Raw genomic sequence first — 70,991 nt, 5'->3', positions numbered from 1 at the left:
AAATATAAGCAGGCACATATATATGTATGCAAATTCACAGAAGTTCTGGAAGCATTTAAGTTGTTTTCTGAGAAAATGAACACTGGCAGGTAGGAAGAGTGTAGTGGAATTTCACTGTTTATCCTATATACTTCTAAATAGTTTAATTTTTAAAAGTCACTGTAATTGGAATTAAAAAGACAATGTTACAAAAGTACATGTATGGGGAATATGTCACATGTTAATAGTGGCTACTCTAGGTGGTAGGTTTATAGCTTTCTCAACTTTTTCAATTTTTTGTGCATTCTTAATTTTCTACAGAGTAATCACTTTTATTTCAGCAAAAAAATAACAGAAAACAAATTTAAATGTTTACTTTTCTGGGATTTAGTATAGCAAATTTGATAAAATTTTCAAATTTTGTATGTGCATGGCTTATCTGACATGGTCTGGGAACACTGGGCCTCTTGGAAAGAAAGTACAAAGTGTACTAACTGCCCTAAAACTACACTGAGGATTCAAGTCAACATTCACTAATTGCCTATTATGTACCTAGAACACTGCACGTGCAGTGATAACAGTCTTCCTATAGACCTTTTTAGGTCTGAGTGACAGATTAACGCCCTGGTTTTTGCTTGCCTTATCTCTTGGACGACCCATCCCATTTAATGTCCCTGCAGCCCTCTAGGCCTTAACATCCCCTCTGTGGTGGCAGGGAGGTTCTGCTTCATCACTGTGTCTCCTGGGAAGGCCACGAGGACTCTGTTGCCTGAAGTAGGAACCAGGATTCCATTTGTGAGTTAAGAATTTGTGCATTTATGTGTGTGTTATATACAGATGTTTTACAGACCAAAATGCTGAGTAGTTATCTCCGAGTGATGAATTACGTGTATTTTTTAAAATTTATAGCATACTATTATTTTTCCAAAGTCCAAAATTGAACACGTAGATTGTTATAAGCCGAAAAATAAACGTTATTTAAATATTTAATTCAGTAAAAAAAATTCATTGGGCGCCTCGGTCAGGCACGCAGCATTTGCCTAAATGTGCCTCCCCCTACAGACAGACAGACAGACAGACAATCAGGCACTGGAGACTGGGTGCCTGAATGGACGGACCAGCATTCAGGCCACTGGACTCAAGATCTGTTTTTCCTAATCCAGGGACGTGGTTTTCAAATGCTTTCCAGCTTACGGTTTCTCTTAAGGGTCCTTTGAGACCCGCCCAGACAGATAGATATACAAAAAACACAGACACAGTCACGAGCGTCCACCATTTCCCCACCAGGCGCAGCAAAGGCGGCTTCCCGGCACTGAGATGGGGGGAGGGGGGTGCGGGGGAGGGGAAAGCAGGGAACGAAAAAGGCGGAGGCGGCCCGCGGACCCCGCTTTGGTCTGCATCATCACCACCCCCGGGTCCCCGTTTCCCACCCACACACCAACCTCTAACGATACCGGATAATTTTCCTCTTTCTTCCCTCAAACGGCTTATAGCGAGACGGTAGACGACGACCAGAACTACTTCTGCTCACGTAAGCGTTTGGTCACGTGAGGATCTACGTCATGTGAGATCTGGGTCACGTGAGCACCGCTCGGCTCTAACTCGGGATTATTAAAGTGCCGCACTTCCTTCTGGTACGAAAATAGGGCGGGTCGATATCCAGAAAGAGAGAGAGTGGTTGGTGGCGTCGCGTCTTCTATGACTGGTCATTGGTCCGCCTCTGGTGATAACCGTCCCAGTTGCCGGAGAAACAATCGGGTCAGGGCTTAATAACTCACCGGTGATTGGTGATGAGGACGAAAGCGGGTTCCCCGGGCCGCCTCTGCCTTTTTAGCTCTTAAGGTTAAATTTAAAAGCCCAGGTGACTCGTGGAAATCTGTGCTGCATGATGACAGCGACGGTGAAGCTGGTGAGCAGAGTCCGGCGGCTGGGCTGCGTGCTGGCCTTTTGCTTCCTGGCCCTGTTTCTCTGGGGGCTCCCTGGGGCCCGGGCCCTCGACAACGGCTTGGCGATGACCCCTACCATGGGCTGGCTGCACTGGGAGCGCTTCATGTGCAACGTGAACTGCCAAGAAGAGCCGGATTCCTGTGTCAGGTATCAGCGATATTGGGTACCCGCTTCCCTTCGTCTTTCCGTGTATTTGTCTGGCTGTGTTTGGAGGGGTGGAGGGTCTCAGCGAAAAAATTTGAGCCCGAGGGAGAGCTCCCCTGTTGCTGCTGCTTTTTTATCCCCAGCAGACTGCCCTGGATGGGGACTAGTCCTAAATTCTCTCCATGTGACCCCTCTTGGCGTGGGAGTCCGGCCAGCGACCTCTGCTTCTCCACCTCTCTCTGCTTGATCATCCAACTAAGGACTTTCTCCATTTACCATCCAGTTCCGTTCAGACCCTTATTGAGAGCTGCTGCTCTGTCTCTGCCGGGTACTAGCAGTGAGGACAGCTGTGGTGAGTAGGAGAGACAGAGGACTAAGACGAGTGCCGTTTCTTCCCCTTTTGGGGTCACGGGTTCCTTGGCTGTAACTGGAGGGAATTTAGAGTGACCACGGAGTCTCTGAGATCTCCCCACCCCGTAGCCCTTGGGTATGGCATGTGCTTGGAAGGTTGAAGTGGAGGATCTTTATCAGTGGAAGGTGGATAAGACAGGTATTGATCCTTTCTGACCCACACATCCCTCGTCTGTAAATTGGGAAAACAACTCATCTCAGGGAACGACTCTGAGGTTAGGTAAAATAGTTCTTATCTCACACAGGTTGGCTTTCAATTAGATAACCCATTTAAAGGACAAAGTACAATGCAGTACCAGACTCCTCAATTAGGCATATAGAAGAAATGTTCTTAACCTGGAATCCATGGGAAAATTAATGCAAATCTGCAAATATGAGTATGTATGTTTTTCTGAAGAGAGGATCTTGAGCTTTGTTCACATTCTCAAAGGGATCCGTGACCTAGAAACAGTTAAGAATCACTGATAGATATTGTTTAAAACATAATAAAGACACCCTTGTTGCAAAGGCCCCTCTGTAAGCAGCGGTCATGGTAACATCCCAGTGGCCATAAGTTATTCCTATGAATGTCTTTACAGATGAAATCAGGATGTTGGTCAAACATGACAATTAATTGGCTTGCTAAGTTTCAGACTAAATCCATCCATCGTGACCCTGGGGTAAATTATGGCCATCACATATTTCTTTTTTTGTCTCTTCCTTTTTTCCTAAGTGGTGGTTGTCTTATTTTTGTATCTGATTGTATAATTAATGCATGATCATGGCAAAAATTGTAGATGGTAAAGAAGAGTATAATAAAAATAAAGATTCCCCTCATTCCACCACCCAGAAATAATCATGGTTAAAATGTTAATATATGACCTTTCAATTTTTTTCTATGTAAATAAAAACAGATTTCTTTTAAAGTGATTTTCAATAAAAATGAGATCACGTTTATGTTGTGAGCAGTTAACCACAAGACTGAAGTCTACCTGCGTGGGTTCAAATTCTAGCTTATTATTACTTAGCCAGGTGATCTTGGGCAAACTAAGTACCCTTTCTAAATTAAAGAGTGAGTGCCTGGCACAGAATAAGAGCTTTAAAAGTTAAATTGACTCTTTGCATGGTTTCTTTTCTGCAATTTGTTAGTTCCCTATTTTCCATCTGGTATGTTTGGGGTTCTTTTTGTTTGTTTACGTTTTGGTTTTTCTTTGTTTTTGGTCTATCATATGTTGTGAATACAGTGGTTCTTCTTTTTTTTTTTAAGCCACGCTGCACGGCTTGTGGGATCTTAGTTCCCTGACCAGGGATTGAACCTGGGCCCTCAGCAGTGAAAGTGTGGAGTCCTAACCACTGGACCACCAGGGAATTCCCAATACAGTGGTTCTTGCTGTATTTTGGTTTTGATATTTATGTGTCAAACATCAGGTTTTTCCTTTATTATTTCTGGCTCCGGCATCATGCAGAGAAGGTTCTTTCCTACCTGAAGATAACATAGTCATGTATATTTTGTACTAGTATTTTTATGTGTTTTTAAAGTATTTAAATCTTTAATCCATCTGGACTTTATTCTCCTGTAAGCAGTACTACATTTAATATATACTAAATTTCATGGTATCAAATGGCTGGAAGGATCTCTTTCTGAACTTTCTCTTTGATTCCATTGATCTGTGTATTCTAATGCTAATGGTACTACACTAGCTTCATTTACATTTTGTAGACTGTTCACCTGTTTAATCTTTGAGGTGAACTTTTTGAGTCATGTTGCGAAGTTCCTTAAAAAGTCCTTTGGGGATTTGTCCAGGGTTTTATTAAATGTCTAGAAGTGTATAGGGAGAATTACCTTTTTTTTAGTATTGAGTTTTCCTATTCAAGAGTAAAAGAATGTCTCTCCATTTATCCAAATAATTTGGGAACATCATAGTTTTATTCAGATGAGCCCTGCACATAATTTTAAAATTACCTCTAGGTATTTTAGGTTTTATCTGTTGCTTTTTTGGTTTCTCTTGTGAATGGTGTCTTTTTCTCCGAATAGGTCATTGCTGATATCTAAAGAAGCTGTTGATTATGTTAACTTTGTAGTTTTACTTTAGTAAACTGTCTTCTTAATTCTAATAGCCTTTTCAATTTCATGTATTTCTCATTCCTCTTTTAATTGTTTGGCGTTCTTAGGGTAGAGGGGAAAGGAGTGAGAAGAAAAAGGGCCTAGTCCAGTTTACCTTGCATTGGTTGTGATTACTGCCAAATTATTACTGGGTTGAAAAATAAATTGCAAAACCCCAAGATGCTTAACAAATAGGAGTACCCAAGCATTTGTTTAATGAATTGTAATGATTCTTGGAATTTCTCTTTCAGTGAGAAGCTCTTTCTGCAGATAGCTGAGATCATGGCCTCAGATGGCTGGAAGGATGTAGGCTATGAGTACCTCTGCATTGATGACTGTTGGATGGCTCCCGAAAGAGATTCAGAAGGCAGACTTCAGGCAGACCCTAAACGCTTTCCTGGTGGGATCCGCCGCCTCGCTAATTATGTGAGTTTATAGATAATTCTTTTTCATTCAGGAGACTATAAGCACTTCTGTACCTAAGCTTGCTCAGAAACACTTAGAAAGTAAAATAGCTGCTGTTATCCAAACAATGGATTCTAAGGCTAATCAGGTGGAATTTTCATCCCATCAGCAGATCTATGTTTTGCAATAGTTCTTGAGGCCCATCTTGAAGGAGTTCTCCTTTTGTGGAAACAGGTGAATTCTCTAGGAGGAAAAAGGAACTTGGTTCTTGACATGTGTGCATGTATTTCCATATAAGCTTTGAGCAGCTATCACAGTGGTACTATAAACTAGAGTTTTAGAAGATAGAAGGGATATATTCTGGAGATTGTTAAAGAGTAATAGAGCTGGACACTAGTTAAAGGTAGTGAAGAGTGATACTGAGTACAATTCAGTACTACTGCAATGGGGGGAAGAGCCAAGCTCAGTCCCAAATACACCAAAGAGGAGTGGGGTTTTATAGCCAACGAGCAGATTGTGGGGGTCAGTGGATGGAAAATTACTAAGATGAGACATCAGGAGGAGGGGAATTCTTGCTAAAGGCAGGCTGAGGACTTGGACATCAAGGGTGGGGCATAAGGAATTTGATCAGATATCAAAAGGTGGGGAGATGACTTCACAGGATTCTTGCTAAAACTGGACACGGAAGACCAAGGTAGAGGCCTACGTGAGAAGAGGTTTCAGAGGGGCCTAAGGTTTGGTTAAGGAGAGTCTTTGTCCAGATAAATCTATCATTGACCTGAAAAGGTAACTTTTAAGATCCCATCAGAGCCCGCACACCACAACAAAGAGTAGCCCCTGCTCGCCACAACTAGAGAAAGCCCACGCACAGCAACAAAGACCCAACACAGCCAAAAATAAATAAATTTATAACAAAAAAAGATCCCATCAGAGGAAGATTAGAGCAACTGAAAACTTTCCCTTCAGTTCTATGCTATAGTTACATGTATAGTTTGAACTCAGCAGAATTGGAGACTTTGCTCTTTATCTTCCAACAAACTCATCTGGATAATTTTGGGGGTTTTGGGATGGGGGCAAAGCCCCCCAGTACCTGGTGAAGTGTACTGGTCTCTGCCTCCAGCCTGGAGTGGTTCTCTCTACTTCATGATTGCCCTTCTACTGAGGTGACTCTTTTCTCTCATTTCAGGTCCATAGCAAAGGACTGAAGCTAGGGATTTATGCAGATGTTGGAAATAAAACCTGTGCAGGCTTCCCTGGGAGTTTTGGATACTATGACATTGATGCCAAGACCTTTGCTGACTGGGGAGTAGATCTGCTAAAATTTGACGGTTGTTACTGTGACAGTATAAAACATTTGGCAGATGGTATGTTTCATTCAAAAGATTTATTAGTTAGCCATGAGCAAAGGGCAGAACTTTGAGGCCAAGGTAGCTGAGCATCCAAAGTACTAATCCTCACGTTGGAAATACCCAGTCACAATACTGGAAATAATTATTCTCAATGTGCCAGAGCTCCTGCCTCTTCTCTTCTTGCAGTTTGTCCATGCATTTGTTCATTCACGCATGTAAAATCCACATGTGCCTAACCACAGCTAATACCATGCACTTTTAATTCAAGAGGGCTCTGAGTTAATTACAAATAGTAATTGTAACTCTCCATCCATCACTTGGAAAAGCATCCAGAATGTCAAACAGTCACAGAGAGAGGAGCATCTTCATTCCTGCCTCTCCTCAATATATGCACCATCCCACACTGTCTCCTTGGAACAATCCCAGCAGTCTGTGCAGTACTACGCACAGTGTAAGCACAGAGCAGTCACCTGTCTCTGCTGCTGGTTTAAAATATAAACATGGCCCTTCCAGGCAGCCTCTTTTAAAAATATACAGCCCCAGCTGGAAATTCCCTTCTTTCCCTTATTTTACACATTGTTTTCTCATACAGGTTATAAGCACATGTCCTTGGCCCTGAACAGGACTGGCAGAAGCATTGTGTACTCCTGTGAGTGGCCCCTTTATATGTGGCCCATTTTTAAGGTGAGCTAGTGAGCACAGAATCCAATAGAGCCTTGCTGATTTTCAGAACTCAAGAACAAAGGAGACGAAGGTCCCTGTCAAAGCCCAACCTTACTTAACACTCTCATCCTACCATCTCTCCCAGGATCCACCCACTTCTCACCATCCCCACTGCTATAATTGGAGACTAAGCTACCATCAATTGGGAAGCCAGTCATCTTTGATTCTTCCTTTTGTCTCTCGGTTCCCAACCTATCCACCAGCAATCCTCTTAGTACTATCTACAAACTATATCCTGAATCAGCCCACTTCATTATCATGTTAACCTATTCAGTTTCCTTCTAAGGGCTTAGCACTATATGGAATTATTTGTTGATTTGCCTATTGTCTGTCTCCTCCATTAGAATGTAAGCTCCAGGAGGGCAGGGACCTTGTCTGACTTTATCACTGTATCCCTACCATATGGTAAGTGTTGAATAATTATTTATGGAATGAATCCCTGTTGTCTCCTTCTAATCTCTGCAAAATTCTCTCACCTCTTTCTCAACATCTTAAACCTCAGATATCCCACCTGCCTATCTACAAACTTTTATTCATTCCTTCAACAAATTATATGCCTAGGATTCAAATTGCCTTATCATATGCTTGCTAAGTCCTGTGTAATTTGCAGGTTTTACTTATTAAAATCATTTTAGTTTTTTTTTATTGAAGTATAGTTGATTTACAATATTATATTAGGAGATCGTTGTATTTATTTCTGATTATAAAAGGAAATACATGTTCATTTTGGAAAAGTTTGAAAATACAGTGAAGTGTGACAAAAATTAAAATCTTCCATAATCCCAGTACAGTAGTCCCCCCATCCATGGTTTTGCTTTCTGCAGTTTCAGTTACCCACAGTCAACTGCAATCTGAAAATATTAAATGGAAAATTCCACAAATAAACAATTCATAAGTTTTAAATTGCACACCATTCTGAGTAGCATGATAAAATCTCGCACCATCCCACTCCATCCCGCCTGGGACGTGAATCATCCTTTTGTCCAGCGTATGCATGCTGTGTACGCTACCCACTGGTTAATACCTGTATAGGAAAAAATGTAGTATATATACAGTTTGGTACTATCCGCGGTTTCAGGCAACCACTGGGAGTCTTGGAATGTATCTCCCGCAGATAAGGGGGGACTACTATACCTAGTTACCGTTTGGTAAATTTCCAGCAAGAACAGTGTTAAAGCCATTTTAAGTAAGATTTTAAGTTATATAGCCTACTTCTGAAGCAAACTTCTTACAACGAAATTCCATTATAATAAGGATTTAGCTCTCCTCATGGAGACCTTTAATCTGTAAACTAAAGAGGCTACGAGAGCCTTTTTTAAACATGATTGTTTTCCTATCACAAGAATATTAGTAGAAAGTAAACAGAGGAGTTATCTCTGTTTTCACAGCCCAATTACACAGAAATCCGAGAGTACTGCAATCACTGGAGAAATTTTGCTGATGTTTATGATTCTTGGCAAAGTATAAGGAGTATCTTGGACTGGACAACTTCTAACCAGGAGAGCATTGTTCCTGTCGCAGGACCAGGAGGTTGGAATGATCCAGATATGGTAAGAAACTGAGCCCTCCTGTTCAAGCTCCTGCAGTGGACCTGTTTCCTACTTGACACTCAAGATAAATCAGAAGGGAGAAGTTCCTGGGAGCAGGCTTTATGTGAGAGTACTCAGAGCAGGGTGCCCTGGAAGGTGACTTGTCTGTATGTCTAGGCAACTTTAAGAATGTTTTGTCTTATCTCACTTGAATTCTTTTTTTAAAAATCTATTTATTATTTATTTGGTTGAGCCAGGTCTTAGTTGCAGCAGGTGGGCTCCTTAGTTGTGGCTTGCAGGCTCCTTAGTTGTGGCAGGCTGGCTCCTTAGTTGTGGCAGGCTGGCTCCTTAGTTGTGACATGCATATGGGATCTAGTTCCCTGACAAGGGATCGAACCCAGGCCCCCGGCGTTGGGAGTGTGGAGTCTTAACCACTGTACCACCAGGGAAGTCCCTCACTTGAATTCTTCATTCTTTGTCCCAGTTGGTGATTGGCAACTTTGGCCTCAGCCGGGATCAGCAAATAACTCAGATGGCCCTCTGGGCTATCATGGCAGCTCCATTACTCATGTCCAATGACCTCCGACACATCTGCCTTGAAGCCAAAGCCCTTCTTCAGGATAAGGATGTAATTGCCATCAACCAGGACCCCTTGGGCAAGCAGGGGTACCGGCTTAGAAAGGTACAGTAAATAATGTTCTATGGGACAAACTAGGAATTGGCCAGGAACATCTTCTCCTGCCTTTTAGTTTACAATTTATCCAAATGTTTATTTGGGGTGTGTATTTTTTTATAAAGTTATTTAATTAATTTATTTATTTTTGGCTGCTTTGGTTCTTTGTTGCTGTGCGTGGCTTTCTCTATTTGCGGCGAGCGGGGGTTACTCTTCGGTGCAGTGTGTGGGCTTCTCATTTTAGTGGCTTCTCTTGTTGTGGAACACGAGCTCTAGGCACGTGGGCTTCAGTAGTTGTGGCACGCGGGCTCAGTAGTTGTGGCTCACGGGCTCTAGAGCTCAGGCTCAGTAGTTGTGGCACATGGGCTTAGTTGCTCCATGGCATGTAGGATCTTCCCGGGCCAGGGCTCGAACCCGTGTCCCCTGCATTGGCAGGCGGATTCTTAACCACTACGCTACCAGGGAAGCCTGGGGTGTGTATTTTAAGATGGTTTAATATCCAAGTACCAAGTCTGTCTTGCACCTAAATCTGTTACATTGGAGGATCTGCACTGATCTTTTGAGAATTTTTTTTTAATCTTGATATCATAATCAGTAATGAGGCTCCCTTGTGCTAATTTTTCCTAGAAGTGCTCGATAGTTCTGATTATAAGACTTAATGCCACAACTAACAAGGCAGCTTATTGCTAGTTACCAAGCTATCACACCTATTTTCTTGGCTTACTTTTCAGGAGGACAACTTTGAGGTGTGGGAACGCCCTCTCTCTAACTTAGCCTGGGCTGTGGCTATGGTAAACCTGCAGGAGATTGGTGGACCTCGTTCTTACACCATCTCTGTTACTTCCCTGGGTCAAGGACTGGCCTGTAATCCTGACTGTCTGATCACGCAGCTCCTCCCTGTGAAGAGGAAGCTTGGGTTTTATGAATGGACTTCAAGTTTAAAAACTCAAGTAAATCCCACAGGTACTGTTTTGCTTAGGCTAGAAAGAGCAAGCTAGACTGCATTAAAATGCTTCCTTTAAAATGTATTATTTTGTTGCCAAAGTGACTACCCCACTTTTGTCCACCTTCAGCTGTTCTTATTTCTTTGAGTAAAAGTTTCTACACTTGAGCTTTTTTGTTGTTGTTGCTGTACGCGGGCCTCTCACTGCTGTGGCCTCTCCCGTTGCCGAGCACAGGCTACACTTGAGCTTTGTGATGATTACCACTTCTAAAGCTATCTGGAGAACATTTTTGGGGAAAAGCCTTTGAACCTAATGTAAACTGCTGAGAAAATAATAGCTTAATAATATAATAAGTAAAATAATAATTTACAGACATACCTCATGTCATTGCACTTCACAAATACTGTGGGGTTTTTTTGGTTTTGGGGTTTTTTTACAAATTGAAGGTTTGTGGCAACCCTGCGTGTATCACAAGTCTGTTTGGCCCTATTTTTCCAACAGCATTTGTTCATTTTGTCTCTGTGTCACATTTTGGTAATTCCTGCAATATTTCAAACTTTTTCATTATTATTATATTTATCATGGTGATTGCAATGTTACTACTGCGAAAAAAAATTGTTTCTCTGAAGGCTTAGATGATGGCTAGCAATAAAGTATTTTTAAATTAATGTGTATACATTGTTTTTTTTAGACATAATGCTATCGCAAACTTTAATAGATTACAGTATAGTTTGAACATAAGTTTTATATGCAAAAACCAAAAATTTGGTGACTACCTTTATTGGAACCAAACCCGCAATATCTGTTGCCTGTATTGGAACTATGTGACAGGCACTATTCTAGACGCATATGGTGTAGTGACTCATTTTTATCCTCCCAACAACCCTGATGTAGGTATTTATTCACTGTCAATTACAGCCAGGATTTAAACCCAGGCTTTTAACCCTTACACTGCCACCTACTGAGGTATTAATAATTGGATGGCACTAATTATCTTGGCCTAAAGATAAAAACTACTTCCTCAGTTGAAGGGCAAAAGAATACCCCAACAGGAATAACCTTCATAAATGGACAATTTAGAGGCAACCCAACAGACATTACTGAATTTTTATGGAAGAATCTTGCCAAGAAACATACCACCTAGGTTTCCAAATCCAAGTTGTTTGCAGTCTAGATCCAACAAATGCAATTGGCTTACTTTCACCAACAATAGTTGATACATTATGACCTAAAATACTGAACCTCTGGCCAGAAGACCCCCTCCACTTTTAAGATGAATTGCCTTATCTCTTGAGGTTCCATGATGAAGCAATGAATTTCAAACTGGCATATGGAGGAATGAGTTACTGAGGCAATTTCCAGATACTCTAATTCCTTGCTTTTCCTCCAATTGGTTTACCTGAGGACCAACCTGCAGTCAGTGCTTCAGGCCTGCTCCTTCCCCACCTCCCCTTGTACTATCAATCACCCTTCTCCCACATAAGCAAAAAAGGGTGTATTCATCTCACCCATCCAGAATGCAGGACAGTACAAAAGCTAACAGGGCACAAAAGGCCCACTCAAAATACAAAGTGCATGTTGTTGTAACAATCCCTTTGCCTGTCAGGTGATTACCAATTATTTTCAATAAAATTGGAGGGCTAAGCATTGTCAGTTAATAAAAATTGGAATAGAATTGGTAAATCCAGACAATTCAACCACAGAAACTTGGAAGAAAACTGCTCTCATTGAGATGTGCTTCCAGTCACCAAAATGTGTAGCTTATTTGCTTCACATCCAGAGTTTTGCAGCACAAGAATGAAGCATACAATAGCATACAAAGAGGATTCCAACTATTAGGCATTTTACAAAATGGACAGTTATCCCCCATAGGTTCCATTGGGGAATTTCACTGGAAATTCTATCCTTTGCAATTATTTCAACATGATGAAAATAATTTATATCTACTTTAAAATGTGAGGAAGTATATAAAAATGCTTAGGGGGCATGAAAATAAGTCTAATGACATATATAATATAGTATGCTATGCCTAGAGAACCGGGTTGAAATTCCTCATACAGTGACTTTAGTAGTAAACATTATTTGAGACAAATTATTTCACTCCTGGTGAACCTCATGTTCACTATGGATGTAATTGTTACTGATCTCATTCTATTTGCCCTGAATTCAGGTCTCTACTTATGTCCCATGATAACCAATAACAGCCTTTGCTTTTTAACAAAAGGAATCCCATGAAGTCCCAAGTGATTAAAGTGCAAATTAGACCATCATAGCATCTGATGTGAGTTCAACCAGTCAGATTCAACCCTTAATAAGTATCTAGAACCATCAAGCATAAATTTCCCAAGGAGAATTTTATTGATGGCACTAGTTAATTTCCCTTCCAAAAAAATAAATGGAAACTAAACGAAGTAAACAATCTCAAATGTTTATTGCTTTCATAACAAAACAAAATATGAAGCTCAGAACTGGATCACTTGGCCCTGTAACAGAACAGGAAGAAAAATGGTGAGTTTTTGTATTTTGCATAGAACCTTTACTCCATCAAGAACAGCGTCTATTCCTAAAGGGATCACCATCCTTTATTAAGGCCAGTCTTCTCATTCTCCCCTTCCTACTCATGTCAAAACCAACACCAAAATACTTTGAGCTATGGATCTAGTTGAGTTATTTTCAGAGGATTGCCCCTGATCTTGACGCCACAAAAATGAGTAGGCAGAAATGTTCACCTCTCTCAACATAATAAAGCCATAGAGAAAATATTGCACCTTCCACCCCATAATTATCTACCTTTCTCTTCTTATCTCCTCCCAGCTCAAAATGCTTGCATCTCTTAATAGCCAGCATTCTCTTAGATCTGCAGTTCGGCTCAACACATTCAAGCCTCAGCACAATCTTCTTTGTAGTTTTAGCCTGGAAAATAAAATTAAGTCAAAGCCTTCATAAATCACTACAGAAAATCTTTCTTCAAAAATATGACTGTTGGGTCAAGTACTACTTAAGGCAAAGCTCTGCAAAGTTTAAGAGTTGTGACAATCTGTTTTCAGCTATAGGGAGAAAACAGAAATGTGAAAATCAGTGTATTTAAGAGAAAATGGTGGCAGATTATCTAATTGAAATCAAGTTCTCCATTCATATCAAACATCCTAGAGGGCTTCTTATCAAATAGGCATTCATCACACCACCCTGGCCTTTCAGCTCTACGTAGTTAAGTATTCCACACACCCAAAAATGGGTCAACTGAGTCCATGCAACTATGAAATAAACACAACTTTCACAACCCATTTAAATAAGAGTTAATAAATACTACTTAATATCTATTCTCCAGAGACTACCCACAATTACATCTAGGTTTTATGTGCATTCAACTGTATTATTTAACTCCCCACAAATACTCAACTTCTAAAGCCTGCTCCTGTAGTTAGAATTCTATTCTTTAAAGTTCTCAAAAGAGCAGAAACCTAAGTACAATGTCCCTATCTCCTAAACAAGTTACCCAAATCTGAAAAGGCATATCACCACCTAGTGATCAAACCATTTATTGCACCTAAATGACCACTAAAATCACTCCTGAATACTTTCTGTAACCAGGCTGAATGAGGACCTAAGTGCCAAAAGAAATGCTATGTTCGTGGGAAGGCTATGCTCCAAGCACTGTATACTTTAGGGGGTAGACAAATCACCTGAGGTAGAACAGAAACTCAGAAATTCAGCCTGAGACCAACAGGGAATTCAGGAAGCCAGTGGAAGACCTAAATAGCTATTTTAAAGAGCTTTAAGACTTCATGAGTTAGGTAGCAGACTGACTGTAGACTTCTGAACTGAGAAGCAAAATAAGAGAACAATTCTTACTGCAAGCATGAGCTAAGGATTCGTTAGGACATGGCAACGGATAAGGAAGAGGGTGAAGAAAAGGATTTACGGGTGTCCTCAAACTTCAGTCCTGAGGAAGGCAGGGCACATTCCTTGATGTTTGCCTCTTCAAAAAGAGGACAAAAAAATATAAAACAATGAGGCAGTGCAGTATTGTAGACTGGAGTGAGACCTGGATTGCACTTCCAGCTCCACTGCCTACTAGATGTATGTCTCTGCAGGTAACTAAGATAACTTCACTGAAACTATGAAAACACATACCTATGTTGTAGAGATGTGTGGGCTAAAAACAAATGGGAAGTCTCTGCCACAGTAAGTGGGAAGCATATCAAACAGTGACCACTACAAACCTTTTTCCGGAAAATCGGCTTAGTCTGCCCACCATAGCCACTCTGCTTCCTGTCATAACGCCGCTTTCCTAGGAGAATGAAAATTATTTGTCAGGGTTTATCAAACATAACAAATCACAACCGACAAGTGGAAGTCTTCTCAGCGGTTTTATCTTGGGCTTTCCAGCAGAAATATCAATGCCCAAGTGGGGAAGGGAGGGAGGACTGGGCTCGTGTATTATATAACACAAATGCCGCATTAAAACCAAATCACGTATGCCCATCTTACCCTGGGCATACAGAGAATCCTTGCCCTTCTTGTACTGTGTCACTTTGTGGGGTTGGTGCTTGCCGCACTTCTTACAGAAAGTCCGGCGGGTTTTAGGAACGTTCACCTAGTAAATAAACCGTTCAGAACGCGCAGTGTTATCAGACCAGCCGCACAAAACGCCCGACCCGACCCAGCTAAAGCTAAGGCATCCCACGAGGACTAAACTCTCAAACTCGCTAACACACAACGCTGACTGGAAGGTGGTCCGGCCCCATGTGCTTCAAATACAGCGGCCTCCGCCGAGCCCAAACTAAAACGAGAACATATTCACTTTACCGCTGGCTAAGTCTACCTCTTTGACCCCATCACTTCAGTTCCTGGCCCCGAAGCCCGGCCCCTTTGGGCTCGACCGCGGCAACACTGAGTTTCTTTGGTACAACGAGTCCACGTAGGAGCCTGGACGCATCCCGGGAAGGAACCATCAACCGGGAAGTAAAGATTAAACTGGATGTTGCCTGGCCGCCACCCCAAGCTCCTACCATGTTTGCGAGCGCGCTATCGGGACGGAAAGAGAGAGGCCTGGCCGGAAACGGAAGTATATAGGAGGTTTCTGGTCGCGCTTCCTCATGGGAGTCGGTGGGAACGACCATAGAGTTTAAGGCTCTGTGCGCCACGCCCTCTGGCGGCTGAGAGGACTCGATTCAGGATCGCGGGCGCAGGCTTAAGGAAGGGCTCCGGCTGAGGCTGATCCACTCTCTTCAACTTCCACCCGCCTCCCTCCAGCTTTGCAACTTTTCCTCACTTCATCACTTTTGGTGGATACTGCTGCGTAGCACCGTTAAGTGAAGGAAGCAGTGCTCTTCCCAGACCATCTGGCCTCCGTGTGCCTCCCGAGGGAAGCCAGGACTAGGGTCGGTCAAGTGGAGGAGCCCTCCACCTCCATATCCCATTCCCGTTCTACTTCAAGGACACTGGGAACAACATCTTTCATAGTGAACTGCTGGTTCACTGAAGGCTTGGAGGGAGCCAGTGCTCTAGTTTTATCTATCACATGGCTAGTTGTTGCATTCCACAGATGTTTATTGAATGCCTATTCTGTGTTGGCCACTGTTCTAGGGGAGGGACACAGTAATCAAATAATCAATGTCATAAATGTATAATTACAGACTAAATACTTTGTCAGAAAGGAACAGTGCTCAGCATTAAACAGCCCCCTTTTGTCGAGGGAGCAAGTTGGCTGACCTAGGTTCTGAAAAGTGAGGATGAAATTGTTCAGCTCCAACAATAGCAATAACCAGGCCAAAAGATAGGAAGTATCCAGCATTTCTTCACTTCCCTGCATACCTGGCAGAAGGCATGTGCTAGGTTTCAAGAGAGTCCAGCAGAGAAAGACTGCAGGGTACTGAGCATTTTAAATGAATTGTCCCATAAAATTCTCACAGTAATTCTAAGAGGTAGGTGATACTATTATTCCCATTTTACAGATGAGGAAATTGAGGCCATAGGGTGTTAAACGATTTGCCCAATGCTGCTAGTATTTAGTGGAGTCAGGATACAAACACGGGTGATCTGACTCCAGAGCTTGGGTTCCTTTACCATTATATGACATGATTGTGTGGCCTGGTAATTATAATAGCTAACAATTATTGAACAATTATTATATGCCAGGTATTTTCCTAACTACCTTACATACTACCTCTTTTAATCCTAACAACCCAAGTGGTATGTACATTTATTAGTGTTTAACAGGCGAGAAAACTGAGGCATGAGAGGCCTTAAATTCACTTACCCAAAGTCACACCAGTGGTTATTTTGTGGAGCTGGAATTTGATCCCAGGTAGTTTAACACCACAGCCTTGCACTTAGCCACAAATCACACAAGGGAAGCAGGAGCATCTGCAGGGTTGAGGATGATAAGGAGTCAGAATTGGGCAAGGACTCAGGAGGAGGTGTCAGTGGATTAGGGCTAAGGAACCATGACAACTTGGGGTCTCCTGCTTGCATAACCCTCCAGAAACACCCATAGGTTCAGAACTGACTCTCTGATCAGCTCTATTTTGTTGGACGGTCTCTGGGAATGAGATAATAAAAACATTACCACTGCCTGCTACATTTCCTAAAAGTTTCTTTGCCAAACAGCCAGGCTGTAGGCTCAGACCATTTCCTTCTTCTCTCCAGGCTGTTACACCGTCTTACTGGGCTTTGAGGAGTTTCTAGAGGTTTTTGATGTTAGTAACATGGAAATATGAAGACAGTGAACATGGCCCCTCTTAGTCTAATCAACCTTAGTTCTTTCTATCACACCTTTATGTGGCATGGCTTTGGTTTAGATTCCTTCACCAATCCTGGTCTCTGGTTTGGACATGCTCCTGCTTATTGATTTCCCCTAAGATGAGGAACTCAGAATTGAACACAGGACTCTACATGTGGCCTGGCCTTGCAGAGTAAGTGGTTGTTCACTTTCCTATGTCTAGATATTGGCACTATTTGGGTGCAGTCCTTCCATCACCTGGACAAGTCTGTGAGGAGAGTGCACATGGGCAGAGGGTGAAGACTCGCCTAGTTTTACTTTCCCCTCTCCCTTGTCCTGCTCTCCCTTGTCTAGATCCCCCATCAACGCCAAGTCTCCACCCCCAGAAGGACCTTGAGAAGGAACAGGGCATGTGACAACAAGTAGCATCTGACTGATGAAAAGGGGAGGGAAGGCAAATGTCTGTGACCAACTCTCAGGCAGGCCACTGGAGCAGCTATTCAGAGGTGACTAGTGAAAGGATATAAATTGTCAATAAAATAGGGAGATCATACAACACTTGCTGCCCCTTTATCTTGTGTGGACGTGAGGATTAACTAGTCTACTCTCCTACAAAATACTTTAAAAAATATATCCTGTTCCCTTAAAAATTCTGACGGACTTCTTCTAGTGGGATTTATGATCTGTTCCTACATACAGCGCCTGGGGCAAGTAAATATGGCAGTGGCTGATGTGTCAAGATGGGCAAGCAGATCAGTCACCAGGGGCTCTGTGGCCATCCTGGTCTACATCCAGTACTGTCTGCATTTCCTAGGAGAGTCCTCTAGGAGAAGATCGCTGCTAGAACATAGGCTAGGAGGTGGCTGATGAAACATTTAGGTTTCAAGTAACACACCTAGTCTAGTTTATTATTTTACAAGGTTAAAGAGAAAGTTGTAAATTAAGAGTGAATCCTTGAGGCCGAATCTAAAATGGAGAAAATCAACATCCACAGAAAACGGGAAGGACACAAGTCAGTATGTGGGCTTACATTCGGACATTTTTATCTGTAGAAAAAATGCTTTCTTAGAAAATGACTCAGCAGGGGGAAGTCTTGTCTCTACCTCTGTCAGGATTTGTACTTTGGGGTCCCTTCGTGAACACTCTCCATCCTTCACTAGCAAGTTCAACCGTGTGGCCTTGAGTCTCTGCCTTAGAGGATATGAGAAGCTAAAGACTTGAGTCTCTGCCTTAGAGGATATGAGAAGCTAAAGACGCCCTTCCTCGCCAGTCCCTTTGTTTTGTCTCCACATGTTTGCATTTCTCCTCTTTTCTGTAAGTCTCCACTGTCCTTTAGGAATGCTAGCCCTTTACCTCGGGGAGGTCGGCCTGAGGACGTGTCTGCTCAACCCAGCCCAGTCTAGAGTCTCAGTGGCCCCAGTAATGTTGAGGAGGGTTCTTTCAGAGCAGACTCAAGAAGTCCCAAGCAAATGAAGGGCGGGGACAGCTGGGGCGGGGAGTGGAATAGGGACAGCAGCAGGGAACCAGATACCATGCTGCTGAGAAGAAGAAAAAAAAGACATTGGTTTAAGTCAGGAAACAAAAAAAGGGAACTGAGTGGCTGTGAAAGGGTGGGGTTTGCTCAGACTGTCCTTCCTCTCTGGACTGTAAGAATATGTCTCCAGGGCCAGTGTCTTCTGAGATCGAGTCCCACCTTCAAAGTCCTGGCATCTCAATGCATCCGGGAAGCTACCTGCATTAAAGTCAGGACTGAGGTGGGTCTGGGGCATGGCAAGGGCTGGGCAGCAGCAGCAAGTACCTTTCGTGGGACCTTGGGACCCTTGAAGGCCAGATAGAAAGCGTGGCTGGTGCCATGTAGTCTGCTGGAGGAGGAGGCTGACAGAGGGTGGGAGTGTCATCAGCACAAGGCCCTGACAGTCTCTTCAGATGATCAGAAGGGGCTGGAAGGGTCCTCTCTGAGGAGGTTGTGGGGGGAACTAGAAGAGAAAAAAGCGCTATGAGGTGACCATCTGAACAGGTAGCAGATGTTGGAAAGAGGCACCTCTGCACAATTTGGCAGAAAAGTAAGATTTATTGCCGGTGGCAAAATAAGCCAGGATAAAAATAAGCCCTTTGGTCAAATATTGCCGGAAGACCCAAAATGGATATGTGTGTCAATGAGACCCTTAGAAGAAGGAATTTTTAAGAGGCAGATTGTCTGAGAAAATGGTCAAAGCTCACGTGCCACAATAGGCTTTTGAGCTCTGTAAGCTAAGGAAAGGCGAAACCAGGGTGTAAAGCCTCAGGCTACATCGAGCCAACATTGCTGGGATCAGAGCTGGCTTGTTGGAAGGACTGTGTACGCCAACCTCGTGGTAACAGTGGGTAAGAGGCTGGGCCAGAAAAAAGCAGCCTCAGCCTCAGCCCAGACAGTGTGGCCAACCCCTGAGGTCGCGGGGAAGCTTTTTCCTATTACCATTGCCTGCCATGTGCACGGCTCTCTTTTCTCTAGGCTTCATCATTTTCTTCTCTCCTTTGCTCTCCTCTCCTCTCTATCCTCCTCCTTCCTCTACCTGTATCCCCTCTTCTTTATCCCCTCCTTTATTTTGTTCATTACCATCCCTGAAACAGAGTCAGTGCTTAATAAATAATTGTGGAATTGCATTGAATTATTCTTGCCCCTTTCTTCCCCTCCTGTTTTCCCTTTTCCCTTTCCCCCTACTTGCCTAGTGCCTTCCTCATAGTATTGTTGTGAGCAGTAAGTGTGTTAATCTATGTAAAGTAGTTAAAATAGGGCCCAGCAATAGTCAGTGCTCCTATCTCACTGTTTGCTATTATTATTATTCTGCCTGAGACCTGCCAAGGTCCCCAGAGGACCTGCCTAGAATAAATAGTGTGGCATTTAAAATAAAAGGGATTGCTGGGCCTGACCAAGACATCCTTGGGTGAGCTGCTGGACCTCCAAATGGAATCCTTGTCCAGTTTTCTGGCCACTCAGCTCTCCAAGCTCAAAGTCTCTATCTCATGCTGTTTGTTTCCAGAGGCAGGGCAGCAGCAAAGCCCAGAGGCAGGGGTCTATACAGCTCAGGGGTTATCTTCTGTGCTGTTAGTTGTGTGCTGGTTCTGCTCGTTCCCCCATTTTGCATGCCAAGCCCCTGACCAAGGGTGCTACAGCTGCTTGGAGCCTCAGATATTTGATAAAACAATGTCACCTACCAAATAAGCCACAAAATGCAAATAGCCTAAACAATCTAATGCATTCTACTGAAACAGGATCCCTTAGTGTTAGCCCTGTCTGGTCTATTCTGACCCCTTTTATATTCAGAATATTTAAACTATCTGCTTGCATTAAAGTCCAAATTCCTGTGGCTTATGGCTAGTGATGTATTTGTTTAGAATCTTTCGTAAACGCCTCATGTTGAGAACTAGTGCAACTTTCCATCCACTTCTAGGGTCTTGGTGCAATGTAAAATTATCATCAGTATGATTTACTATTTCCATTCGAGCAAATTTCCTATAGAGAGTTTCCTTTCGGTGGACTAGACCCATACCAGGAAGTGACTTAGGTATAAGGGGAAGATATGGCTTTTGAAAACCAGTTTGGGTGTTCTCCGAAGAGTCATCAGATGCCTGCTGCTTTTTGCCCATGGATGCCATGCCGATATCCGATTTCTATCTCCTGCGAATAAGGGAGAGCTAGAATTTTCAGTGAGGCAGTGCTCAGTAAGAAGCTAGAGACAGACCTTGACCTAATTCACTCTAAAGCTGCTGGGTTATGCAAATGAAGCCATCAGGGGAGGGGGATAGAGAACTCCTCTGAGGACCCTGAAACAAATGGGCCACGTGTCACTTTCAGTTTCTCTGGAGATTCCTGTGCACTGACTGAGGGTGTTGGGAGAGCATTCGAAACACAAAAGCCTTGATCCCAGGCTTTCCACCTCCCTCTCGGAGAGCCATCGCCACATGCCTTAGGGTTAGCATCAGTTAGCTGAACTTCAAGGAGAAGCTCTACTCACTGCCTTGACTCCCAGAAATGAAAATGAACTATAGTCTATTAACTCATCCTTACATATCTGTCTGTAATAGAAACAGTAAAAAAAAAAAAAAAAAACTGATTAGAAGTGGAGCAGAAAAGAGACAAAAGTGTGGGAAAAGCAGGCTCTCCAAAACTGCTATTTGGAGTGGAAATTGGTTACAGTGTTTCTGGAAACTATTTTGTCAATATATTTCAAAATTCAAAATGTACAAACTTTTTGACTTGGTAAATGATGCTTATATAGAGATCCTAATATCATGGGAAAATAATCAGGAGTAACATTAAACAAGAACTTTAGATATTTTGAGGACAATATGTGTTGGATGGATGGATGGATGGATAGATGGATACTTAGACAGATAATGTTAAGAAAAATAAGCAAACTACAAATAGTATGTGCAATATGATCTCAAATATAGTCAGAAAAATGCAGAGAAAATGAATGGAAGGAAATATGCCTAATATTAATGTCTCTGGATAATGAGCTTATAATTGATGTTTTCTTTTTAATATTCCTGTACTTAAAACATTTTCTATAATGAACATGTGTTATTGTGATATTGACGGAAAAAAATAAAAAGTTTAAGCCAGGGAAAACAAAAACTAAATTGAAAAAGAAGGCCAAAGGGTCACACAAGTCCAGAGTGAAAGACAGACAACCCAGCAGTCACCCTCAGAGCAGAGGAACAATGCTGAAAGTATTATCACCAACCTGATGCTCAGTGTAAACTTGCAGATTCGCTATCTGGCACTCCTTTCATCATTACTTGGCCAGAATCTATTGTCTCTAGTGCAGGGCAGAAGAGATGACAGACCCAGAAGTTTCCAAAACCACAGAAGAAAATTGTAAAATGTTAACAACATGAAATGCTGAAGAAGACCAGAGCACCAAGACCTCTTAGAAATTATTACAGTAGATGAGAATTTCCCTGGTTAGCCAGCAGCCAGAAAACTGATTTTGCTGGAAGTCTTCACCACAAATTTGGGCACGTGTAGCATTGACCCTGAAACTTATCATGAAATAATTAGCTTTCATTAGGGCCTGAACAGAGCTTTTAGGAACTTAACAAGAGTAATTATGGCTCTTTGTTGCTATGGGTATGATATTTTAATGACGACTTCTCTTCTGGTTCCAAGACTGGGGAATTCTCAATCAAAATCTCAATCAAAACCTGAAAGATGCTTCTTGGGCTTGAGAAGAGATTTTTAGTAGGCCTATCAGTTATACTCTACTCTAATGAGAGATCATTGATAAGTCTACCAGATTTCATAGTAAAGCCTCAGGAAGATGGGACTAAAAAAGGAACAAGGGATTACACGAAGTGCATAGTCCAACACATAAGCCGGACCTGGGTTTGCCACGTTGTCTAAGTAACTGAGAATTCATTCTGAGAGTGGAAAACTATGACCACATGTACAAGATTGTTCATGGTAGCATTATTTATAATTGAAAACAAACAACCTAAATATCCATCAGTAGGAGAATGGATAAATAAATTGTGATATATTCATCATATAGAATACTGATACATATCAAAATGAATTAAAATGTATGAACTAGAGCTGCCAAGATAAATAAATCATAAGAAATGAGAAAAATTGAGAAAACAAGTAAGATGCTGAAGATTATGTAACACATATTAAAATGTGAAACATGTAAACCAATACTAAATGTCTTTTTTGGATACTTACATATGTAGTAATTATATAAAAACATGCCTAGGAATGATAAATGCCAAATTCCAGATATTGGTAACCTCTGTGGAGGGAGGGAACTAAGATTGTGGAAGAGTACACAAAGGTGTTTTGACTGTATGGATAGTATTTCATTTCTAACAAAACACCAGAAACAAAATGGCACAATGTTAGGATTCTATAGAGCTAAGTGGTGAGCACATGAGTGTAATGTTATTCTCTTTACTTTCTGCCTATTTGCAATATTTCACAATATAAAAGACAGTACATTCAAGCAAACTTTTATATTCACAGTAAGCAATAACAACCCTAGAATAAAGGGTTGGTGTTCCACCTAAACACTTTGCTTTCATCCCATTAACAACGAAAAATCCTGAAGGAAAAAGCAGCTGGCAGCTCTAGAAGTCGACCAGTTAAACAAGATCTCCTTATAGAGGATTTAAAGGAAAATGTAATAAAACATTGGCAGAACTGAGAAGAATCCTCATGTGGGAAAAAGTACTGTTGTCAGTTAAGAGAGACATATCATCCTTTCTAGCCAGAGGAATATTGCAGAGGAAAGTGCCCCTGGATCCTGAATTCTCTCTCACTTATCCCCTGTACTTAACCACCATTTCCTCCTTTGCCAAATGTTCTTAGAAGATGGAGAGGGGTCTCTCCCCAGTGCTCTTTGCTGATAGCCATGGGGAATAACAGGGTGCTGAGGTGGATGGCATCACACTTCGTTGAAGGCAAAAAAAAAAAAAAATCCCTCTGGGAGGCAATGAGGTACAACAGAAACAACAAGGGTGTGGGGTCACAAATGGATAAGGTTGGGCCAGTCACATAGCCTCCATGAGTCTCATTTTCCTCATCTGTTTGCCGTGAGGAATAAATGAAAGAATGTGTGTAAAATGTCTGATGGATGGACTGCACTGGGAGAAGCATGAGTTCCCTTCCATTCCCCTGGGGAGAAAAGGGAAAGGCTAGAATCTTGCTGGACAATTATGTAATGCTTTAAAGGAGAAATAAACACAAAACGCAGCTTATTGGATATTTTGGCTTAATAGTTATTTGAACCATGACTGACTATTTCTAACTAGCTTCTCCTGGACTCTTCCCAGTCATAGACAGGCTGTGTCATTTTCTGATTTTTCTCTGGTGTTGTCCCTAATAGTGTTTTGTTTTGTTTTATTAATAATAGCCAATTTTTTAAAAAATAAATTTATTTATTTATTTATTTATGGCTGCGTTGGGTCTTTGTTGCTGCACGCGGGCTTTCTTTAGTTGCGGCGAGTGGGGGCTACTCTTTGTTGTGGTGCGTGGGCTTCTTATTGTGGTGGCTTCCCTTGTTGTGGAGCACGGGCTCTAGGCGCACGGGCTTCAGTAGTTGTGGCACACGGGCTCAGTAGTTGTGACTCGCAGGCTCTGTAGTTGTGGCGCACGGGCTTAGTTGCTCCACGGCATGTGGGATCTTCCCAGACCAGGGCTCGAACTTGTGTCCCCTGCATTGGCAGGCAGATTCTTAACCACTGCACCACCAGGGAAGTCCCCCTAATAGTGTTTTATCTTAGCATGAGCAAAGATAGGAGCCAAAGGTGGTTTAGTTTACCGATTCTGCAAGTGCTATTTACATTAACTCCTTGGCATAGTGCAGTTTGTAAAGTGGCTGAACTCTTACTACTAAGCATTCTTTTTTGGAATTCTACTGCTCCACAAAGAGCTGTGAGGCTGCAAAAGGTGGCCGTGTGAAAATCTTTGCATTTGTAGTTTAATAAAGAGAACATTATAACACTGGAACTTTATATTTTAAATGAAGAGCTCTGTGTGTGTCTCTCTAGTCTTTTTTCTCCTCCTCTTTCTTTCTCTATGTGAAGTGTGTGTGTGTGTGTGTGTGTGTGTGTGTGTGTGTGTGTGTGTAATATTCATGTCACTTCCGTTTCCACCCCCAACCCCACCACTTGAGTGAGGTGCAGGGTCAGCCCTCACTGTGCATCTTTTGTGGTCAAATTGACTCTGTGGGCTGCTGAAATTGTTAGAAAAAAATTAGGACCTTTCACAATAAGTACCCAAAGAAGCTGCAACTATCCTCTAAAGCAGAGTGTCCATTACACACCAACCTTCAGGAAGACATAAAAGCAGATGCCTCTCCTTTCACATTAGTGGTGGATGGACTAATGGTGACTAAGGAAGAACTACCACATTTTCAGGCTGTGTGTGCCTGGAGTGGATCACAAGGAATGGGGGAAAGCAATCAAAGAGGGAGCAACCAGGCCGTGGAAGTCCCAGCAGTCCTCCAGCTCAATGATCTAGAAGTAGAGGCCATTTCACCCCATGCTCAGAGGGGCAATGGCTAGTGAGAGGCTTATTTACTTCCTCATACTTAGACCAGCACTAAACCCTACCCCAACACAGACACTTAAAAGAGAGGAAGGCTTCCTCCTGTACAAACTGGATTTGTTCTAAAAAAGAAAAAGAACAGAGGCAGCTTCCAGAAGGACCTGTCTTATAGGAAATAAGAGCAGACACCAAGACTGAAGCAGATGCTGGATCTGAACAGGGGAGTGTATCCACCAAGAGCTTGCAACAAAACTAAAGGTAAAATGATGGGTGTGCTTTACTCAGCTAAAAGAGGAACAACTGGACGTGGTTTGTTTGGATGCTTCTGATCCAATTTACTGGTCATGCTACTCAATTTCTTTAGGGTATTATTTTGTCTTCTCTAAGTTAAGTCTTTGGTTGTGAATAGGTACTTAATTGGAATTCACCATGGGAACAAATGTGATATTAGTACAGGGATCTCGATGAGTTGGCAGTTCCTGAGAATAGACTGTTATTACCTGGTTACCACTACTTCTGAGTAAATGAAAAACCTTAATGTTAAAAGAAATCTTTTTGGGGTTTGAGCTGAATCTGAATGCTAGATAGAACTCTAGTTGGTTGCAAACTCTTATCAGTTTGTCACTCCTGTGAGAGACGATTTAAACTGGGGAGTCAGGGAAGAGAGCAGCTGTGTGAAGGGTGTAGGGAAAAGTTTGCTCCTTTGCCCGATTTTCTCAAAAGATCATTTATAAAAAATTGAACAAGTCTACCACCAGAAAACAGTGGCATCCACATGATGAATAAATAACAAAGTGATCATTCTGAACATCCCTGGTGTTCCTGTAACCTATTTTTGTCTCCTCAGTACAATAATAGAACATCTTACACCACAGGAAAGAGCAAAATAATGGTGTGGATAGCCTCAGGCTTCGATAAGAAACCATTCCCTTGCTTTCTTGGTGTGAGAAGTAACCTATGCTTGACAAGTACAAAAAACTACTTACTTTATTCTGCTTCCATGGTGCCACCAAAACCATAAGGAGTTTAGTTTAAAAAAAAAAAAAAACCTACACCCTTCAGGAAAAAACTTACCTCCAACAAAACTTGAGGGAGAAGGGGCTGGTGATTTGGTGATTTTTTTCGTATTTTTTTTTAGTGCTCTATTTCTGTGGCAGTATTTATATTTTCACTTTATCTTTCTAATGAAGGTTTGGGTTGGTAATAAAATATAGTGTATTTAAGTGAATAACTGTGTGTTTTGTGTGAATAAAAAAACCAACGGTGACTTTTTGTAACTTTCTTTGCCTTTCTGTATTTCAGTTACCTAAACTGAATCTTTCTGAAGTACTGTAAGTTTGGAGAGGCTAAACAAGTTACTTTTCATAAATGATCAGAGAGAGCATCTATAAGATTAAGACAGTTGCATCACTTTTGCATGATGCTGTCTGAAAGAACTAATCTAAGCAAAAAGGAAGGGAAAATCAAAAACAAAACAAAACAATTACCTCTCAAAAATTGTTTTTCAATTTTAGAACAAAGCTTCTATCCTTTGTAGCTCAGCCAGAGGGTGATGGGCAAAATTAGTTGGGTGGCAGTTAGTAAATGTCCATAACTGCAGGTGCAGTCTCTGTATCCTTATTAGACCCCTTGGTTACAGACCCCAGTGGGACAATGTATGAAAAATTACACTCACTGTCTAGGAAACTGGGAACTGAAAGTCCAATATCTGCCTCAGTGGAGTTCTGGCACCTGCATTATCCCTTCTGGGGATATAAGGGTCAACAGCTGCGCAGAGACTTTTACTGTTCACAGATTCTGCACGTATCATAAAAGGGTGGTTAGTGTAGAGCTGCCTCTAGACATTACCAAGCACATGGGTACATATCACTTGATATCCAGAGCATTCCATTGCCTTATACAAGAACCCAGTTTATATGAACTCATGATGTAGAATCAATCACCCCACTTCGATGTGCATCGATTATACCTGAAAACTGGCAGAAATGGGTGCTATGGAAGGAGGACGTCAAAGTAAGAAGGTTCTTTGTTAGCTTTGAACATTTCTGTTCCATTTGAAACTAGGTGGCTAGGCTGAGGGGGAACCAGGAGGGATGAGGTTCAATGTGCTGGGTCCTCAAGAACTTTCATTATCAACAGCACCCAGTGAGCTCCAGAAAGAAGAAGCTATGGCTGCAGTGATATTGGAGAGCATCTTTCTGAAGCGATCCCAGCAGAAAAAGAAAACATCACCTTTAAACTTCAAGAAGCGCCTCTTTCTCCTGACCGTGCAAAAACTTTCCTACTATGAGTATGACTTTGAACGTGGGGTGAGTTTCTGTGCTGTGAAACCTGAGTTTTAAGGACTTGGCCTTAGATCTGCCTTGGGGGTGGTAGATCCTTTTTGGTTTGAGGGGGTAGGTGGAAGGGACCCAAGTACACTTCAAACTCAGCAAAATGTTTCCTAGCCCAGAACTAGCTACAGACATACTGGAGCAAAAATTCAAAGGTGCTAAGAAGCTATGGGGAAAATCTCACCATGGATTCTTGCAGTTGGTGAGCACTCATTAAATGATTGTTGAGAATGAAATCCAAGACTTGGAAATTGCTTCCTTATTTTTTATGTTAAAGGAACACAAAGCCATCCACTCTTCTATAGTGTTTGCCCTCCATCTGGTAGTCAAAAAAGGTTAGGTTAATAGATCTGGAAGTTGTTTGGGTTTTGTTTGTTTGTTCGTTTTCTCAAAATGACAGGTCCTGATATAGAGTGTGGGTGTCACCTCTCTGTGTTGAATGATGAGATAGCGAAATCTAATCATCTGGTTGCTTAATCGCTCTTAATCTTTCTCCATTTTCTTCCTCATTCTCTTTCTCAGAGAAGAGGCAGTAAGAAGGGTTCAATAGATGTTGAGAAGATCACCTGTGTTGAAACAGTGGTTCCTGAGAAAAATCCTCCCCCCGAAAGACAGATTCCGGTGAGAAGAGGCCATTGTTAGAACTGGGCACAGGGCGGGGGGGCAGGAGGGTTGCAGTTAAGAAACTTGGAACACTTCAGTTCTCTGTAAATAAACCTGTGATGCTGTGCAGTGTGGGACACATAAAGCTCCCATATATGTTCTTCACTCTGCCACATATTGGTTATGTTGAGTCTCAGCGTCTTTTCCCCAGATACAGAACAACTCACTTAATCTGGAAAACTTGTAACGCCAATCTTAAGATGATATCACATCAAGTTTTCAAACTGATCAGAGATGATTCGTTTTACTCCCTCAGTCACCAGGATCAGATTTACAAGCTTGAGTTAGTCTGAAAGCCAGAACTCTAGGGCTCTGAGTCATGAGATTCTTTAGTAGCTCACTGTTTCTTCTCTCATTTCCCAGAGCCTCTCGAGGACATAACGTCTACTGATTTCCTAGTTGATTTTTTTAAATATCATTTTTTTCCTGATGTCAAGAGTAATGCGTATTTATTATAGAAACTTTGCAAAATACAAAAAAGCACAAAAAAGAAGATAAAATCATGCATAATCTCATTATTCAGCTAAAACAACTATTAACATGTTCGTGTATGGACTTAACAGATGTTTTTCTCCATTAACAACACATACACTCACACTAATATATATGTTATATATTTAAAACATAGAATCATATTATACTACACATCTTACTTTGTAACCTACATTTTCAATTTAACAGTATAAACTTTTCCCCATAACAATAGATACTCTTTAATAAAATGATTTTAATGACTGTATAGTATACCCTATCATGGATATATTGTAATTTGTTTAACCAATCTCCTATTACTAGACATTTGTTTCCAATTTATTTGATATCATAAATCATGTTGAAAGGAACATTCTTGCTTACATCTTTACGTACTTTTGTTATTCTTTTCTTTATAATAACTTCCTAGGAGTAATATTTTGTTCTTTTCTTTATGAAATCTGTATGCTTTGATTATTTTTATAGTTTTATTCTATTTAATTTTGTAGAAGTAGAATTTGAATATCATATACACCTACAAGCTCTGTATGACAGTATCTATTCCTCTACATTCTTTCCAATGCCAGATATTTTAAATATTTGTTAATTTGAAAGCCAAGAAAAATGATACTTCATTGCTGACTTATTTTGCAATTTTTTTGTTACTCATAAGGTTGGACAATTATATGGCTACAGCTCATTTATATTTTTCCATTTGTGAATTCCTGTTAATTTTTTGGCCGGTTTTTCTATTGAAATGTTTACCTTACTCCTAGTACTTTTTAAGAGATCTAGATATGTTAACTTCAACTATAATATATGTTGAAAATATTTTTCCAGTTTTTCATTTATCTTTGAATTTTGTTTATACTTGTCTTTTTTAACCATAGTGGGTTTTAAAGTCTATGTCATCAAATTAGCTCATCTTTCTCTTAATGGTTCTAACTTTTAGCATTATATTAGAAAGGCCTTGCCTCTCACAAAATTATGTAAATAGTTATGTTCTTTTCTGTTAGTCATAGTTTCATTTTTTTATATAAAGCTCTTGAATCCATCCAGAACTTACGTTGGTGTATGGTGTGAAATAGCTACCTTAACTACTCGCCCCCCACCTCTGACAATATTAGTGGTTAAATGTTTGTCTCAGCATCATTTATTGATTAACCTCCCTTTTCTCAATAGTTTGAGATACCTGAGATTTTTTTTGGAATGAGTATGTGCTGGATCCTATGGATATGTTTCCCTACTGGGATATAGGAAGCAATCACTAAGGATTAGCATTGTCCATGCAGGAGAGCCTTCTGGAACCACTGCAAAAGACTCCCAGTACCTAGGGAAATCCAGAAAAGAGCAATGCATCAACCAATAACTATGATTTCTTCTGTCACTGCAGAGAAGGGGAGAAGAGTGCAGTGAAATGGAGCAGATTTCAATTATTGAAAGGTTCCCTTACCCCTTCCAGGTAAGGTATTTTCTCTCACTAGCTCACAAAGGGACCTGTAATATAATCGTTAGGGATGGCATGGGCTGTGAGTGTTTGCTTTTCTGTTTTTCCAATCAAACATAGTTTCTTTTAGTCTCTACACCTCAAAGAGAATCCATAATGGCACTAATCCTATTATGGTGTGTCTTGTCTATGGCAATGGCATTGAGAAAGATGCTCTGTTTGTTAAGTGAGCATTTCACTTCCTTCTGGTTCTGCCTATCTGTCTAATGGTGGTCAGTCATGTGGGTTGAAAAGACAGAAGAGGGGAGGGAAGGAGTAGTATTAGGAAGTTCGGTGTAGGGAAGGCTTATTAGACTTACATATAAACTTAAATTCTATTCTAGTCTGGAATAACTGAAGAGCCACATAGACATCTGTTTGGTAGATGCAATGTAAGCCATAAAAGAGAGCAAGAGCTTCAGATTCAATCTCTGATTTGGTTTGCTTATGTCCTGAGAACTCTGAGGCCACATGTCATGAATATAGCAGCCTCTGCAACAGTGAAAGCCAGAAAAGGAAGTGGAAAGTCTCAGGGGAGGGGGCTTTCTGTCATGGATTTATGAGCACAGCAAGACTAACAAGCAAAAAGAAAAATGTAAAAGGATCTTATTCATGTCCCTGACTGTAACAAAGTTTACAAAACCTGTGAAGGAGGGGTGTTTTAGACACAGTTTTTACTACCACTGTCTTTCAATAAGTTGATGTTTGACTGGGCTAGTGAATACTGGTAAATAGTAGATAATTCAAAATTAATTTATATTTGACTTTAGAATCCACTGTGATGTCTCTCAAGTCTGTAAGGGTTGGAACCACATCTTATATGTTTTGTACATCTCAATAACACCTAGCACAATGCCTTGTACATGTGTGGTGTTCAAAAAATACTGACTGATTTGATGACAATGCTTAATATATATTTCACTCTTTTGAAGTAGGTATGTAGTTCCAAACTTGGTTTATTTGGGCTAATATTGGCAAGGGGAGGCCACTAGGCAGTGGGGGGAAAATCATCCAAGAGTTAAAAATTTGCTCCATATTGTTGAAGTGTATAATCCACATGTACTAATCAAGATTTGTTACATAAATCATTACTTCAATTATATTCTATACAAACTCAAGGTTTAATAAGATCATAAAATATCCTTCATTGGATAAACAAAAATCTTGACTCCACCAAGGGCTGAAGATTATGAACTAAGTTTACACACAAATTGAAATACAAGTCAAGAGGACACAGGAGTATTCACAAAGCAAAGAGTTTCTAAGTCCTACATCCCTGGATATGAATTGTTCAGGAATTCTTCGGATGGTTCACATAACCCCAGCTCCACTGCTCACTGAAGACCCTGCCTTGTTTTTGTTTTCCAGTATCATTATACAAATTTGTAGCTTAAGATTAGTTCCTTCAAGGTCTTTTTATTTTCTGACTCCTAACTGCTGAAGTCTGTGTCCATTGCCCCAGGTTGTATATGATGAAGGGCCTCTCTATGTCTTCTCCCCAACTGAAGAACTGAGGAAGCGTTGGATTCACCAGCTCAAAAATGGTGAGAATTATTTGGAAAATAAACTAGTTTCCAAAGAAAGAAGGAAAGGAAGGAAGGAGGAAGGAAAGAGAAAAGTTGGGAGAGAGGGAGAAAAAGAGAAAGGAGAGAGAAAGAAAAGAGAAAGAAAGAAAGAGAAAGAAAAAGGAAAGAAAGGGAAGAAAGAAGTAAAGAAAAAGGGAAAGGGAGGGAAGGAGAGAAGAAGAAAGGGAGAGAGGAAAACAGAACGGATGGAAGAAGGGAGGTGAAAGAAAGAAGAAAGAGAGGGAGAAGGGAAGGAGGGAGAGAGAGAAGGGAGGAGAGAGAGAGAATGGGGGGAGAAATATTGCATTTTCTTCAATATTAATGATACAATTGAGTTCAATATTCCATCATATGAATAAAAGATCACATGCTAGACTAAGAGTTTCAACTCAGTTCTACCACTGTCTCTCTAATGCAATTTTGTAATTGTAGGCCCTTCCATTTCCCTATTTATAAAAGAGGTCCCATTCTTTACACCAATTACAAGGGGGGTATGGTGTGGCATTCAATGATTATTTCAATATTTTGAATCCTAGGTATGAAATATGTAGTTCCAAAAAAATTAAATACATGATTATGAGAGTGCTTGGGGTCAGAGTAAAGAACCTGGTTCCAAGTCCTCTTCTACCACTAATAAGCTGGGTGACCTCTGGCAAGTAGGCCAACAAGCTTCTTTGAGGCTCAGGTTTTTCTTCTGAAAGAGGAATAATAATGGTGCCTACAGTACCTACCTCCAGGGTTGTCCTAAGGATCAAATGAGGTAAGGTATGTGAAAGCACATGGAAAACTGTAAAGCACTGTACATCTTTTCATTGTGGATATTTTCCAAGGAACTATTTCATGTTCCTTGCTTTGTGAGGACCTCAACTTGAATATAGTTCAGTATTTCACACAGACCATACAGTGTGCTCAGATAAACTTGACTGTAAATGCTTACAGCACAGGATGCATGCACACATATTTGTGTGTATATATAGCCACATGTCAAGTGACTGAGAGATTAACTGGTTGAGTTGACATCAGGAAAGGCTGCCTAGAGAAACAGGAAGGATGGCAGACTGATAATGGCATGGTTGGGTTATTGCGTGACAGCCCTTTGTCTTAATAAACATTTAGACTCTGATATGCAGTGGCTGACTACACCAGCTTTGTTCACTCCCTTGAATGTAAGTCTGGCTAACATAAAAATCATCAAATCTTTCAAGCTGAAAGAGGAGAGGAGAAAGAAAGAGAAGTGTCATTTACTTAGTTCTTTCTATGTGCCAGACACCAAGCTAGACACCTTGTATTTATTATCTCATTTAATTCTTACAGCAACCTTGGGCTAAAAACAGCAACTAACACTTAATGAGCACTAACTCTGTACCAGGCTCTGTGCCAAGTGCTTCAAACGGACTAGCACATTTAATCCTCACAATAAGCTTATTAAGGATGCATTATTCCCCTATTTACAGATGAGGGAACTGAAGCTCAAAGAGGTTTAGTAAGTTGCTCAAGGGCACATAGCTAGTGAGTGGTGGAGCCTGGGTTCTTACTACACCCCTAGGTCTGTTTGACCCCAAAGCCTAAACTCATTGCATATTTTTGTGCTGCTTGGTTCTCAAGCCCAGAAACTGCACCTGTAGTTGTCTGCAAGATATTTTAGAGTAAGGCCATGTGAAGATTACAAATAGGTGATCTCTTGCACCACACAGTTCAGTTCTTGACATGTTTTGAAGTAAGAGGTTGGCTTTAGCCCTGGGGGTACAAAATGAGCAAACACTTCAGTAATGCTTATTATGATCCAGGATCTTCTCTAAATTCTTTACATATATTAGCTCATTTCTTCTTCATATCAACCATATGAGGCAGTTATTTTCACCATCCCCATTTTAGAGATGAGAAAACAGAGGTATAGAGAGGTTAAATAACTGGCCCAAAGGCACTCATTTAGTAAGTGGCAGGGTCAGCCTTTGAACTCAGGCTCTAGAGTCTGTGCTCTAAATCAAGATGCTACCTCCAAGGCCGAGAAATATACACAGAGCTCTAGAGGGCATATATATTTGTACTTCTTTGGTTCTCTCCACTGTGCCTCATAAATTGCCCTGCACACAGAAAGGGACCAACAAATAGGTGTGTTAATTGATTTTTCTGCAAGAGTAAACAACTACCACCAACTTGGGATCCACACTGATGGACAGCTAGGATTTAGTTTGGAAATAGGGGAAGGTGGGACATACTAGCTGAGGGAGAAACCAGTTGTAGGTTAGCCCAACAAATATTTATTGAGTGCCCACTCTAGTGATAAGTTATCCCACTCTGAGGTAAAATGCACCAATTGGAAATCACTAACATGGAAAGGGGACCTCATGGTATACTGGCTACCTCTGTAGTGGTATTGGCTGTGAAGAGGCATGAGGGAGCCTTCTGAGGTGCTGGATCTGAGTGGTGGTTAAATGGTTGTACACAAATGTGGTTAGCTGGATATCTTAGATTGTACATTTTATTATATGTAAGTTATACTTCAATTTAAAAAGTAGGGCCTCAGGTACCTCATATTGAGCTGCCATCTTTTTTCAGTGGTACTTTCCATGCAAAGTTTATATTCCTGAGGACTTAGCCCTGGGCTCTCTCCTTCCACTTCCTTGAACATGGCAGTGGGCACTTTAATGTTACAGCAGCACAGATATTTGTCTACATTCACTCTAGACTCTTCATTTGGTCAAGCTCAACAGAGCCTATCCTAACTGCAGCTTCAAAAATAAGCAAATGACCTGACCTCACCCAAATGAATGAAAGAGTGGCATTGGTGAAACTCCAATGACATATGTGAAGAGTAATCATTCATTCATTCCCCAAACAGAATTTTAGCCATTATCCTGAATAAAATGAATATGAGAAATCAACCCATCAAGTACTTGGAATGTGCATCAAACATTAGTGCTTCCCAGATAGGGCTGGCCCCATGCATTGGTGAAGTAAGCAGTTTTCTCCTAGTCCTCCCACTAGGACGCTGTCATAGTCAGCTTGGGCTACCATAACAAAACATCATAGACCAGGTGACTTAAACAACAAACATTTATTTCTCACAGTTCTGGAAGCTGGGGAGTCCAAGATCAAGGTGTTGGCCAATTTAGTTCCTGGTGAGAACACTCTACCTGGCTTGCAGACCGGTCACTTTCTCACTGTGTTCTCACATGGCAGAGAGAAAGAATTTCTCTCTAGTCTCTTCTTCTAAGGGCACTAATCCCATCATGAGGGCTCCACTCTCATGACCTAATTACCTCCCTAAGGCCCCACTTCCTAATATCATCGCACTGCAGGGGCTTCATTATATGAATTTTGGGGGACACAAACATTCAGTTTGTAACAGACACTCTGATTTTGCAATTCTCTCCTAAGTAGCTGGAAATACCAGCGCTGTGTTAACCAACAAAAGAAGGGGTGCCATCTTCGAGGGACCTCTTAATTATTTGGGAATGTAGGGTGGGTTCATAATGAGTGTGCTGGAGGTAGGGGGGCAGGAAGCCCTATAGCCTCTCATTAGCATAGCTTAATTTATCAGAGCAGCTAGTTGTTGATTAAGAATTTTTTAAATGTCTACTGGTGCCCAAGCCTGCACCCAAGAATCTTCAAATCCCTGGGTGATGGTAGTGGCATGGGGGGGGGGGAAGGGCAGAGGGTGGGAGCAATGAGTTCTGGCTGGAGGAGTACCTGGCACATTGTTCAGAATTGCCAGTGCCTGGTAATAATAAAAGTCAGACAGACTTTTGCTTGGTTTTTATTATTTTAAAGTTCTCTACAGACGACGTAGCCACCTATAGCCTGCACCCCATCTGAACAGCTCCCACCGCCCTGCATTTGGTGCAATGGTGAAGGGGTATGCTGAAAAAGTGAGGGGTGAGGGTGAGCAGGATAGACTGGTTAGAAGCCTTCAAATCCATGTTTAGAAAAGCATCAAGATAGCACTTTAAAAAAAGATGGCACTTTTTGTTCATTTGCCTATAAAATGCATCTGGCCACCAGTAGCTTCTAGGCCTCCCCCAAGGTCTTAAGTGAGTGGAGTGTGACTAGCAAGCTCTTAAGGACTTAAGTTGGTCTCTACAGAGGAAGGTTTTATTTTGTTTTTGTTCTTATCTTTTAAAAAAAGTTATGCAGAGCTTCTTTTTAGCATCAAATGCTGAAATGTGTATGTCCTCAAATATGCATATTCTTAGACCAGCCTAGGTCTTTGCCCCAGTGCTAGCTATTGTCAATTATTTCATTTGTCTTTGCTTTTCTGTTAACTGGCAACATGATCCCAGGATGACTTGTCTAATTGACTTCCGGTTAAGATTCTTGCAATGCCACAGTATTAAAAACTGTAAAACTAATTCCTCTTATCTGCAAATCTCTCATCCTGAGAGATCTTTTGGGCCTCACAACCCTGTGAGGGAAATGGAACTGCTGTGTTTGTCTCCCACAATGAGCTCAACCTACCTCAGTGGCCCTAGGAAGACTGAACTGTTTATTCTAGAGGCAGAATCACCTTCATTTGATCCTGAGCTCTGCTCTGTTAACTGTTCTGTGAACACAGAAAGCGTGAGGCAGAAGTTCTCACAAAGACAAATATCTCTAAAAGATCACTCCAGGAGCTGGGACATTGGTATATTGAGAACCAGAGTGAAAGTCTGGCTTGTCACGTTGTTTCCCTTATCTGGAAAAGACCACCATAGTCAACACCTGCCTTACAGGAAGATTGTAATGGCTACTGGAAAAACATAGATAACATATTTTTGTTCTGGGGCTCTGGAGAATCAGATATTCTTATCACTTTGGTCACCGCTTGGGAGATAGTCATCATAACAGACCACTGAAGAGAACTGCACAGGAACTCTCTGGGGCCAAGCATGTGAGCCAACTGGTCCTGTGTCTGCTTCCCTTCAGGGTGGCTGAGGAAGGGGCAGTTGTTTGAAGCTCACTACTAAACTCAAGGAGGAAAACATGCCTATGGTGGCTTCTCCCACATGTCAGATGTGACCTCTTTCTCTCTCTCTCTCTCTCTCTTCTCTCCTGTTACAGTAATCCGGTACAACAGTGATCTGGTACAGAAATACCACCCTTGCTTCTGGATCGATGGGCAGTATCTCTGCTGCTCTCAGACAGCCAAAAATGCTATGGGCTGCCAAATTTTGGAGAACAGGAATGGAAGTAAGAGATCTGATCAATATAATTTCTCCCTCCTTTGACTATCCATCACTTTCTCAGGGCTCTATCAAACCCAGGTTTGTACATTTTGGCCAGTGCACAAAGGAGGGTGGGAGAGGAGATTAGTGGGGGCCAAAATTCAGCTGGTGCTCTGCTCTTCCAGCTGGGTGACCTAGCATTGGGCTGTATCATTCCGGACTTTTCCTAACTTACGTAACGTCAATGAGTACAAGAGTAAATTTCCTGACCAAACCTGTCCTTGGGCCCTTTCTGAAGATGCACTCTGTATCCATCGTCACTGGTTTCTCACTTTGCAGGCTTAAAACCTGGGAGTTCGCACAGAAAGACAAAAAAGCCTCTTCCTCCCACGCCTGAGGAGGACCAGGTATACAGGGAAATTGGGTGCTGCTACTGTTTAAATTGAAACTTACAATCACACCCTGAAAACAGACCAAAGTCTTAGAATTCTCCCTGGGATTTGGCAGTGTAAATTGGTATTCTTGCTGAGACAGGGGCTTTGTGCTTCTAATTAGGACTTCCTCTTCAGTGGAGAGATAGAGGGCTAGTAGGAAGCTCTTGGCAACCATTTAATCAAATCACCTGTTGAAAACAAAACAAAGCCTGATTTTTTTAAATGAAAAATATTTTCAAACATAAAGCTGAAAATTTTTAACAGTGAATATCCATATACCCAACATCTTGATTTTATCACTATTATATTACTTTAAAACTTGATTTTGGGGGTTATTTTTTGAGGTCTAGAAAGCCCTTTCTCATATATTGTAAGTAAGCAAGGCAGGAATTATTATACTCATTTTACAAACTAAGAAAAGAAGATTCAGAGCCACTTAGTAGGTCCATGTACTAGTTTAGTGCCAAGAAGCTTTCCGATTATGGCTGTACATGGTTTTTGTCCAGAAAGTTTAAAAATACTGATGCCTGGGTCCAGCCCTCAGAGGTTTTGACATAATTGGTCTTTGAAACTGCTTAGGTGTCAGGATTGTTAACCACCTGCTAGATGGTTCTGATGTACATTCCAGGCTGAGAGCCCCTGCATGGGTGCTTAAAACTGGTTGTTGAATGAATGCTGAATAAACCTTTTATTTTGCCTGATTTGGGTTAGAACAGTGTCTCCAGTAAGCCAGAGAGTTGGGGAAGAACAGGAGAGTGCTTCATATCTAGCCAACATCTAGCCAACCCCACCCGTACTTTTTCCTCTTAACAACACAGATCTTAAAAAAGCCACTGCCCCCTGAGCCAACAGCAGCACCTGTCTCCACAAGTGAGCTGAAAAAAGTTGTAGCCCTTTATGACTACATGCCAATGAATGCAAATGATCTACAGCTGCGGAAGGGTGACGAGTATTTTATCCTGGAGGAGAGCAACTTACCCTGGTGGCGAGCCCAGGATAAAAATGGGTGAGTCCACGCCTGCCCTTCCTGAGCCTTGTGCCCACCTACTCTATACACACGTAAAATCCTGCGGCATAATTCCCCTACTCAGTATCCTGATCAGAAATTGTTCTTCCCACACCAAAAGGAATATGCTCTCCCTCCAAGTACTTCTCAGAGGGCAGCTCTACACGTGGCTACCTCTCTGAGCCTGTAGAGTCTGGCCCACATGTTGTCGAGCACATGTAATCAATGCCACATGTGCAGAAGCTACACACTTCACTGGCCTAGCCATGCATTGGCAACATGATTCTCTTTGAGGGAGGGGCATTTTATATACCTTCATTCAAGATTGGTTCTGAGCCCAAGGATACAGGGCATCCAAATCTTTCTCTCACCCAGGATGGGAAGTGCTGGATGATCTATCACGTTGTCTCCTCTACAGGCAGGAAGGCTACATCCCTAGTAACTATGTAACCGAGGCAGAGGACTCCATAGAAATGTATGAGTGAGTATGCTTATGTTCCTAGCGCACAATCTTCCCAGAGGAACTAAATATAGTATAAACTTTTTTATAGTTTCAACAAAATTTTGATTTCAAGATACCTATTAAAATCAGTGTCAACTGGGTCAAATGATGCCACTCAAGTTGGTGCCTCTGTCTTACCCTCATCCCAAACACCCTGTTGATGAAAGCTGGAGAGGTCACCACACCCCCTCCTCCCCCCAAATCCAGAAGAACCACACTAAGACAACCTGACAGGAAACATTTGAAAGGTGAAAATGGCAAACTTCTGTGGATGTGCTTTCTCCCTAATCATGGAAGTGGGTTGTCCTTGAAGGCCCTGTCCCTGATCCCTCCCCTGCAACCTTCTGCCACCTGCCTTTGCCCTCTACTCTCCATTTCCATGATTCTTCAGTGCCAAGCACGTTTTGGGAAAGGGATGTAGTATGCTACGCACATGATAAGACACTCAGTAAATAGAGGTTGAGTGAATTGACTGACTCACTGGCATGGATGAGCCACAGATAGCCACTTACACCATGGCCTAGGAGCCACACAAGCACTCTCTCTTTACAGGTGGTATTCCAAACACATGACTCGGAGTCAAGCTGAGCAACTGCTAAAGCAAGAGGTAAGTATGTGACCACAAGCAAATAGCATTCTCCTTGCACAGCAAACAAGGATCCTGAATTGCAGGCTTGCTGCTGTCCGCCATCTCCAGGCAAAGCAGTGTCAACGCTGTCATTTTATGGGGTCCCAATTATACTTTTCGCTGTCAAAAGCAATGAGGCTGCAGCTCAAACATGGAACTTGGCAGTGAAATCAAGGCTTCTATAATATTTTCTCTCGGGTTTGGGCAGGTGGGATGCAGGTGTGAGCACCACTTCCTCCTGACGGTCAGCTTCTTTTTCATCGTTTCAGGGGAAAGAAGGAGGCTTCATTGTTAGAGACTCCAGCAAAGCTGGAAAATATACAGTGTCTGTGTTTGCCAAATCTACAGGGTAAGTGTTACTGTTTCAAGGCCCTGGGGACAAAGGACAGGGTTGCCCAACCAACAGTTCCTTAATGAAGTGCTCCTCTCACATCCTCTGTCACTTAAACTCAAAACTCATCTCACTTCACTTCTTGGGCCCTTTGGATCCTTGTTCCCAAGTTGCTGACTCAGCATCCACTTCTTCAGGGAACCTCAAGGGGTGATACGCCATTATGTTGTGTGTTCCACACCTCAGAGCCAGTATTACCTGGCTGAGAAGCACCTTTTCAGCACCATCCCTGAGCTCATTAACTACCATCAGCATAACTCTGCAGGTAAGTACCAGGGGAACCAGAGAAGAAGGGTGTGACAAGTACCAGGAGAAGCAATTTAGGACAAGGTGGTTAGGGGAAGAATAAGCCTCACAGGGTAATGGGAATTAGCTGTGAAAATAAACCCCTGTGATGCTGGGTCGAGGTCAAGTGAAGAGGTAGTCAAAGGCAGAACTTATGCCCAGTAGGGACTGACTCCTTATTTGGTGATTGATGCTCAGTGCTAAGGAAAGACATAAAGGAGACTGGTAATTAATCAATCAGCAATATTCATTGTGTTCCTGGTGTGTACTCAGCAATTTTCTTGTTACTAGAGAACACATGAAAACTATTAGTTGAAGTCCCTGCCCTCAAAGGACATACAGGCTCAAAAACATCAGAAGAGTTTCTAAGCAGTGTAGACATTCTAAAAACTGGGAGATTGGTGAGAGCACGAATACATGGGAAAAACTTCATCAAGAAGGCTTGCTGCTGTCTACCATGTCCAGGCAAGGCAGTATCAAGGTTGTCATTTTATGTGGTCCCAATTACACTTTTCAGTATCAAAAGCAGAAGTAGGATGTGAGTTAAGGCTAGGCTGGGAGGTGGGGATATATTTAGCTGGGTTGTATATTTCAGTTAGCATTCTCTCTTTCTTGTCCCTGAAAAACATCTGTAAGAGGAGAAACTTCCAGAAAAATTCGGGTTGATGGAGATCTTCTGGGATTCAAAATGTACTAGAAAGATGAACACTGGAAGCGTGAGGCTTTAAGTGAGGGCGTGTGAGGCATCTCACCCCCTGCTCAGCACCAGCAGCATGACTCTCTTTGTATGTTTCAGGACTCATATCTAGGCTCAAATATCCAGTGTCTCAACAAAACAAGAATGCACCTTCCACTGCAGGCCTTGGCTATGGTAACTGATTATTTCTCTAGGGTAGGGTGGACCGGCCAGTTGGAAGGACTACGTCTGGCAGACGCAACCAGACCTTGCCTCTCAATCATCCTTGCAGCACACTGTTCTATCCCAGCTGCTGCGAGGAAGGTTAAGGAGCCAGACCAAAGTTATCTAATGATTTTCCTCCCTCTGGTGGCTCCTACTGGGACTGCAAAAACACAGATTCATAAAGGGATTTATTTTTTAATTGTGGGAAAAAAATCATAAAGGGATTTTAAGAGGATGTCTAGTTTATCTTCTTGTTTTATGCCTGACTTGTACTTAAATTCCCAGACTCCTCCAATCAGTAATCCCCTGTCCCTGAGATTTACCTGAGGAAAGATGGATTAGTACCCCTGAGAATTTCCCTTTTACTGCTTGTCTATTTCTACCCCCAGTAGGGATTCTTATCTATTGTAGAAATTATACATACATGACTCCCAAATAATCACATCAAGGCTTTGTTGTTATAGGATCATGGGAAATTGATCCAAAGGACCTGACCTTCTTGAAGGAGCTGGGGACTGGACAATTTGGAGTAGTGAAGTATGGGAAATGGAGGGGCCAGTATGACGTGGCCGTCAAGATGATCAAAGAAGGCTCCATGTCTGAGGATGAGTTCATTGAAGAAGCCAAAGTCATGATGTGAGTTACAGTCCAAACTCAACTCTCCATCCAGTCTAGGAATTACCAGGATGGTTCCCACTGGGTTTTAAGGTGATTTATAGTAAGAGAGATTTGGGACCATGGCCTGAGGTCAAACTTTGATTGGTGGGAGTAACTGCTAAGGTAGTCATTTCTCTTAGATATTGGTGGAGAGTAGTATTGATCATAGGCATGTACCATCTCAGTAGCACTTGGGGGTAAATGTAGAAAATGAGACTTTCAAAAGGAAGACATTCTGATGTAGCCTTAGTGTTCATTCAGCCCTGGGCTTGTTTCCTGTTCTATTGATGGACTCCAAATCCTGGCTCACCCTCATATATTAGGCACTTCTGGAGTTTAGGGTAGGAAGGAGGAGCATCAACTTGTTATTTTGGTCCCTAATCTGACACTCTACTCCCAGGCCAACTCCTTTCCTCCTCAGCTCCTTTCTGAATAGTATTCAGAGCCAGAAAGGGAGGACTGGTTCATTGCCTTTCCTGTAGGAATCTGTCCCATGAGAAACTGGTGCAGTTGTACGGCGTCTGCACTAAACAGCGCCCCATCTTCATCATCACTGAGTACATGGCCAATGGCTGCCTCCTGAACTACCTGAGGGAGATGCGCCACCGCTTCCAGACTCAGCAGCTGCTGGAGATGTGCAAGGATGTCTGTGAAGCCATGGAATACCTGGAGTCAAAGCAGTTCCTCCACCGAGACCTGGTAGGACCTCAGAAGGATTGGCCTGGGTCCGAGGGCTGAGGGGGTGGAAGTAGCAAAGGAAGACCTATCACACATGGCTGAAGAGGGTGGCTGGAGCCATCATTTCAGTTTTATCTAGAAAACACTATAAGTTTGGTGAGCCTCTTCCCCAGTGGTCAGCCAGTCAAAGATCTCTGGCCTCAACACCACAGGTTCTGCCATGGTGGGAGCTAGAGCACTCACTCCCAGCCCCCTACCATGACAAGGAAATGGTGGGGTCCTTCAGGGGCAGAAGGGCAGCCCTGCTTCCTGATGGGACTGCTCTTAGCACAGAAGCATCATTTTGGTTATATCAGAGTCACAAACTGGGGGTCTGTTGGTACATTTGTTTTTTTTTAATGTTATATATTAGTCAGCAAACACTTAAAAACATTTCACATTAAATAACTGAATTTCCAGCTTCTCTTGAAAATCTAGACCGTCTTGTAACACCAGGCCCACATTCTCATAGGCCATGCTAACAGTTGGCTGGAGCTGACACCTATGAAAATGTGGGCCTGGTGTTACAATATGGTCTAACTGATTACAGGAAAGTGGCTGGCCTCCTTTAGCCCAGACACTTTCCTGACACCTCCACCCACCCACTTCACTCTGTCACTTCACCTGCCTGGCCTCTGGAGGCATCCGAGTTTGGGACCCTGTTTATTTCAGCCAGGCCAAGGCTCAAATCGCCTTAGTCCCACTGGTAGAAAAGCAGAAAACAAAACACACTTGCCTTCTGTTCTCCCTTAACTCCCAGCATTTCAATGCAGGAAGGGTTGTCGTGGAATTGCCAATGTGAGTGAAATCATTCTGCAAGTCCTCAGTGCTTTACTTATGACTACGGGGGTTGCTCTATATGTGGTGGAAGTGCATCAAAATTTCTCAGTGGCATCAACTGACTCCTGTTAGGTGGGAAGGTGTCTCTATGTGAAGATGAGGCTTCCCTGGCTTCACTCCCTTGGTGGGCAGAAGTTTTGTGCCTTTAACCTCTGTGCCAGGGACAGAGTCTCACTGGTATGTGTTGCACTGCAGGCGGCCCGAAACTGTTTGGTAAACGATCAAGGAGTTGTTAAAGTATCTGACTTCGGCCTGTCCAGGTGAGTGTGCCTTTTTCATTTTTCCCTCTAAAAGTAAAAATGGCATGGTACAAACATGAGGTGACACTGTAATTTTTAATCCTCTCCCTTTTCCCCCTAATTCTAGTCTTTTCCACCATCTTTCTAAACCTTTTCTTTCTCTGAATGGTTTAAGTCACTTTCCACCTCTTGTTTTATTGTTATATCCCTCTCTTCTCCTTTCTCCTTTGCTCTTTTTTTAAAAGCTAATTTCTCCAATACTTTATGTTGATCTGTTAATCCTGTTGACTTTACTCCGTGTCTCATTCTTTCCTAATCAGTCTAATTCCCACTGACAACTGCAGAATAGAAGGAAGGGAAGGATGAGAAAAGAGAAAGGAAAGAAGGCTAGAGAAGAGGAAGGGAGTACCTATTAGATCTTATTTCACTTCATCCTTGCTGTAACCATATTGTCAACCAGGAAAGCTAAATCAGATATGAAAACAGGAATCTGTTAGAAATAACATTTGTAAAAGACACTGGTTGGCCTGTAGGCGTATATTTGTGCAACTCTTGTGGCTGTGCCAAGAAAATTTAAGCAAATATCAAGCTCTCCAAATTCTAACAGTAACAAGTCCTGAATCCTTTGCAGGTATGTTCTGGATGATGAATACACAAGCTCAGTAGGCTCCAAATTTCCAGTCCGGTGGTCTCCACCAGAAGTTCTTATGTATAGCAAGTTCAGCAGCAAATCTGACATTTGGGCTTTTGGTGAGTGAATAAGATCACATGGATTATACAGCTCAAAGGAAAAGGAATGCAATGGAGGAAATTCACACTCCGTAACCTGCACAGAGAGACTGTTATTTGTTCTTGTTTTCATTCATCTAATTCTTAGGGAGTCAGGCACCACAGAGGTTTCTGGGGATTAAAAACAGTAAACTAGACATGATCCCTGCCTTCTTAGAACTTAGAATATATTGAGGGAAACAAACAATTCATTCAGTATGCCACAGCTTCTGAATACTGATTATGTACCAGGGACTCTGCCAGACCCTATAACTATAAAGACAAGTAAGATGCTGTCTCTCTCCTAAAGGACTAATAGTCAAGGGCAACCCTGATAACCCTCCAGTGTACTCAGTACTATAGCAGAAGTTTGAACAAAATGAAAAAAAGCACAGAGGGGGGAACCAGATTGTAATGTTTGAGGTTGATTTAGGAAGACTAGGATCCCTACTACCCAGAAACAACACATTTTTTTTTCATTTTCTAGGGGTGCTGATGTGGGAAATTTACTCTCTGGGGAAGATGCCATATGAAAGATTTACTAACAGTGAAACAGCTGAACACATTGCCCAAGGCCTACGTCTCTACCGGCCTCATCTTGCTTCCGAGAGGGTATATACCATAATGTACAGCTGCTGGCATGAGGTAAGTGTTTTATTGGGACCTCAAATTATTTCCTTGAACCTACTTTCCCATTTAGCTGGCCAAGCACCCCAGCCCCACTCTCCTGGGCCACATAGCAGCTGGGCACAGACAGACAGCTGTGCACATTCTTGGATCCTGGCCTACATCCCAATCATTTCACGGCCAGAAGGTTTTCCAGGCCCATTCCAATTCTCACTAGAGTATCATTAGCAGACCCCAATACCAACTTGGCTTTAGGGAGAGGGGTGTTGTGGGGCCATGTCACCTAGCATAAGCAGGCAGCCAAAGGCACTCAGACAAGTGTATGGACATTAAAAAAGAAAAGTCATTAAAATCTGTGTTCATTCCTTTGGGAGTCATTTCTTCTACTTTACTAACTGCACACCTTTTCTGGCTGTGGTCCTAAATGAGATTTTTTTTTTAAAACCCTAAGGCCTGAAAGGAAACTAAAATGGGTAGTGCTCATGTTTTTTTTTTTAAATACAGTGCATTACGGGATATGTGGGTAGATGTGGTATTTTGAAAATAAACAGCCTGTCCCACTATTAAAATGCTTTGCTGCTCTCACCTTGGGTTCTTCCAGGGGTGCCTTCTCCACTTTCAGTAGATCCTTGGCAACCTTAATTTGGCAACCTAAATGTCTAGTAGGAAATAAGTGCTCAGCTCTTAGTTCTGCCCCACTAGAAACAGGGAAAGACAGACAGTGTCCAACAAGCATATATGTGAACCTGGAGCCATCTCTGCGGGGTGAAAAGTGGGCATTTGGATCAGAACATGGCTCCTTTCCCTTAACAAATCACTGAGGTCACAAAGAAAGTTTGGAGAAAGGGAAAACCCCTAGGAGCCATTTCCCTTCTCTCTCCCATGCCAAGCAGGATTAAGGGTGATTGACTATGCTCCCTCCCAACTAGGACATCCTCACTCTGCTAGTTAAGTATTTCAGACAGGCACTTTCTCCACAGCCTGTTTAAAGCAGTAGTCATGAAACTGGATTCACATCAGAATCCCTGGGAAATTCTTAAAACTGCAGATGACTGGGCCTTATTTCCAGAGATTCTGATTAGGTATGTCTAGAGTGGGACTTGGGTATGTCTTTTTAAACTTCCCAGGAAATTCTGATACTCAGCTAGGTTTGAGAATTCAAAGGAACAAGAAATTGATGACTTTTTGGTTCTGATGGATTGAGACCTTTCTTGCATGAATATGCCCTGAGTCACTAAATACCTCAGGGGCTTATGGACCAATGGCTATCACAGAGGGCCTTAGTCTGGAGGCCAGATGGTGGTAATAAGAGGTCCCAGGTGCTTAGGATCCCTACCCAGTGATGCAGCCCATGGTCTTGAAATGTTAATTCCTTTGTTAACTTTGGCTACAGGATGGTAGAAACAAGTGTTTGAAACCAAACTAAAAATTATCACAGCTTATAGGATTTCAGCTCTGTCAACCACTTAAACTTCTTTGGTTGCCACTTGAGGTTCCAAAATAAGAATGCATTGGTGCACAATTATGTAATGAATTTTGCCCTTAGTTTTAATCAGTGTTTGTCAGTGGAATTTTCACATTGTCCTCACCACATTAACCACCCGAATTACTAAAGATTTAAAGTGCACAAGGACTTTATGGAGCACTTCTATTTCTCCCCCCACCCCTTTTTTTCTTTTGGTAATCCACAGGGTATGCTACTGGGCATATAGCATAAACTTCATAAACATTTGCTGTTTACTCACTGTGCTTCCCTTGAATTTTGGACTCTAGTCCACTGTAACACTCTATTTTTTCTTTGGTTTTAGAAAGCAGATGAACGTCCCACCTTCAAAATTCTTCTGAGCAACATTCTAGATGTCATGGATGAAGAATCCTGAGCTCACCAATAAGCTTCTTGGTCCTACTCCTCTACTCCACAAGCCCCAATTTCACTTTCTTTGAGGAAATCCCAGGCTTACAGGCCCTGGAGCCTTTGTGCTCTTGCTGAATACACAAAGGCCCCTCTCCACATCTAGGAATGCCTTTCTATCTCTTCCCTTGGATAGTACCTTCTGAGCAAAGGCCAAGGAATTATTGTGCCTGGTATTTTCCCCCAGAGAGGAAATTTCCCAAGAGTATTAAAACAGACTGAATTTGGGATGGAAACATTTTTGGGGAGGGAGGGAATGTAAATAGCCTCACAATGGGTCCAACTGCTCTTTGGGTAGGCAATAGAGCTTGCGGGGAGGGAGGTAGAATTTGGCAGGAATAAAATGGTGTCATAAAAATGGGATGGGAGGGTGTTTTGATAAAATAAAATTACTGGAAAGCATGAAAGTTTCTTGCTATTTCGATTAATCATGCAGCCTCTCTGAAGCGCCCTATAAAACTGCTGTGTGGCACTCGTCTGTCATATTCCTACTTGGAGAACTCCACAGGATTCTCCGCATTTAACCCCTCTGGCTCTTGGAAAATTCTGCTTCTGAATCAGAGACAGTGATCACAAACCAAAGCACACTGCCTGACACTCGGTAGGCATTAGATACTATTGGAATGAATCTGACAGTTGGAGACAAATTCTGCCAGATCCTCTTTCCCCTACCTCAGGCGGGGTAAATTCCATTAAAGAACTACAGCCAGGGGCCCAGGACAGCTAAGTGACGGGCCCAGCAGTCCGGGCCGAGCACTAGCTTGGCAGTGGGGAAAGCGCGGGTCAATTTGGAAGCCGGCAGGGGCGGGGCTGTTGGGCCGGCCAGGAACGGGCCACATGGTCTGAAGCAACTTCCTTTTTTTACCTTCTTTCTTTCTTGTCTTTCTGAAATAAGGTCTCGACAGCGCCACGGCGCTGGGCGACGAGTCCTGTGACCTCAGGGGTCAGTTGTGGCGCCGCCGCGGGGTCGCGCGCGGGAAGGCGCGAGGCGCGCGGGCGGCTGGGAGGAGCGCCCAGAGCGGGGGGCGGGCCCGCGCGTAGGGCCGCGCGCCGGCGCAGTGCGCTCCCCGCGCAGTCCCGGAGGCAGTGGATTGTGGTTCCGGTTCCGCCGCGGAGACACGTGAAGGTCGGTGAGTTGGTGCGGAGTTTGTCTCGGCACGCGTGGCCGCGCTGGGATGGAGTCCTCCTCGTCTTCCTCCGCAGCGGGTTTGGGCTCGGTCGACCCGCAGCTGCAGCATTTCATCGAGGTAGAGACTCAGAAGCAGCGCTTCCAGCAGCTGGTGCACCAGATGACGGAACTTTGTTGGGTGAGGAGCCTGGGGCTGGGACCTGGCCACTGTACCTACTTTCCTGCCCTTGCCTCGCGCAACTCGCCACGACGCCTGGGATTCGGGGAAGGGAGAGGACCCAGCAGCACCCCTTGGTTTCCTTAGGTTCCTCAGGTCGAGCCGGAAGGGAAAAAGAGTGACTCCGCTTCTCAGAGGGCTGTCACGCCGGACCTCGGCTTTGTTAGTGCAGAGGATTGGAGATCATAGAAGACTTATGCCGTTGTCCCAACCAGTACTTTAGGCACCTAAGGTTGAAGCTGCCAGTGCTGGTCACCAAGACTGATGAGAGCCCCAAGTACTGGGATTTCATTTTTGGCACCCTGAGTCCCAGAGAATCAGTGAATCTCCTGTCCCTGCACTCTTCAGAGTTTGCCTTGATTACTCAGTTGCTCTAAGCGTCCCTCCTGAGAAGTGAGTGGCTCTAGCCCACTAACTATAAAAGTGGGGTAATCTCTATCAACATACACACTTTTTTGCCTTCTTGTTGGATTGTTGTGTAATACCAAGCCGTTTCAGGTCTGAAGGTTGAGGAATTGAGTATGCCCAGTGAGGGGACTTTGGCAAAAGGGTAGAAGGCATTTATTTGCAGCTTGGGATCAAAGTGTTCTCTGGCAGCCAAAGACAGCACAACTGCCCTGCCTTGACATACAAAATTCACAGAATTCAGAGGCCAAGGATAATTTTCCTTGGAAGTGGAGAGTCTGAGGCTTGTGTACACAACAGAGAATAATGAACGAATTCATTTGAACCATAAACTTACGGTATTGCTGGACTCTGACCCTTAAAAAATGCTTACTAAACTCCTGTCTGCCTTGAACCAGAGTGCTTTGATTCTTTTTAAAAATCTGATTCATTACGTTTGGACCAGCAGGTGGTGTGGTTAAGGACTCCTTTAAGAATCTGAAAGTTGTGGGCCCTTTAGGAAAATTCATACAATTTTCCATTCATCTTGAGAGAGGATTCAAGAGCCTCTGGCTTACGTAGACGTTAAAGAATCTCCAGTCATAGATATTCTTTTTTCCTTTGGTAGGTTTTAGTGTGTCTTAAAGGCATTTAATGCAAGCAGCATTGTAGAGTTCTAACCAAATTCAGCGAAGGGTTAACTTCCCTTGTATTTTGCTACCTATCTTGCTTTGTAACATCTCAGCTCCACCATTTTCTGGCCCCATGACTTAGGACAAAGTATCTCTGTGCCACAACTTCCGTCTTTGTAAAATGAAGATTAATAATAGTATCTATTCCATAGGGTGGTTGTGAGAATTTAATGTAAGGCTGTAGAAAATTGCCACAAAGTAAGCTGCCAAATGTGAACTATTATTAACATATCAGATACTGTTTTTAGGTGAAGTTTTTCCTCTAAGCAACAAGAAGCTCCCCTTCCTTTTTTTGCCAAGTTCCCTTTGTGATTCTGTATCTTGTCCTGAGCAGGAAAAGTGCATGGACAAGCCTGGGCCAAAGTTGGACAGTCGGGCTGAGGCCTGTTTTGTGAACTGCGTTGAGCGCTTCATTGATACAAGCCAATTCATCTTGAATCGACTGGAACAGACCCAGAAATCCAAGCCAGTCTTCTCAGAAAGCCTTTCTGACTGACCTGAGTATTACCTCTTTGGAAAAGGAAGGTAGTTCAAGAAATGAAGAGCAGTTGATGGGATGGTTGAAGAAAAGGCTGTGGGGGGATCGGCTCCCACCTTTGTCACTCTTGGGACATCCTGTCATCTGAGAATGAACAAAGACCAATTTTTGTGTGTGGGGGTGGTTTGAGGGTCAAATGTGTTTGGGGTTGTGTTTTTTAATGCTAATCTTGGGAGAACAATTGACAGATGAATGGAAAACTCTACTAGATGTATATTACTGTATGTGGGACGATGCTTTCCTCATAGTCCCATTAACTGCTTCCTACAATTTTAATAGTGGAACTGCTCTATAATTTGATAGTGGGACCACATAGGTAATAATCTGTTATTTGTGTGGATTCCTTTCAGATTTCTGGAGAGATCGATATACATCTTTGTGTCTCTCAGAAAGGGCAGCAGTGGGGGAAAGAGTAATTTGGTACTTTACTGTAGGCCTCCTTATCTAATGTTTGATTATCAGTGCTGGAAAAAAAATGTATGGATTATTCATACAGTACATTTCACCTTTCTAGGTTATCTCCCTCCCTTATACTGTGATTCACTTAAATATCTGTATGTAAAGTACAGTCTTGAGCTAGTACAGGTAGCCTGAGAGTCTAGAGGCCTTTAGTTAAAGGAATCTAGCCAGCGAACATAATTCTCATACTAAACTGCCACAAGGAACAAGTTAACTTACCCTGTATGTCAGAGTCCAAAAAAATTTAAAGATGTGCCTAAATGAAAAAATAAGTTATAATGATTTAGGCCAGTCAAAAACTAACAGCAGTTTCAGGTAGAGGTGCATGCCTAATGTAAATCAGCATAGTTTCCATTTACTGCGTCCTTTTAATCACTGAAATAAAAGCTTCTACAAGATTCAAGTCTGATTGAGAAGGCTTTCTATTCTGGTTATCACCTACACCCAGGAGAGATTTGGTGTGGGCTGGTTCCAAGGCTGAAATGTAGTCAGCCTGGGTACCTGTTCTGTGAAAATTATCGTACAGTATTCCAGGGACTGCTGACCTTTTTGTTAGAAAAGAGAACCTAGAGATGAGATGGAGAGGGAAGGAATTCAGTGCTGATGGTTAGTTCCCTGAGTGTAGAAGAGATTATAGTGACTGGATTCCCCTCCTCTTCAGATCCTAGTGGACTGGAGTATAGACCTAAAGTGGAACTACTTGTTGGGAGCCTCTAGTGCAAACCCATGAAAGTTGAGAAATACACATTTCTAGAAGCCTCAAGTCCCTGTTTAACTTCCCACCATATAGGCACTACAAGGAAATTTTTAAAACTGATGAAAACACAATTCACCAAACATTTAAGTACCTACTCCGCCGGACACTGTTTTTGGTGCCAGGATTTCAGCAGTGCACAGAAACAGTCCCTGCCTGTGTGGAGCTTCTGTTTTAGTACGGGGAGACAGGCAACAAACACATCCATATGTCAATATAATGAGTGCCGAGGAGAAGAAGCAGAGTAAGGGTGTCAGGGGATGTTTGTGGGGCATTGTTATTTTAGCTAAAGATGATTGGAGAAGGTCTCTTTGGGGAGGTGGCATTTCAGCAGAGACCTGAAAGAACTAAGTGACCAAGTCATGTAGGTATCTGAAAGAAGAACGTTTCAGGTAGGGGTGACACCAAGTCCAAAGGCCCTAAGGTGGAACTGCATGCTGTGACACCAGTGTAGAAGAAAAGTCGAAGGTCAGTATGGCTGGAGTAAAATGAGTAGGAGAATAGTAAGAAATATGGTCAGAGACAGATGGGGGGATGGCGGGTGGGGATGTGCTGATCATGTAGGGCGTTATAGGCCATTGTGAGGACTTGGCTTTTACCAAGCAAGATGGGGAGCCATTTGAGGGTTTTTAGCAGACAGTGATGTGATATGACGTGATATAACTTAAGTTTTAGCAGTGCCTGGCTGCTGTTTGGATAACATGTACATGGTAAAGAAGTAGTAGTAGAAGCATCAGGGTAGTAGGAATAATGGCATTCGAAGTCCAGGAGAAATCAGGCTTTTAGGATGAGTATCTGGTGTATACCTTGTGTCTATATGTCCATGTTGATTCCCGCCCCCCCTATAAAATTTAAGAGTTCATGTAACACCTCAAGTCATAAAGGAAGGATCCTTTAGTCTTCTCCATATTCTTACTTATTCCTTTTTATTATATATTACTTATTATATTTTTTTACTGTATCATTATTTCTTATTCTTCATTACCTGTTAAAGTATTCTCATTACCTTTAGACACAAACTGATATGTCTGTTTTACAAAGTATTATTGCTTGCTTAGCTAACGTACGTAATAAGAAAGAGGATCTGTCAGATTCACGTAATACGCTTGAGCACCAAGTATATTTTCGACTCTACTAGACACAGGACAAGGGGAACGAAAAGGTAGACCATTTGCCTGCATCCTCTTGGAGGTTACGTACCAGAGCAACAATTTGAGCTCGTTTGTTTTGTCAGCCTAAGAAATTTATTTTCAGAACCTTGATAGAAAGGGTACTGTCAGCCCTAATGACATTCAAAGTCCTCATTTCAAATATTCAGGGTAGAAAATTCAAGATTCAATATAAGGATTGGATTAGCAGACTCTTCCTGAAATGAAAAGAAGCCTAAGATATAAAATATAAATACAAAGCTGCTCTGGTGGTGGAGGTGTCTGGAGGCCTGCTTGCTATTGTCTCCTGCCCATCCCTATGCACCACGTCCCCTGGTTCCTAAGGCACTGTCTCAGGACCTCTAGGGTTTATGCAAGCATACTGTGAAAACTGGAACCAGACTATCCCTAAGGCCCCCGCCCATGAATGAACATTAGGGGTAACGCATACAAGGAAATCAAGAACTTGATATTTATTTATGCTAACAAATCTCCAAGGGAGTGTGAATTAAAAAACATAAGTCAATAAACCCCATGTAAAATAGCCTTTACATGGAAAACAATTGATGGTCCTTTTTAAACCAATTTTTCCTTGTATCAATACCTTAGTACAAAATTTTGGCCTAGGGAGATTTTAGCTCAGAGTCCTCATGCTCCCTCTCAGCCTCATTTTTTTGTTTTTGGCATCTTCTGGACTCAAAAGAGGTTGATAGAGAAAAGTCTGGTAACCTTCATTTTCATTCCATGGAGGAGTAAGGGTATTGTTTACATTTATTGATCTAAAGTTAAATGACAGTAGGTATGGACCAAAAGGGATATCTCAAAAGCTATAGAGGAAAAATGGCCAAGAGCTATGGAAAGGAAACCACAGGAGGTACCACTAAAATTGTTGAGGGCCATATGCTGCCATTTCTTGAAAAGAATGGCAGAGCAGGTCATGACAGCAGTAGGGAAAAGGAAATACTACATGGGAATGACTGCATAAGTACTGAAAATATCCAAGGCCCTGTTCAGATAGTTTTTCTGAATGCTTACACAAATCACAAGGCAAATCAAGAGTATCCAGCCCAGGGCTGGTTTTGTGATTGGCTTCCCTAAAACAGCTGCTCAAGGCAGTGTCCAAACTTGATACCTGACACAGAACGTGAGCCAACAGAAGAGCAGATGAGAATATACACCCGAGGTTACTCTGGTCATCCCAAGGTCCCACTATGAAGACAAGTAAGTGGAACTGATCACAATACACAGGGCAAAAAAGATGACTCCTGCAATAAAAGAATTGAATTACTATTTTTAGCGCTTATATAAGAAATGCTAAAGCTATTTGACAATTAAATCATTACATTCTTAACACCTTAACAAGTGAGCAGCATTTGAGCAATTAGCTGTTTAATCTATGAATTAAAAGTTGTGTATCTAAAGCTATGTCTTGGAAAAATCCCTCAAAAAGGCAAAGCCTATACAATATAATTGTGCTACACAGAAATACATAGAAGGGATAATTAGGATATGGCAAACCAGGATTCAGAGGTACTGACCAGGAATTCCAGATGAGCAAATGGGCCAACAGAATTTTGAGATGTATCTGCAATATAATAATAATAGCTATGCTTTATTGAGGGTATGCATACTGCTTGCCACACAATGTACTAAGTATTTTACATTGGATCATCTTTAAAAATTAACAATTCTGTGTGAGAGGAGCTATTATATTCATTTTACAGATGGAGAAGCTGAAGCTCGGAGAATTTATTCAAGGTTACACAGCTAATAAGTTATAGGAATAGGATTTGAGCCCAGGCAGTTTGACTCCAGAGCTCATGGGCTGAAATACTATACTAAACTGCCTCCTAAAGTGTTTAAAGATAGGAAGTAATGTTTCTCTAGAAGGTGGGGCCAGAATGATGGGAACATTTCATTCTAGAGATGCCATCGTAGAGTGGAAAGAACCGGAGTTTTAGAGTTAGGCAGAACTGGGTTCAAATCTTGACTCGGCCAGTACCTGCGTGACATTAGGGAAGTCACTTAACCTCTGATCCTCAGTTTCTTTATAAAAAACTTAGATGGTAATGCCTGCCTCACAGGGTTGAAAAATGAGAGTGCATGTAAAGTGCTTGGCACACTGTAGGTACTTTAATGTAGCTATCATTTATTATTATTTTTCAGAACTGAGCATCTTTGATCATCCTGGCAGAGTTGTTGTCTGGGAGAACAAGAAAAAAGCAAGAAGTCACTTCATGAAGCTAACTAGTTGATAAAGTGGCAGAGCTAAAGGAGCATGTAATGTTAAGAAGTTTGAGTTTTATGTTGCAATCAATGGATAGCTGTTGGAGAATTTTAAAGTGGAATAATATAATATTTGTACTTGTTTCATGACAAAAGTACTACCTGCATGTTTTAAAACTTTCAAACAATATAGAATTGCTTACGATAAATGAAAGTCCTCCCCTTACCCTCATATATGCATTTAGAAAGATCATTTTTACAGCTATATGGTAGTTGATTAAGACTAGGAGAATAGTAAGGGTATTTCGTTAGTTCAGGCAAGAGACTGTGGAGGATTGAATTCAGATAGTGGAAGTGGGGATGGACAGGAGGGGACATGTTAGGAATATGAGGGAGCTGTGAGAGAAATCTGGAGTAAAATGGAGAGGGAGTAAGACATTATAGGGAAAGAGGTAGGGGATAGAATAATGTGCCAGTGAGACCATGCCTTGGGACTCAAAGGGCAGCAGAAGTGACTGGGAAGAGAGGGAGATAACACAACTGATAACGTTGAACAGGCTTCAGAGAGGAAGTTACACAAATGGCCATCCCCATGGGTAACCCCTGGAATTTATTGCTGCCCTCCAATTTGAGGAACATAAGCATATCACCAAAGTCAAAAGATTACTCACAATGTTCTATAAACTTTTCATGGGAAAAGTTAGAAACAAGCCAAGAGGAAAAGAAAGATAAAATATTATTTGAGTTTTAACACTGTATTCTGATGAAGCAAGGAGGAATGAGTAGAAAGATAAAAAGGAAAAAAAGTGGGGAGGCAGGGAGTCAGCAGTACAGTCATCCCTACAGAGGGATTGGTTCCAGGACAACCCCCCCACCCCTGCAGATACCAAAATATGCAGGTGCTTGAGTCCCTTATATAAAATGTAGTATTTGCATATAACTTACATCCTGCTGTATGTATATTTTAAATCACCTCTAGATTACATATAATGCCCAATACAATATAATGTAAGTGCCATGTAAATAGTTGCCAGAGTTCAGGAAATTAAAAGTTTTGCTCTTTGGAACTTTCTGGATTTTCTTCCAAATATTTTCAATATGCGGTTGGTTAAATCCACAGATGTGGAACCTGTGGATACAGAGGGCCTACTGTATTTGTTAAACTGTCCTTCAGACCTATAGTTATTTCCTTAAAGCTTAAACCATTTGCTACATAACATGACTGACCTGTGTATTAAACCAGTATTGTTCAAATTAAAAATCTCAGGTGGTCATGATATTGCTAGATGTACCTTGTCACTACAAAGGAAACATCAACACGGGTTAGTTGCAACAGCTATCCATCATTATGTGGCAGCATACACCACCAGGTTGAAAGAGCTGATGCCCATTTTTCAAGCATTTTCTTTTTTTTCTTTCCCTTAGGCAGGTCCCAGGGATGCTTTATTTTCTTCTTTTCTTGAAGCTGCCAACACTTTGAGGTTCTTCCCATCAGATTAACTATAATTCCTAATCACTCCATTCTCCACAAGACAAACATATAGGCTCTTAGCATAGTAAGGGTTTTGCTTTGGATCACCATGGGAGAATAGACATGGGACACCATGCAGAATAAATACAGGGAAGTTACAAAGGTTACAGAATTTTACAAATTTCTAACAATCAACTCTGATTCATATTCCCTTCCTTACTGATACAGTGATTACCAAGATCTCCTTCGGTCTTTATTCTTTAGTGGGCTTTCAGCTTCCCCACTTCACACAAAACTCAGAAGTGAAAAAAGAAAGGGTTATTAATTTTGTCTACATAAAAAATTATGAACAGCAAAAACTTCCATAAGCAAAGTTAAGAGAAAAACAAATGGGGAACAAATATTTGAAACTTTTCTACAAAGGACCTAATTTACTTCTTATATAAAGGGCTCCTACAAGTCAATAATAAAAGAACAGTCACTCGATAGATGGGCAAAGGATATAAGGAGACAGCACAAAGAAATAGAAATGCAAATGGCTCTTGAACATGTGAAAAGATGTTTATATTTAAGAGAAATTTTTAAAACCTGCACTGAGATATCATCTTTGTGGGTGCAAGGAAGCAGGTACTCTTTACTGGTCAGAATGTAAATTGGTACCACCTCCATGGACAGCAGTTTAGCAATATCTACCAAATTGATAGATGTGTAAACCTATTCCAGAAATCTGACTTCTAGAAACTCATCCTGCAGATATACTCACATGTACAAAATGAGGAACCTCTTTATATACTGATATGGAATGAGCTCCAATACATATTAAATTAAATTAAAACAGCAGTATTTAAGACACAATATGCTACCATTTGTGCAAAAGGGGGGGATTAAAATACATGTACACATTTGCTTGAATAAGCATAAATTATCTCTTGAAGGATATTGTTAACATTGATTGCAGGGAGAGGAACTGGGTGTTTAGAGAGTAGGAGTGAGAGGGAGACTTTTTACTATATATCTTTTCTCTATGCCTTTTGAATTTTGAATCATGTGACTATATTACTTATTCAAAAATTAATATTATTTTTTGGAAGAAAAATCAAACTCTCATTTTTATATATTCTTGTACCCAGTAGTTTGTAGATCCTCTTGGATTTTTCTAGTAGAAAATAAAAAAAACATATCATCTATAACAACATTGCTTTTGTTTCTTTCTAAGCCTTACACTTTTTGGTTTGTTTTGCTTTATTCACGGGCTTCCAGTACAATAGTGAGTAGAAGCATTGCTGGTCAGCATCCTTGTCATCTTCCTGACTCTTCTATTCACTCTTCTAAAAAATTAATATTATGTTAAAAATAAAATTTCTCCCCACTTCAGAACTCTGAGCTCTGTACTAAGAAGCAGAGAGGTGATGGAAACCACTTCCAGGAATAAAAATCCTATATCTCAGCTTCAGTAATTTCAGATGCCCACTAGTTGCAAATAGATCATTTATATATCTAAGGACCTCAAGTAGGGATGGGATAAGTGGGGGGTAGTGAGTAAGGCATTCACCTTGTGCGCAAAATTTAAGGGGATGCCAAAAAACTCAGTGATCAAGATAAATACTTTAATGCAATATTTTAAAAATCAAAATTAGTGCAAAAATTCATGATGAACAAAACGTCAAAATTTTAAATAAAGACAATGCCATACTGAGCCATACTGGAGTGTGAGGAAAAAGGAAAAATGTGGGCCCCATATATGTGTTTTTGTGTATTCTTGAATGGTTATTTTTTTCCCGAACATTAAAGCAGTTGAAAAAATGTTGGAAAAATTGAAAAGTAGATACATTACAACTCACAGCATTAAGTTTAAATATTTTATCAACACTAAAAGCAGAATTAAAATTTACTTTCCTGCCTTTAATGGAAGCAAATTCATCAATAATATTTTCATTAAAACCAATAATAGTCTCATTAAATATTTTCTTAGGCCTAATAAGAATATATAGAATTTGGGGGAAGTGCTAGTAATCTAGTGGGATTTATATGCAATGTAGGGGCTTCCCTGGTGCAGTGGTTGGGAATCCGCCCGCCAGTGCAGGGGACACAGGTTCGAGCCCTGGTTGGGGAAGATCCCACATGCCGCGGAGCAACTGGGTCCGTGCACCACGACTGCTGAGCCTGCGCTCTGGAGCCCGCGAGCCACAACTGCTGAGCCCATGTGCCACAGCTACTGAAGCCCGCGTGCCTAGAGCCCATGCTCTGCAATAAGAGAAGCCACCGCAATGAGAAGCCTGCGCACAGCAACGAAGAGTAGCCCCCGCTTGCCGCAACTAGAGGAAACCCGCGCGCAGCACCGAAGACGCAACGCAGCCAAAAATTTTTTTAAAATAAATAAATTTATAAAAATAAATAAATAAATAATACAAGGTGGATATTGGAGAATCTCTGGAAATAAGGATCACAAGGTAGACATGTACTATTTAGTTACGCCATGTTAAGGAGTTTAGATTTTATTTTGAAGGTGATGGTGAACCTCTAAAGTATTTCAAGCACATGTTTTAGGAAGATTACAATCACACCAGTGCCAAGGACTGAAAAAGGACAAGACTGGCAGTAGGTACCTGATAGATTTTTAAGTCAGAAATGTAATTCCAAGGTAGATAGGGTAAGTTTTTTTTTTTTTTCTTCCCGGACTGGGGCACGAACCCGTGTCCCCTGCATCGGCAGGCGGACTCTCAACCACTGCGCCACCAGGGAAGCCCGATAGGGTAAGTTTTGATGACTAAATAAGAGGAGCAAGGGACTTCCCTGGTGGTCCAGTGGTTAAGACTCCACGTAGGGGCCGCGGGTTTGATCCCTGGTCGGGGAACTAAGATCCCACATGCCGCGCGGTGTGGCCAAAAAAAAAAAGAGGCGCAAAAGAGAAAAAATGAGGATGACCCACCATTCAAGATTCGCCCATTTACCACCTGTTGTGTATCCGTATTACACATTTGTTCTTGAAATGTGTGAAAGGAAATATATTACTCTCTCCTTTCTAAGAAGCATGCCAAGCACCTTTTATTTTTGTAGCTGAACTCACCAAAAAAGTTGAGGATCATTAATCTGGTCAATTTTCTCATATTACAAATGACCTATCCATAATATATATATATATGACATATGTGAAATGTATCCTTCTCACCCTCACTATAGTCCTTTTCAACAAAGTTCTTTTCAAGAAACTGGCACAAAATCTGGTATTCTACCAAACATGCCAAGATTAGGATAAAAGAAAAAAAGCAGCAGGCCTCAGATAACTGGTAGGTTGACAGTTTTGTTTTCTTTTTTAGGCAAGAAGAAATATTTAAAGATGATGAAATAGGGCAGAAAAATCCATTTATATTCTTCCATGAAAGAAAGGAGGATGACCTTTTAAATAAGAATTTTAAAAATTGAAGTATAGTTGATTTACAATATTATACTAGTTTCAGGTGTACAGCACAGTGATTCAGTATTTTTACAGATTATACTCCATTAAAAGTTAGTACAAGATAAAAGCTGTAATTCCCTGTGTGGTACAATATATCCTTGTTACTTATCTATTTTATGCATAGTAGTTTGTATCTAACATCTAAGACAATGCTGCCTGCCATCCTAGGATTACTTACCTTTAAAAATAATCTTTGATATCCATTTTCAGTAATGCAGTGGCCAAAATAACCTGAAAGTCCAACCACATTACAAAACACTTGGAAATACAGAATAAAGTATAACATCCTTTTAAATGTATAGCTGAGTTTACAGGTAAGTAAAGGAAATCACTAGGGGTCGAAACACAAAGTGGAAAACCGAACACAAGAACATTTAGTGAATGTTGACGTTTTAGCCGCTCTGATGGTGTGGTGCAAGTGGTTTGGTTATCTCACAAAGTAGGGTGCTTAGATTCTGATGCCCATGTAGAGGCAGGAGACAGAGCCTTGGGCCTAAGTAAGGCAGAGAATTGGAGCTGGGACACCTGTAGAAAGTTGGAACTTTCAAAGGACTACATCTTCAGTAAGGGTGAACTAGACAAAAAAATCCATTCACTAGTAACAAGAAACAACCTGGGATCTGGGAAGGTGGAAAAAAGGTCTTCCCACGAGGATTTGTATCCTCAAGGCTTCTTTCACATGGGTTTGAGATTCAAAATGTATACTCCTTGCAAAGTCCAAGAATCCTCCAGATCTAAAAATTAGCACAAAGTGGGTCCTAGCTGTTGATATCCCTCAGACTACTTGGCAGAAGCAACATAAAACAGCTCTAAAGGGACAAATCCTCCACAAGATCCCCACAGGTAAAGCTACACTGAACATGACTTACAATAAAAAATTATAAAACACATGAAGAAACACCCCACCATAAGCCAATGTCTCAAGATACAACAGCAGGATTAGACCCCAAATCTTCAAATAATAGAATCATCTAATGCACACTGTAAAATAACTATGCTTAAGATTAAAGACATAAGTGAAACATGATAAAAAAAGAAGACACTTTGTTTTAAAGAGACCAAGTAGTTTTGAAAGATAATTCTAGAAATTAAAAAACACAGTTTTAATGTTAAAAACTCAATGGGTAGATTAAACCATAGATTGGGCACAGCTAAAAAGTGGTAAACTGGAACACATATACAAAATATAACACAGAGAGATAGATAAAGAATTTAAAATATGAAAGAGAGGTAAAGAGACATAGAGGACAAATGGAAAAAAAGTAATATTCAAAGAACTAATGGCTGAGAATGTTCCAGGACTGAAGAATTAAAGATGTGAATTCTCAGATTCAGGAAGTATGAGTCCTGAGCAGGAAAAATACAAATTAAATTCACATTTAGACCATTTTGGTGTATCTTCAGAACATCAAAACAAATGATCATAATGATAATACTTAACATTTCCTGTGTGCCAGGATTGTTCTCAACACTTTACCCAAAAGACAATCATTTTAATATATTGGTATATTTTTCTTCCAGTCTTTTATCCATGCATGTTTATGTACATATACAAAAATTTCGAAGACAAATAAGAATAATACTACACATATAATTTTGTATTCTATTTTTTTACTCAACATCTTTCCATAAGCATTTTCCTATGTCATTAAGCAGCAGCAGCAGCAACAAAGGCACAAATAACAGCTAACATTTTAGTGTCGTGGTTATGAACATGGGTTTTGAAGTCAAACTTTCTGTGTTTGAATCCCAGCTCACCACTTATTAGCTGTGTGACCTTGGGTAAGTGACTCATCCTCTCTCTGGTCCCATTTTCTCATCTGTAAGAACCTACATCCTAGAGTTATTGCGAGTTACTATTAACTAAGCTATCTGCCAGGCACTGTGCTAGATGCATGAATAATCTCATTTAATCCTCACAAAATCCCTGTGGGTTAAAACTGTTATTGCCCCTATTTTACAGATGAGAAAAGTGGGGCTTAGAAAGACTAAGTGATTTGCCCAAAATCACATAGCCAGTGATGGTGCTTCAACTTGAATTCAGATGTCTCCAAAACCTATACTCTTGATTGTCATGCTACACTCTTTCTTCTTCAATATGTTTGAATGGCTTCATGGTATGTAGAGATCATAAAGCTCATCACAATATTCCCCAAATGTTGCACATTTAGATATTTTCCACTCATTTCCTATTACAAATAACCCAGTGAAGAACATCTTTGTCCATAAAATATTGTGTGAACTTCAGAAAAACCCCTTAGGGTAGTTATTCTGAAGTGGACTTAGACTAAGTATGAACATTTTAAGGCTCTTAACATAAGCTGGCAAACTGCTTTCCAGAACTTTGGTAGTTTATGAGAATAAGGTTAAATATGTTTTCATATATTGACCACCTATTTATATGCTTTGACCATGTTTCTTCAAAGACATTCATTCTTCTAATTTGTTTGTATGCTAAATAGTTATATATTATGTTATGGTATATACATTTATGTTATATGTATATATTTACATGTTATATATAATATATATTAAGTTATATGTTTTATAGTTATATAGTATGGATATTAGCCAGTTTTATCATATAAATTTTTAATAAACTTTTTATTGTAGAATAGCTTTAGACTTTCAGAAAAGTTGTGAAGACAGTACAGAGTTTTCATATACTCCATACCCAGTTTCCTCTATTGTTACACCTTACATTAGTATGGTACAGTTGTCACAACTAATGAACCAATACATTATTAACTAAAGTTCATACTTTATTCAGGTTTCCTTATTTTTTTTAACCTAATGTCCTTTATCATCCAGGATACCACAGTACATTTAGTCATCATGTCTTCTTAGGCTCCTTTTGCTGTGGCTTTTTTTGCCTGTTAAACTTTTTTTGCAAATCTTTTACTTCCAATTTATAATTTGTCTTTCTCATGTATGAGGTTTTTTTCTGATGCATATAAAAAGTAAATTGTATATTCAAATATATCAGTATTTTCTTCTGTGATATCTTCTCCTGTATTTATACTTAGGAAGTTCTTCCCCATATCAGATTGAGGAAAATGTTTACCTATATAATTTCTTATTGTTTCATACTTTCACTTTTATATTTATATCTAACTCACTAGTCCACATGGAATTTATTTTGGTATATGGTATGAAGGAGGCAGTCTAATTTACTTTTTCCCAAATAGTTACCATTTCTCTGTGCACCATCTCTTATAAATTCCTTTCTTTTCCCACTGATTTGTGATTCTCTATTACCTATTAAGGTTTGTTTCTGGGCTGTCTATTCTTTTCCACTGTTAGGATGACCAATCATCCCAGTTTGCTCAGGACCGTCTCAGTTTTAGCACCAAAAGTCCCATGTCCTGGGCAGCCCCTCAGTCCTGGGCAAACCTCCCATTGGATAGAGTGGTTGGTCAACATATCCACTGTCTTTTCTTGTGCCATTGCTATGCTGTCTTATTTACTGTTGCTTTATAATACATCTTCATATCTAATAGAGCAAGTACCCCTCACTGTTCTCTCCAAAAATTGATTGTTTCTCCTTCTAGATGAAATTCAGAGTATTTTACCAAATCCCAAAATAAAAATTCTAGTGGGATTGCATTACAGTTACAAATAATTTGAGGACAGACATTTTTGCAATATTGAGTCTTCTCATGCAATATGGAATGCCTCTTTCAAGTCTTCTTGCATGTTTCTTATCAAAGATTCAAAGTTGTTTTCATATAGGCCCTTACATACATTTCATTCCTAGGCAATCTAAAATTTCATACTGCTATATTAAATGGGATCTTTTTTCCTCCATTATATTTTCTAAATAATTAAAAAGATATTTTTATGTATATCCACACAATTTTACCTAAATGCATAAATGTGAATTATACACATGCTTTATTTATTAATCACAGCCTTTTTTTTCTTTTGTTTTTTGCTTGGCTACCCCAACTCTTCTCCACTTCTACCCCTGCCACACATGTTAGTAACCTAATATGTACCTTTCCGTTTTCCCCATACTTAGAGAAATCTATACAGATAGATATAGATAGATGATAGATGATAGATAGATAGATAGATAGATAGATAGATAGGTAGATAGATGATAGACGATAGATAGGTAAATATGGTTTTTGCTCATTGATTTTTTGTGTACTTTTATTTATTTTTAACATCTTGATTGGAGTATAATTGCTTTACTATGTTGTGTTAGTTGCTGCTGTATAACAAAGTGAATCAGCTATATGTATACGTATATCCCCATATCCCCTTCCTCTTGAGCCTCTCTCCCACCCTCCCTATCCTACCCTTCTAGGTGGTCACAAGGCATGGAGCTGATCTCCCTGTGCTATGCAGCAGTCACTGATTTTTTTAAAATGGAGTCATATTATATACATCAGTAGATATTTCCAGATTGTTTACCATGACTATAATACTAAATATTTCTACCATCAATGTGTAAGAACACCTGTATGGGAAAAAGCACTCTTTCTCCTGTGTTTCTCCTTTACTCTCACACTACTACCACACAATATCTCTGACACCAGATGTGTGGTTTTTCCACACATCAAGCAATTCTCTGACACCAGATGGGTGTCCTACAATTCAATTCAGTCCTAACGCTATCTACTTAGCGTCAGATCTCACAAATTAAGGGTTCAGTCCCACAAGACTCCCCCTACTTCAGACACAAGTTGAAAGTCCCAGTTTGTCACCTGTACTTCTCACTGATCAGCTAAAAATCGGGGTTCTGATGACCCCTCCTTGGGTTTAATATCGATAACTTTATGTTTACCAGTTTATGATAAAAGATATAATAAAGGATATGAATGTACAGCCAGATGAAGAGATACATAGGGCGAGGTCCAGAAGGGCACTGAGCCCAGGGGCTTCTCTCCTCATGGATTTGGGATGCGGCACCCTCCCAAACTTCTAATCATGGTTTGGTCTTTCTGGTGATGAGTTCCCATCCTGAAGTTATTCAGGAGCCCACTAAGAGTTGCCTCATTATAACAAAAGACATTCCTATTGCCCAGGAAATTACAGGGGATTTAGGAGCTCTGTGTCAGCAACCAGGGGCAAAGACCAAATATTAGAACAAAAGATGCTACCGGTACTCTTATCACTTAGGAAATTTACAAGGGTTTCAGGAGCTCCGTGCCAGGAACTGGGAACAGAGACCAATATATATATTTTTCTATTATTTCACAATATTCTTTTTCCCCCATATCCACCAGCAATAAATTTTTGCCGCTCCTAAACCACCCAAATGTCCATCATAGGAGATTTGCTGGGTAAAATATGGCACACTGGAACAATGGAATACCATGCAGCTGTTAAAAGAAATTAGAAAGTTTCTATATACTGCTATGGAGTGATCTCCATTAAGTGAAAAAGCAAGGCGCACAACAGTATTATGAAAGAAAGTGGGAAAATAAGAACATATACATGCTTGTTTATGTTTTCAAAAATAAACAATGGAAGTATAAACTAAGAGCTAATAAAGATTGTTACCTCTAAGAAGAAGAAGGAACAGTCTATTGGGGGTCAGGAATGAAAGATAGACTTCTCTGAATGTGTCACTAGTTTTGACTTTGGAATCATGTAAATGTTTTTCACAATTATAATAAAAATTAAACAAAAAACTCCCTAACATTTGAAAACAAAATAAATACAACAAATTACATATATATCAGTTGTTGGCAGAGCAACACAGAATTATTCCACGTTTCTTTAAGGCACAGTAATTTGACTCAACTGGTGGGATAGACCCAAAAGAGAAAAAAAATCACAAAGAAATCAAATTACTTTCAATAACCGTATTTGTTAGCAATAGTACTGGAATTGTTATTTTAAAACTATAAGATATGTATTGTAGAATAGAGTAAATAAATAATTATGTTAATGTCATTAGCAACTGAGATTTCAGCATGAGAAAAGGGACACAAATATAAAATCAAAGTAGTTGAGAACAAATTCTATAATTTCAATTTTGAGCTGAAAATATCAGGATGAACTGATTTATTTTTCTCTTTCTAAAAATATACCTTTAATGTTTTTATAGTTGAATACATCTATCTCTTCTTTTATATAACTTCCAGATATATAGCCTTTATTAGAAAGATTTCTTCTGCCCCTGCACTGTACTCACAGTCTACCAGACTTTCCATGTTTACCATTTTACTTTTATATTAAGTATTAAACTATCTGGAATTTATTTTTCAAAAATGTATAAGATAAGAATACATTTTTATTCTCTTCCAAATAGATAGCCAATTGTGCCAGTATCAATTATCAAATAATCTATACTTTTCCCACTGAACTGAACTATTGTCTTGGTCATACATTAACTTTTCACATATCCTGGTGTCTCATTTTGGATTTACTTTTCTGTTACACTGATCTTTTTGTCTAATCTTATATTAATATTATGTTGATTTGATCACAATGGCTTAATAGCATTTCCTAATACCTAGCAAGACAAATCCTCCTTCAGTGTTCTTATTTTTCAGACTTTTCTTGACGACTCATTTTATCCAATTCTCCCTAAAAAATCTTGTTGGGATTCTATTTGGAATTGCTTTACATTTATATATTAATTCTGGGATAACTGACATTTTTCCATTAGGTCTCCCCATTCAAGAACACTGCATGTGCCTTTTCATTAGCTCACGAGATTGTCTTATATTTATAAAATATTTATAATGAAATTTTATAGGTTTCTTCATATAGCTCCTGTGACTTTCTGGCTAAATATATTCCAAAGTATTTTATAGGTTCTTGAAAAGTTTTTTTCCAGCTTTATTGAGGTATATATACTTGACAAATAAAAATTGTATATATTTAAGGTGTACAACGTGATGTTTTGATATACCTATATATTGTTAAATTATTACCACAATTAAACTAATTAACATATCCCTCACTTCACATAGTTATTATTTTTGTGTGTGTGTGAGAACACTTAAGATTAACTACATTTAAGTTTTTATTTAATCTTAATTAACTTAAATGTAAATAGCTACACGTGACTAGTAGCTACCATATCAAACAGCACAGGTCTATATTATCTAAAATAATGTTAAATAATAACAATAGTAGGTATGTCTTTATAGTCCCTGCTTTTAATCAAAATGGTTTTAACTTTAGCTACTTAGGATACTCTTTGTCTTGGTTTTTGGTAAACAGGCTGTTATATTTAGGGCTTTTTTCTATTCTTATTTTACTTAGAGTTTTTATTAGGAATTCCTGCTGAATTTTGTCAAATTACTTTTACTATTTATTTATGTGATCATAGGGCTTTTTCCTTTAACTTAGTGGTATAATGGATTATGATGATAGATTTTCTTATGTCTAACCACTCTCATTCCTGGAATAACCCATATTTAGTCATAGTCTAATTTGTTATTAAATGATTTTAAAATAAAAATTTAATGTGATTTTAACTAGAAATTATGTTATTTCTTTTTAAAATTTTTATTTTATATTGGAGTATAGTTGATTAACAATGTTGTGTTAGTTTCAGGTGTACAGAAAAGTGATTCAGTTATACATGTACATATATCCATTCTTTTTCAGATTGTTTTCCCATTTAGGTTATTACAGAATATTGAGCAGAGTTCCCTGTGCTCTACAGTAGCTCTATTTTCTTCAAGAGTACCTAGATCTTTCTGTTTCTTTGCCGTGACAAGGTAGAACTATGCTCCCCCTGTTGGGCATAGATCACCATTTCTGTAGAGCTCAGATCACCTAGGATGCAGCCCATCTTCACATGCATATTCAATTACTTATTCAAAAGGTAAGAAGATAGAATTGGACTAGGGGAAAACAGATAAAAGGTAAATAAACCTAAAATTCCTTCTCTAGACTTAGACTAGGCAGTTCTTGGAAAAATGGTAAAAATGACCAAGTTGATTACTATTCCTTTTACCACATAGATTTTTTTCTAGTGTATCAATAGGAATAAAAACTGGCTGATTAATTTAAATCTAGTGGGCAGTTCCCAGGAACAAAGTAAAGAGGCAGCAAGGGGCATGTAAGACAGATAAATTAAACTAAAGAAAATGATTGCAGAAGTAACAATTTAAGCAAAGTTACAGTTGGTGTGCTTTATATACAGGCAAATATTCACTGAAATATATAGTATCTTCTAAATACTCTAAAAATTAAAACTTCTACCAAATAAAGAGACAAGTGAAATAAAAGACCATCTTTGGCAGAAGTAAAATACTATCAGAACTAATTTGGGAGTATAACAATTAAAAATGAGAAAGATAGAGTAAAAATTATGATGATACTAATGGACATCCCAGATAAAGCACCTTCATTCTGCCTACCTAATACCTTCAATGCACCCAAGGGTTGCTAGGGCAAAGACACAGGCTACAGAATTGGCAGCTTCTCTGACTCCCACTTCAAAGGAGACACAAAGTTCATGGTTACATGAGGGAACATGAGTATGTATAAACCAAACTTGGCATATCTGTACTAATTTTTACATCTACTACACTTCTTAAAGTTAAGTCCAGGCCACATAAAGAATCAAATGCTCTTATACATCCACTGTGCTGTATAAACTCTGAACTTCTACCAAATTCCAGTTCAGCACTACCTTTTCTCATGACTGAATAAATCCCACAGCAGCTATAAAACAAGACAGTTCTTACTGATGCCCTAGTAATATTTATCATTATTCCAGTGAGCCAAGTTTGATTGTTTTTTGTTGCGATACGCGGGCCGCTCACTGTTGTGGCCTCTCCCGTTGTGGAGCACAGGGTCCGGACGCGCAGGCTCAGCGGCCATGGCTCACGGGCCCAGCCGCTCTGCGGCATGTGGGATCCTCCCGGACCAGGGCACGAATCCGTGTCCCCTGCATCGGCAGGTGGACTCTCAACCACTGCGCCACCAGGGAAGCCCCTGATAGTTTTTTTTTTTAAGTTGATAGTTTCTAATACATTATGACCCACTAAAGTATCAGTAAATGTGCACAAATGACTGGTAAATAAGGAGCAAATGCATCATGTTTCCAGAGAAATGAGCAGCAGATAAGCATTTGATTTATATTTTACTGTGATTAAGAAAACTGTGCTTCTGCCAGAACAGAAGACCGAAAAGGCAGGATATTATTGAAAAGCTCACAGACAGCCTCAATTTCTGGAATCTGACATCAACTTTATCCTCATCTCCTTACGTTATTTGTTCCCAGGATGCCACCATCATTTGGATAATTTTCCTAGCGAAGTTGCTTCATCCCCAACATAGAGCCCATCTGCAAAGACTGGGACAGATCTCTCTTTTACTTCCTCCCTCCCTTCCTTAAAAGAAGTTGCTTCCTTATAGTGCAGGCCTTGAGAAGTGAGACTCAACTGTAACTCTAGGCCAAGGCAACAGGAGCTGAAGTTAAATTTGCTTTTGCTTAGCCACACAGAAATGGATGTGAATGTAGGGCAGAGACAGAAATATACTCTTGAGATAATTTTTTATTATATAAAAGTAAGTAAATATGTATCTATGCTTATGTAACTGTGTATGTGAGTGTGCATGTAATTATGGGCGGAAATGAGGTTTTACTGAAAATATCTGGGAAAAAGAGAAACCCTGAATGCTTGTTGGCTTATTCTAAACCTGGCTGTGATCCATGAAGAAAACACTGTCAAAATCAACTTTATAAGAACTCTGGAAACAAATCAAAAGTTTATAGCAACTATACTTGTTGAGTGACATCACCAAAAATGGCAGAGTAGGGAACTCCAGGGTTCTATCTCCATGAAAACAACTAATAAGTGGTCAAAAACTGTCAAGTTTTTCAGAATTCTGGAATCTAATTTAAAAAATACAAGCAGTGGAAAGTTTAATGAGGAAAAAATTGGCTACACTGCAGTAAAAGAGTGCTGTGGTGTTTTTAATCACCTACCTACCAACTCCTCACTCCCCAGGTCAGTGGCAGCCATGAAGATGACATCCTGCACTCCTGGCACAGGTTGATATTGCCAGAGTGAGCAATACAGACCTTGTTCCCAAGGATTGTGATTGTTTCTTTCAAACTGACTAGTGGCTCCCTCAAGGACTGGTATAAGGGCCTGCCTTTATTTCATCTGAATTAGAGCAATCTCAGGGCTTCCTCAGTGGCTTGTGCCAAAAGCATTTAAAAGCAAAAGTATTGTCTGGAGCAGCCTGGGGGAAGGGATAACAGTAGAGACAAGAAATAGACAGCCTGAAAAGCCCTGGAAAAAGGGAGTTGGGAAAGGAAGCCTTCCAACAGCTCTTATGTATACCAGGGAATTGAGAAAGCTACATGCATGCCAAGAGCTAGACACATGTTCAGAAAAGGCCTGAGAAGATTTAAGCTTTCATCTCTGCCTGATCTTCAGGATTTGTCCAAGCAGGAACTGAAGGTTAAGGCAGAGTTGTAAAGGAACTGGCTAAGCATTTACAGAGTCCCCCAACACAGAGGCAATCTACAAACATTGGGAGAGTACTTTTCTCTTTCTCTTTTTTCCTTTCTGTATTTCTTTTCTTGGCTCTAAGCATTTAAGAAAATTCCATCAAAATACTAGTTGACCACTAATCTAATGGAATACAAACCTAACTGGCCACATTACACAATACAGTAGTCTCCCCTTATCTATGAGGGATACGTTCCAAGACCTCCAGTGGATACCTGAAACTGAAGATAGTACCAAATTCTATATATATGAATACTGTGTTTTTTCCTATACATACATACTTATGATAAAGTTTAATTTATAAATTAGGCACAGTGAGAGACTAACAATAGTAATAACAATAACACTGAACAATTATAACAGTATACTGTAATAAAAGTAATGTGAATGTGGTCTCTCTCTTTCACTCTCCCTCTCAAAATATCATATTGTACAAACTTAATGCCTTTTCCATCCTAACCAAACACTTATCATGCACTGTGGCCATAACTCTTGTAGTTTGAGGTGCAACAGGAAAACTATCATGAATTTCTTTTTCCTTCTTCCTGATTTCACAGATAGAAGATTCTTTCTTACTGTAGATCTTAGCAACCTCAGCAAACAATTTTTTTCTTCCCTTATTAAGTCAAGAACTTTCACCTTTTCATTTAAAGGAAGCACTTTAAAGCTTCTCTTTGGCATATGTGAATTGCTAGCATCACTACTCTTATGCTTTGGGGCCATTATTAAGTAAAATAAGGGTTATTTGAACACAAGCACTGCAATACTGTGACAGTTGATCTAATAACCAAGATGGCCACTAAGTGACTAACAGGCAGGATATGCTGGACAAAGGGATGATTCATGTCTCAAGTGGGACAGAGTGGAACAATGAGATTTCATCATGCTACTCAGAACAGTACACAATTTAAAACCTACGAATTATTTATTTCTGGAATTTTCCATTTAATATTTTCAGACCATGGTTGACTGTGGGTAACTGAAACCATGGAAAGTGAAACTGAGAATAAGGGGGAACTACTGTAGAGATTTTATAAAAATAGTTTAGAAAAGTTATTAAACAAATACAGTCCACAATAGGAAGCAAAACACACCCTGAGGAAGAGGAACAATCGTATTTCAAAAGTTGCCATATTATAACATTCAAAATATCCAGTTTTCAACAAAAATTAAAGGAAGCCAAAGAAAGGAAAAAGAATGGCACATTCACAGGAAAAAAGAAATTAATAGAAACTGTCCCTAAAGAAGCTGAGACATTGTTTTTACTAGACAAAGAGTTTAAATCAACTGTCTTAAATATGCCCAAAGAGCTAAAGGAAACCAAGAACAAAGAACTAAAGGAGAGTAGAACAATATCACACCAAGCAGAGAATATCAATAAAGAGATATAAATTATAAAAAGGAATGAAAAAGAAATTCTGGGGTTGAAAAGTATAATAACTGAAATAAAAAATTCACTGGAGGAGAGAGTTTTGAGCAAGGTTTGAGCAAGGAGAAGAAAGAATCAATGAACTTGAAGATAGACTAATCCATATTATCTGGTCTGAGGAGCAGGAAGAAAAAGG

At 40.6% G+C, this 70,991-nt stretch overlaps 5 protein-coding genes across 8 annotated transcripts in view; 3 read left to right on the top strand and 2 right to left on the bottom strand.

The window, feature by feature from the left end:
- HNRNPH2 (heterogeneous nuclear ribonucleoprotein H2) overlaps window positions 1-1,548 on the bottom strand; it is a 5,845-nt gene extending 4,297 nt beyond the window's left edge. The window contains exon 1 of one of the 2 annotated variants that reach the window (XM_079911744.1): window positions 1,422-1,548. The gene's annotated coding sequence lies outside the window, so the exon portion shown is untranslated. The remainder of the gene's footprint in view (window positions 1-1,421) is intronic. The other variant, XM_079911745.1, reaches the window with a different exon arrangement.
- A 61-nt stretch (window positions 1,549-1,609) lies between these two features.
- Window positions 1,610-10,828, top strand: GLA (galactosidase alpha). Its single transcript, XM_079910550.1, has 7 exons — window positions 1,610-2,073; window positions 4,816-4,990; window positions 6,156-6,333; window positions 6,911-7,002; window positions 8,430-8,591; window positions 9,055-9,252; window positions 9,975-10,828. The coding sequence occupies exons 1-7, from the start codon at window positions 1,865-1,867 to the stop codon at window positions 10,239-10,241; spliced, it is 1,281 nt and encodes a 426-aa protein (XP_079766676.1). The 5' UTR covers window positions 1,610-1,864; the 3' UTR covers window positions 10,242-10,828.
- Window positions 10,829-12,601: 1,773 nt separating this feature from the next.
- Window positions 12,602-15,293, bottom strand: RPL36A (ribosomal protein L36a). The gene is made up of 5 exons (XM_079911746.1): window positions 15,200-15,293; window positions 14,679-14,784; window positions 14,411-14,478; window positions 12,978-13,100; window positions 12,602-12,670 (listed from the first exon to the last, which is right to left on the bottom strand). Exons 1-5 carry the CDS (start codon window positions 15,200-15,202, stop codon window positions 12,650-12,652), a joined length of 321 nt encoding a protein of 106 aa, XP_079767872.1. The 5' UTR covers window positions 15,203-15,293; the 3' UTR covers window positions 12,602-12,649.
- An 11,800-nt stretch (window positions 15,294-27,093) lies between these two features.
- On the top strand, window positions 27,094-46,865 carry BTK (Bruton tyrosine kinase; the record flags this gene model as incomplete). 2 transcript variants are annotated; one of them, XM_079911426.1, is made up of 18 exons in its annotated part: window positions 27,094-27,249; window positions 27,796-27,894; window positions 29,801-29,869; window positions 31,356-31,437; window positions 36,499-36,627; window positions 36,942-37,009; window positions 37,855-38,042; window positions 38,461-38,523; window positions 39,097-39,151; window positions 39,442-39,521; window positions 39,701-39,828; window positions 40,645-40,719; window positions 41,214-41,385; window positions 41,889-42,105; window positions 43,159-43,223; window positions 43,834-43,952; window positions 44,458-44,615; window positions 46,406-46,865. In XM_079911426.1, 18 exons carry the CDS (start codon window positions 27,109-27,111, stop codon window positions 46,475-46,477), a joined length of 1,980 nt encoding a protein of 659 aa, XP_079767552.1. In that variant the 3' UTR covers window positions 46,478-46,865. The 2 variants fall into 2 exon arrangements, with proteins under 2 accessions (XP_079767552.1, XP_079767553.1); XM_079911427.1 differs by lacking the exons at window positions 40,645-40,719; window positions 41,214-41,385; window positions 41,889-42,105 and having other exon boundaries at window positions 27,109-27,249; window positions 39,701-39,764.
- A 751-nt stretch (window positions 46,866-47,616) lies between these two features.
- TIMM8A (translocase of inner mitochondrial membrane 8A) lies at window positions 47,617-55,651 on the top strand. 2 transcript variants are annotated; one of them, XM_079910597.1, is made up of 3 exons: window positions 47,617-47,816; window positions 49,266-49,456; window positions 53,997-55,651. In XM_079910597.1, exons 1-2 carry the CDS (start codon window positions 47,685-47,687, stop codon window positions 49,425-49,427), a joined length of 294 nt encoding a protein of 97 aa, XP_079766723.1. In that variant the 5' UTR covers window positions 47,617-47,684; the 3' UTR covers window positions 49,428-49,456; window positions 53,997-55,651. The 2 variants fall into 2 exon arrangements, with proteins under 2 accessions (XP_079766723.1, XP_079766722.1); XM_079910596.1 differs by lacking the exon at window positions 53,997-55,651 and having other exon boundaries at window positions 49,266-51,063.
- Window positions 55,652-70,991: the final 15,340 nt, after the last annotated feature.

Source organism: Stenella coeruleoalba, assembly GCF_951394435.1.
Source record: "Stenella coeruleoalba genome assembly, chromosome: X".
NCBI lineage: Eukaryota > Metazoa > Chordata > Mammalia > Artiodactyla > Delphinidae > Stenella > Stenella coeruleoalba.
Note: the sequence above shows the minus strand (reverse complement) of the source record. Positions and strands in the feature narration are given on the sequence as shown.

What these genes read in the sequence shown, in the direction of transcription:
- GLA (XM_079910550.1), top strand. Translation starts at nt 1,865, where the DNA reads ATGATGACAGCGACGGTGAAGCTGGTGAGCAGAGTCCGGCGGCTGGGC. An exon ending in TCCGCCGCCTCGCTAATTAT is followed by an intron (nt 4,991 to 6,155) that starts GTGAGTTTATAG and finishes CTCTCATTTCAG; the next exon opens with GTCCATAGCAAAGGACTGAA. An exon ending in TATAAAACATTTGGCAGATG is followed by an intron (nt 6,334 to 6,910) that starts GTATGTTTCATT and finishes TTTCTCATACAG; the next exon opens with GTTATAAGCACATGTCCTTG.
- RPL36A (XM_079911746.1), bottom strand. An exon ending in GGATTCTCTGTATGCCCAGG is followed by an intron (nt 14,479 to 14,678) that starts GTAAGATGGGCA and finishes TCATTCTCCTAG; the next exon opens with GAAAGCGGCGTTATGACAGG. An exon ending in AGCCGATTTTCCGGAAAAAG is followed by an intron (nt 13,101 to 14,410) that starts GTTTGTAGTGGT and finishes TTTATTTTCCAG; the next exon opens with GCTAAAACTACAAAGAAGAT.
- TIMM8A (XM_079910597.1), top strand. Translation starts at nt 47,685, where the DNA reads ATGGAGTCCTCCTCGTCTTCCTCCGCAGCGGGTTTGGGCTCGGTCGAC. An exon ending in AGATGACGGAACTTTGTTGG is followed by an intron (nt 47,817 to 49,265) that starts GTGAGGAGCCTG and finishes TGTCCTGAGCAG; the next exon opens with GAAAAGTGCATGGACAAGCC.